Source organism: Eulemur rufifrons, chromosome 23 (assembly GCF_041146395.1).
Source record: "Eulemur rufifrons isolate Redbay chromosome 23, OSU_ERuf_1, whole genome shotgun sequence".
Lineage (NCBI taxonomy): Eukaryota > Metazoa > Chordata > Mammalia > Primates > Lemuridae > Eulemur > Eulemur rufifrons.
This window is the reverse complement of record NC_091005.1, coordinates 7,055,617-7,127,705: the sequence shown is the minus strand read 5'-3', so window position 1 is coordinate 7,127,705 and position 72,089 is coordinate 7,055,617.

Here is a 72,089-nt window from a genome sequence, read left to right as displayed (position 1 = left end):
ATTAGTGAATGTACCAAAGGCCCTTTTTTGGGGACAAAGTGTCTGCTGGCTGAGACAGTATTTGATAATTAAACTTGAACATGTCAGACAAAACTGAAAGCCTTCCTTGACGCTTGGTATAATCAGAAACCAATTCAGAAGACATAATTTATTTAGAATTTAGTAAACCATTCAAAAAAGTTCTGTAGAGAAATCTAATAGAGAAATTAAAAGCATTCTGTCTGATCAAGACAACTAGTGTCTATCTACAAAAAACTACCTGACAGACAATATAAAAGGTAATTTCCAATAGTACAACATCAAACAGGGGATAAATTTAAAGGATTGGGTTAGAAAGCCACCTGGGAAGGCAGAATTTGGAATTTCAAGTGCACTCAGAGCCAGACAAATAACCATTTTACATCACGACTTTGTAGCAAAGCACTTTTATGTACTTCACTTGTATTAGGAAGTGAAATACACTAAAATACCAAGAAGAATTTGTTCAAGGTCAAGGTTTATCATAAGAATAAAAACTTTAAAATGATGCCAAGATAAAAAACTGTATGCAAGTTTTTGTAGTAGCTTTATTCATAATTGACAAAAACTGTTAACAACAAAGATGACCTTCATAGGTACATGAATAAACAAATCGTGGCATACCCATACAATAGAACACTATTACGTGATAAAAGGAATGAACTATTACCAATAATATGGATGAATATTAAATGCATAATATTAACTGAAACACCCAGTTTGAAGCGTACCTATTGTAGGATTTAATTTATATGGCGTTCTGAGAAAGAAAAAACAGTAAAGATGGCCAAGTGATTAGTGGTTGCCAAGGCATTTTTCAGGGTGGTGGAACTATTCTGGATGATTCTGTACATCCACTGTACATCATGTACACTATATTTGTAGAAGTCCATAAAAATTTATGGCAAAAATTACACCGCAATATATGTAAATTAAAACAGAAATTATTTAGAAGTTTGGGAGATCTCAGAACGGAATGCAGAATATGACAAAGGAAACAAACTGTATTACAAATATATGGAACAACCTCATTGAAAGGTAGAGAAAAGGATGCCGGTCCAAGTGACTTTCGAAGGAAGTGGAGTCTGTAAGACTAGAGGAATACAGGTTTGTACATAAGCACTGTACTCTAGTTGATAAAAGAAAATTTTTTTTGTCTCTTCTTATATTGGTATGGGTTCACACTTCTGAAACCACTACACATGTATACTGGAATTAAACTATTAAGTAAGTGAATGGTATATGGTGGGAGCCAGGTTTCCAACTTTTGGAGTGCAAGATTCAAAACAAGTGAGGGAAACAGGCTAGATTGATCCATGCAGTGTAGGTTAGAGTCGGAAACAACTGTAGAAGCTCATGTTCAGCTCACTGTAGATATACAAATATTCATTAATACGTGTACATCTATGGGTTAGTGTATATACATGCATCCCTTTGCTCTGTCAGCTGACAGATCCGCAAAACAGCAACAGCCCCATAACAAAGAGCACATCTATTGCATAGATCTTAGTATCTACTGCCACTTTCCAAAAAGAGGACCCAGAACTCGTTGAAAAAAAAAAAAATGGCTAATTTTAGACCTGGGACAGAAAATATAAAAACTAAGCCTGGAGTATCTTGTAGTACCAGAAAGGAAGGAAGTGCTCAAAACATACACACAAGCACACACATTCACACACACGCACCCACAACGATGGAAGTGTGTTAAAGGGACATAGGCACCAACTAAAAGAGTTTCCAATGGCCAAAGCTAGAATAATTTAAACAACAAAGTAAATAAAGCAGTATTGGATTTTAACCCCAAGTATAAAATAAATATCCACAAGTTCATACTGTAATTAACCAAAGATAGAATAAAAAATAAACGGGGAAGAAAAGTCTCCTATGCGGAAGCATTCTAGATAATGTATACTGATACTTTCCTTAAAGGAAGCAGAGCAGAACACCTACTGTTTTATTGTTGATGGTGCATTGATCCTTCCTTTGGACTTTAGTTGATAATAATGTATCAATATTAGTCAATTGTGACAAATGTACCACAGTGATATAAAATATTAATAGTAAGGGGGACTGGATATGAACAATTCTTTTTATAATCATCACAATTTTTTGTAAGTTTAAAACTATTCTAAAATAAAAAGTTCACTAAAAAACTGTAAAGATTTCAACTAATTAATATTTGTATTTTATCTCTATATACAATGCCAGGCGCTAAAGTAGTAAAGTAATAAATAACCTGTAGACTCTCTTGATAGCACTTGGCAATTTGATTTTATGATTTCTCACATCCTCTCATGCTACACATAAATGATAGTGAAACGTATCTTATTTATTTTTATGTTCTCATAGTATCTATCACATTAGTTTGCAAATATAAGGGCTCAAAGGCTTTTGGTAAAACCAAAGTAACATATATTAATGAAATGGTTAAGTCATAGCCCTCGGTAATGAATGAGTTGGGAATAAAATGAACACGAGCATTTATAATTACAGTGAAATTTCAGATACATCATTCTGGAAGCAATTGTTGAACACACAACATGGACTTAGTGTGCAGGAAGTATAATTGATACTTTTGGCAGAATAAAGAATAAAGATCAAATTTCAATAGGTACTTGAAGTTGGAGTCATAGTATGAGTGGCACTTGCATAGGCTCTCAAGAAGAATCTTGCACTTGCATGAAACACTGGCAAATTCTTGATATTAGAAGTATGTACTATGTGTATCCAGAGTGCCTCAATAAAATGTTTGCTCTAATTAAAATATAGTACACTTTTATTTAACATTCGTACACTTCACAATCACCATTCCTACTTTTGGAAGTGACTGAAAAGATGTATAATACAAAGTCAGTTTCAGTCCAGCTGATGCCTTTGTACATTGACAAATGGTTTTGTGGTTGGTGAACAGAAATTATTTTGCTAATCATGGGGCCTTTCTAAGCACCTAACATCTCCTTATTAAACTAGTTTTCTTTCTGTTTTTAATAGTCACAGTGCAGACTATTCCCTCCACTTATAAATTGTTTTCTAGTTTATTTCTTTAGATTTTAAGAAGTAATGGTTAAAGTAAAATTTGCACAAAATAAACATTAAAAATAGAACATCAAGGTGACTACAGTCAATGATAACATGTTATATATTTCAAAATAACTAAAAGAGTAAATTTCAAATGTCTCATCATAAAAAATAATAGGTAAGGGAGATGATGGCTATGTTAATTTTCTTGATTTAATCGTAAGACATTGTATACGTATGTCAAAACATATTGTATCCTATAAATATGTATAATTGATTTGCCAATTAAAAAAAGAACCAAAGTGTATTCAATGAAAACTAAGACTATTTCCCAAAATAGAACCTAGTATTTCTAGATATTACTGCTATTTTTCATAATCCCATTCCACCCACAAAAATTTGATTTTTTTGTCCCCCTTTGCACATAATAGCTATGCTTTATTTTTTCCATAAATAGAATGTATTCTTTTGAATTCACATGTTCTAATTTATTTAATTATGCTCCCCGTGATGACAATTTAGCTTATTTTCATTCTTTTGCCCTTATCAATAATGTAGTAAAAACTTTACTTACACATATGTACAGAAATATAAAACATTTTTATATCTCTGTAGTATAATCCTTAAAAATGTGTATGTGCAATTTTGCATTTTTATTTTGACTACTTATTCCCAAACTGACCTCAAAAGAGATTGTACAAATATATTTTTCTGTGAAGAGTGTCTATTTTCCTACATCCTTGCCCAGTCAGTCTTGTCTACTCTAACTTAGGTTTAAATGTAGCCTATAAAGATATGCACATGAAACAAGTAATACTTATTTGAAATTACATGATACATGTGTGTACTGGTCCTGGAAGAATCAGAATCATAACCTACAGGAAAAAAAAAATTTAAGAAGGTGTTGAAATAGGCCAAAGAATGTCTGTTGCAATAGACCATGTGGCAGAGAATATGAACCTAAAGAAACCAGCTCAGCCGTAAGAGAGGAGTACACTGCATTAGGCAGAGAGTTACATATGAGAACAACGATGCCAAAGACCATGCCTAAAGTACAGGAAGGGACAGAAAGACTCCTAACCAGCTTTCTGGCTCTGCTTCCCATAAAGCCTGCTGGTACTTCTATTCCTAAGGCTATAAAATATTATGGAAGCTATATACTCACATATATAATTGAGCAACTTCATTGGGTTTCTAGTTTTGCTATTAAAATAGATTTGACTGCTAAAGTTTCCTGTGTCCCTAACTGACATTTCCCCTTATATCCCACATTTTAGCAATAATAAAATTAATACTTCACCTATAAATATGGCTAGGTTTCAGAAAGCTCTACAACATGTTTTTAGAAACCTCAGGAAAATGTATGTCATGCAGAAAGCCCCACACAAAGCAGAAGTGACTTTCAATAATGAAATACTGGATTCAGAAATTGCCTTCTATGAATTTAGGTAGAAACTATTTTCTGAAACCTAAAGACCTGATGTGTTTATTTAATTGTTTCATTGTTGTCTGCAATGTTGCATTATCAAGTCCTAAGAAACATTTTTTTTTCCTGAAGACAGACCCTTTTTAGAAGTGTAATTATAGAATCCAAAGGCCTTAATGTCTTCTAACACCGTGTGGTCATTGTAAACGCTGAAAAGCTTTGATCAATTCTCAAAAGCCAGATTAGAGAGCCATGTTTGCAAGTACTCTAAAATCATTTAAGCACAAGCACTTTTGAATCCAGCCACCGTTCCAAGTAGCTATGATCTAAGAAATATTACATTTTTAGAATATTTTGACCATTCTTCAGCTGGAAAGTAAAGAAAGGCTTCAAATTCTAGGCCCTTTTATTCTTCTCCTGGGTTTATACTAACAAATAATAGGGTGGTTTGGAGAAGTCTGAAAAACTTCTGCCATCTCATTTCAAATACAAAAAAATAAAAAAATTGAGAAATTAAAACAAATGAAAGAAAAGGGAAAAAGAAAAAGAGAGTGAGACTTGGGAAGATCCTAATGACTCTCAAACTACTTTCTAACATCTTCCTTTCCTCTTAAACATTGATTCAAGAATGATCAAACAAAGGTTGAGAGAGTGAAAGAGTATTCTCCCGGGTCACAAAACTAATTCTGATGACTATATAGATCTGAAGTCCAAAGTATCTCGCTTTATGGTATCATTAATTAAGAAACACACTGAGGTCTCAATCATGCCTGGATGTTTTGCACAGTCACCGTTTGAAATAAGTGTATACACCAGTCAGTCAGCAACCCCATCCCTAGAGGAAAGTTTGCTTCAATTAGAAGTCTGTGGCTAAAACTTATCCAACTACCTGTTCTTATCTTTTGCTTGCTTTTGGTCCACACTGTCCTTGAACTATTTTTACTTGATCTTAGATATTAAAAATAAATAGAAAGATCGCTCCTAAAATTCTGGATTTCTGGCATCTCATTAGGATGAATAAACACTGTCAACAGTTGGCCAGTATCGCTGCCTTTAAAAAGGATATCATGATCTCATTCTCCTCATCGCCCAACCTATTTCATTCATTTCTGTTACTTACTCGTGAATTTTTCCATATGACATAAACATGCACATTTCTTTCCATACAGAATTCTTTCATATATAGTGCACTACATTATAATATAGTAGCTAAGAATATGAACTCTGAAGTCATAGCACTTTCATTCAAATTCTGGCATTACCACTTTCTAATTATTTAAACTTGGGCATATTATTTACCAACTCTGTGCCTCAGTTTTCCCACCTACAAAATGGGGCTAATGACACTACTAAGCTATCTGGGTTATTGTGAGCATTAACTGAGTTTAGAAAAAAAGAATACAATTGCCTGAAAATGTTACATATTCTTTTACATGTGTTAGCTATTATTATGTTATCTGTTTAGATTTTAATATTGTTTTATAAAATACAAATGTGATTCATGAAAAACTCAATACCGGACACTCTAGAGTCATGTTGTCTTTGCTTTTAAGAACATGCACTCTTGTATTTCCTTGTAAGTATACATATATCTCATTGTGTTATAGCTAGTTGTGTGTGACTTGATTAAGCTACAAAAACAAATGAATTATGTTTTAGCACGAATTTTTGAGCACTTACTTGTTTTTACCTCCATTCTATGTACCTAATATATGTACTACACACAAATGAAGGCAGGAAAACAGTAGAAGAGATAAAATTTAAACTATAATTTTTGCAACCTTGTGGAAATTCTGAATAAAAATGAGATAGAAGAGAAAATTAAGACTTTGGATTGAAAATAATTTTCTGTATTGTCAGTAATTTTTAAATATTCAGGTTCTGACATTTCTCAGAATAAATATGGAATTAAATATAATCTAATAAATGATAAGGTAATTATCCACATATATTTTTCTTAACTATTTACATTTTTGTTTAATACTCTTAATTAAAAGCTTACCTCAATACAATGTCAATAAGAAGTGCCAATTTGAAAGCATTAGTGGAATCACCATTTGTACATTTGGCTGATGATAGCAAGTGGTCTCTAGTCTTCATTTCAGCATTATGAAGGCAAATACTTGTCATTGTCAATCACTCATTTTGCCTACTGTTCCTTTAGTTTAAAGTAGGGCAACCTATGAAGACAAAGGGAAATATAAATCAATACCTTGCAAACTCTGGTATTGTCTTGCAATGACATTTTCCATTCTTCACATTTAACATGGCACCAAAGTGTGCAAATGAGTGTTTTTTTTTTCCTTCTAGCAATTGAGAAACTCTGTTTTCTCAGTATTTTTTTTTTCTAAACAATTTTGACACACTTTGTAAATAGCATAGAGAGTCCTTAAGGTAACTTCTCAGTATTTGTAAATAAGTAATAAAATTATATTTCTCTAAATCCCAACGTGGTATGATCAAATAGGAAGGTAGTTGGAATTGGTGTTAGAAGACTATGTTCTAGTTCAGATACTTCCTAGCTGTGGGATGCTGCAGAAGGATTGGCGTTCCAGATGGATGCTAAAAGCGGAGACCTCATTACTGGAACTGTTACAGACAGAAAGGGGAGGAAACCTGTTATTCACCCTGTACTACAGGTAGTATGTGAATAGTTTAGTTGTGAGGACAGGAGGGAGGTGGATTGGAGAGCCTTGAATGTCACTTACTATATTGTTGATACACACACATACACACACCCATACATGAAGAGATTTCCATAATACATACCACACGTTGCACAGAGTTAAACCTTCTCCTTTTACAATTAGACCCCTGAACAACAGCATGCATCATAGCTTTTCCACATACTTCCTTTGCTTATATCCTCCTGGACTCTCTTTGCTTTCAAAAATGAATGCAGGAGAACATAAGATAATACTTTCAAGTCCTTAGTTCAATGGATTGATCAGAAATGTATAATGAATTATAATTGTAACAAAATGGACACAGTGATCACACAAATTGTACCAAAATGGCTAGAAGGAAAAAAATCTAGTTTATTATTCACAACGAAAGGTCCAGATACTGTGTATATGCAATGTAACAATAATGAATTGGACTTGTTCTAAATTTGTGTACATTTTTGCAATTGACATTGGATTGCTGGCTATTGTGCTTACCAGGTAGGTAGGTCATGCAACAATATATCAATTGCGTGGTGAACTCAATATAATTTCAGCGGAGTTGGTACTCAAGTCACCAAAAAATCAAGACAGCTTCTTGGCTAGATAAGGTGTTCACCACTTGAGTGAATACTGTCACAATGTAGCGAGCTCAGAAAGGCAATCTCAAATGCTTCTTTCTGGGAGTTACAACCAATACAATATGCAAGAATTGAAAAAAAAAAAACAAAAAAACGGCAACATCAAACTGTTCACTTCAGTGATGTCCTCAGGCTGACAAAATTCCTTAGCTTGCCAACTTTTGTCAGTCTGTTTCCTTCGTATGCTTTATAGTTTTGCCGTTCATCATAAGTTTATGACATTCATTAAGTAGTCTTGCTACAAATCAGAGACTACAGATGATATTTGAACATCCCCACTACCTAGCACTTAAAATGGTAATTCATTCTTTCCCAGGAGCAACTAAACATCTGGTCCCGCTTCCCAGTGAAATCACTGGTGCAGTTCACCTTCTGAATGGGAACGTGATGGGTGAGCTGGAGGGTAAACCAGCGGCACGTGACAGAAAGCAGGCACAACAGAAAAAGGAAGGGAGAAACACGATTCCTGTCAAAATGTCTGGAACATCCACTAGATTCTTATTTAATTCGCAAGTAACTCTCATCCACTGCAAATACCATTTTGAAACTTTGCCCAATAAATATTAAATAAATCAAATTATTCCTTGATTGGTGATGGGGTATCCATCAAAAATATCACAAGGTGGCAATTTGTGTATTTCTCATACCATATGGCTTGTCACCACACTGAAAGTTGGACACTTGAGTTCTAACTCACTAGACAAGCTATAAGTATTAATGATTACAACTCTGGGATTATGCATATTTGTAAACAAAAGAAAATGTTAAGAGACATTAATATAAAATGCATGAGGCATTGTAGGCAATGTTAAAAATAAGAATATGTTTGTTGTTAAAAACTCACAAATGCACTATTTTATTCAAGACAGAGCGCAGTCAAGAAGAAGCATGATTGTTCATGCAACATATATCACAAGTCGTGGGACCGAGCCTATGGAATTTTGTAAAAACCTATTATAAAAACTCATTCTATGGCTCAGAGGGAGAAGACAATCTTTCTGAACTAAGAAGTGAACTTGTCAAAGCCTATGGGGTTAATGTGGCTTTGAGGGAGAGAACGGTCCTCTTTTTGCAGGTTTTTGTCACATTCAGGACTGCAAACTTGAGCTGAGATTCTGAAATCCTTAGAAAATGGGCTCCTGCCAACAACACGGGAATCACAGCTTTAGCAAAGTCATCAGAAGTTCTTAGCATTTTTGCCTTTTCTTTTGCAAATTTATTTTTTCTTAAATGAAGAGGAGGTAAAGTAAGACTATCCCTCTTTTTCTTTTGTGGTTTAGTTTAATATATTAGAGTGTACTTTGTTTATTTTCTACCTATAACACTATAATGTTAAAATCTCTATAAAATCAGATTTTTTGTACCATTGTTATTCACTGCTATGTCACCAGCATCTCAAACACTGCCTGAAACATACTAGATCAATGGGTGACTGAAAATACCATTTACAGAATTGTTATCAGGAGGTTTTTTTTTTGTTTTTTTTTTTTACGTAAGGAAAAATACTCTTGATTTAAAATGTAGAGAACTGGTTTAAATCCAAACTATGCATAAATGGAAACAATATGGTAGTGATTAAGGAAACAGGCTCAGTAAACATCTTGCCTTTAGTACTCATCTAGTCGCCAATGAATTCTATTTCTATCTCATATTTGCTTTAGTTTCCATATCCTTAAAATGTGGATCATTAGAATACCTAACTCATAAGGTAGCTGTGACATTTCAATAACATAATCCACTTTAAGAAAGTACTGGCCATGTAGTAGGTGCTCAGTAAATATCAAATGTTTTTTTTTTTTCTTTTGTCTTGGTTTACTTTTATTTTAAGTGGACATACATCTGCATAATAAATGCTATAAATGTTAATCCAAAGGACTACTAATAATTGGTGAGGCTGACTTCCTCTTTTCTGCTTTTAAGGATTGAAGGTGAAAATCAAATATAATGAGATAATAAAATGGTAGAAATTCATTCACCAACAGTATCACTTAAATTTGGTTATCAGTTTAGCAACATTACTCACTTTTTGTGAGTTGCCAAGGTGAATGGTATCAGATTTCAATAATAAATAATGTCTGATGATAGCCCTCCTGTCCATCATGGCTAAACTGTAGACAAGGGACTCGTAAGGGGATAAATGACAACTCATAGTTGTACATACAAGTGTTCACTGAGTAATACACGGTTCAAAACTGAGATTTTAGAAGGCAGAACATTAAGCAAAGAGTTTTTTAAGGCAGGATGTGTTTGGGTGAGGTCTTAGAGAAAGTTATGATGAGAAAATGCAAGTTGAACATTTAAAATGTATATAAGTATATATAAGTATACCAGTATACAAGGAATGGTATGATTAGTATATTTCTAGCATTCTATTTCCTTCTAACAAACCAGAAAGTACATTTTTTTCTTTTCACCCCAAATGAACATATTTTGTATCCTACTTCCTCAGATCCTAAAATTTTCATGACTAGGTACAGTGGAGCTATAGGGTCTTAACACTTTAGAAGACTGAAGTTGAATCAGACCATGCCTACATTTTGCAAGTTTTATCATGAGTAGGTTGCTCAACTGAAAAACTGATACATTACATCTATCTTATAAGTGCTTTGAACATAATAATTAGATAATGCACCTAAGTTGCTTGGCCTAGTGTCACCTATGCCTGTATGTCATACATAAGCATTGTACTTTCTGTAACTTTGTTAGGTAAATAGAATCATCCCTACTGTGCTCCTAGAGAGATAAAAATTAAAAACTGACACTGTTATCTCATTTTCAGTTATTTGAATTACTGTCTCCTTAAGAGAATGGACGAGCCAGGCCGGCCAGGACTCTGCTGCAAGTAAGAGTCTGCTGCCCCACAGGAACAGGTGATTATAAAATCAAGGAGATGAGAGGAATTGAGTAAAATGGGAAGTGTGCGACCTACAGAAAGCAGCACAATGAAGATGCGGCCATAAAAAGCTTTGGGGCAGATCAAAGGAATGGAAAGATACATAAATGAGAGTAGGAAACAGTGGACAAGGTATTTGGTAAAAGCAGACTTCTAAGAAACAAGCATTGCCTTCATGACTTTTGTGGTACGAATGAACTGACTCTGTTGGAAATGCTAGGGATAAAGAGAATATTTACTAAAAAGAAATGTCATAACAGAAAATAGTGCATAGCGAAATAAAGATATGTAGTACCTAGTTGGAAAATGACAATTCTTCATGGCTGTGAAATGCTACATTGTAGCCACAACTCCCCAAACACGCTTAGGCATGTTCTATGGCTCAATAGTCTCAGCTAAAGCACCTTCTCCAGAATTTCTAGAACCTACTGGTAAATATGTAACCTATGTCACAGCCCTCTACTCATTCCTCAGAGCATTCTGTCAAAGAGAAAAGGGAAGAAGTTGTTCTATTCCCAGGAGGACATTTGGCATTAAATAATTCTCTACCTGTTGCCAACTTTTTTTGCCCTTTTTATTGCCATGAATAGTTCTTTGTAGGCCATATTGTTGTTTCCTTTCCATTTGGGGGACTGCTCTTTTTAGTCAGACTTCTGGTACACCCCTGTCTATAGGATATTCTTATATTATAGGCTTGTTATTTACAATAAATGTTCACAAAATGTTACTTCTTGTTTCCCTTGCCCAATTCTTCCTTTTTATTTTTCTTAGGTATATCTGGAATAGATGGATGAAGAAAATTTCATGGAGTCTGTTAAGAAAAAGGCTTCTCTGTGTACCCAAGAATAATAATCCATATGAAACTTTCCAAACTTTATATGCTTAATACAGTATCTTTTTCACTTCTCATCATGCTTAATATTTAGAAAAACTCTAAAATATTATGAGATTACGTATTTATTGACAGAAATATATGTAACATATTCATAGGTCAGCCAATGAGTTCTTAAGCCACATACCACAAGCTCATTAACATTCAAGAGAAATATTGGATTTTGATATCTATTAATAGAACATTGCATCCAGTATATTCAATTGATCTTATTTTCCAGTACAAGATGGTAGCTAAAAGCGAATATTTAATCATGGGGTTAAAAATACAGATTTTGGAATCACAGTTGGGTCATATTCTAAGATCTGTCACTTACTGATTTGTGACCTTAAATAGATTAATTAACCTCCTTTAAGCCTTAGATTCTTCATCTGTGGATGTCAAGAAAATAGCTTTGAGATATTATATATAGAAAAAAAAAGAAAATATTTGTCATTTCCTCCTTTCCTTTTCCACCATCTAGGCATAAGAATAGTTCTCTATTTATGGCTTGTGGGAGGAATGGAACAAGAAGGAAAGCAGCAAACTCTTGGAGTCAGCTGTTGTTGGTTTTCCAAAGTTCAGCCTATTGGGGATATTATTCCATGTGGCTATGAGACTAGAAAAAGAAGATAGCGAGTGATTTTAATTTGGAAAACAAAATGAATGAGTGAAGCTTAATAGGAATTTGAGGAACTTATCAAATTTATAGATGAAAGGCTTACCTCCTACCCTAATCACCAAGGGTGGGAAATGAGGGTGGGAATGGGTAGCTAAGGAAGGAAAAGAAGATTAGAAAGCAAGAAAAAATTAAAAGTCCTCAGAGAGGTTAAGAGATACGGATTTATCGTGTGTGCAGGGACAACTAGGAAAATCTCAGCAATGTTTGGTCAGGAATTTGGGTTAAATCAAATTCTGTAGATGGTTTAGCCTTTCCCACACAAGCAAGCAAGCTATTCTTTACAATAGCGACCTGTGACTTCAGGAGCCAGCATCTTGCTTGTGATACGTGGCACAGAGACAACAGTCCCAATTTGGGATTTGAGCCTATGGACTCAGTCATCTACAGACCGATTAAGGTACTGGTGCTTAATACATCCCAAAGTATGTCCTTAACTATTGTATACACGGAGAGGAGCAAGGGAAAATTTCATCTGTAAGTGGGTTAGTGCTGTAGGAGTAGAGCTGGTTCAACCTAGTGTGACATCTATACTGAGTTGGGGCAGTGGTTGAATATCCTATCTCCATCCCCATCACCTTCAATAAGCACATGTAAATGAGAATGAGAATACCAGCCTAATTAAGATTACTATCAGGATTACATTATATTAAGAGATAGAAAAAAATAGCTATAGAAATGAGCTAACATTTATATGTCGTGGCTAGGTAAGTGCCTGGCACAGAGAACATGTTCAACATATGGCATTTCTTTTCTTTAATAAATTATCACACTCTTCATCATCATCACCACCACCATCATCATCATCATCACCACTACCACAGATAAGAAGACTAAGGCCCCCAGAGGAGTAAAAATCACCTTTTCAAAGGCACACAAAATATGATAATAAATGACACAAGTGCCAAGTGGTAAGAATAAAGATCCCTGGACCGGGTGTCTGGATACCTAAGTTCTATTCTGCTACAGTTGACTGCTTGAGAAGTTACAAAATCTAGTTTGACATTTGTGCAGCCTCCTATATTGAAAAATAGGACACACCTCTCAAAATACAATCAGTTGTGCTTTATGTTTGTTTTTTTTCCCCTGATTATCAGAATTGATTATATTCAGTTGTCATGCCTGATGAATGCCAACATCTGCTATTATGCATTTAATTTTTCTAAAAGGAAAAGCTCATCTGTGTTCCATGGTGTCAGAAATGAGAGTACGGAATATGTGCCTCTGGAAGAGAAAACCTGACCTTTTTCTCTCTGACTAGGAGAACCTTTTTGATCGTATATTCAGCCCATGATGGGCTGTGGGTCAGCTTGGGGCTCTAGTACAGCAAACCTCTCATGAATTTAATCAACAGGATGGTACCGATTCTCACAAACAAACCGAGATAATAAATACCAAAGTGCTCCTCAGCTAACTCTGAATTATCTATGTGGAGAACTCTACAGCCAGAGTGGGCATTGATTGCTCATGGTCACTCAGAAATTTTTAAAATATATTCTGCTTATTTTGAATGCCCAGGTGTGGCTTCCAGTGAAGAAAAAAAATAGTAATATCGAAATTCCTGGCTTCCCTTGCAGCTAAAATGTAGATGTGTGATTTAGGCTCTGCAGATCAGTTAGGATGGCATGAGCTTTAAATTGAAGTTAATAAATAGGCATAGAAAGGGCTGTGACATAGGTGGCTTAGTTCTGCAGCCTGTGGTATTGGCAGAAGCTTCCAGCAGAGGAAGTTATTAGTGATGACAGAAGCTCCATGAAAGGTTCAATCTGATGTTGTTCCTGTTAACTCAGCTTATAGCAAACGCCTGAAGCCTTCCAAAAGAGTCTGTATGATATTCCAAATTGTATTAAATCTCTTCCTGCTTGCATGCTAGATTCTTCTGTCTACAAACAAGAGTGCTAAAATATGCAATAGAATAGTCTTAGAAAGATCTATCACTTAGAAAATTTGAGTTGAATTCCTTGTATTTGCATGTGGGGGAAGGACTGATGACAGCCTTCTGAAATTATGAAAAAAAAAAGAGAAGAAAAATGAGAGAGAGAGAGAATATAACGTGTCTGTAATAAAAACACTAGGGGTTAAATGACTTTCATTCTTGCAGAATCCAGAAGCTCAAACTAGGTCATGGGAATCAATATCTCTACATATTTCAGCTATTCTTATATTAATACTTTCAACATGGAAGTTATAAGGCCCCCAACTCAACAGAGCCTACCTGTATTTTCACAGCTCACCAATCTCAGTGAAAGAGGACTTAACTTTCCCAGAAGTTCAAATAATGGTGTAAAATTGTGTTCCTTTGGTCTCACCAGTTACACGTGCCCACTTCTGAACCAATTCATTGTAGTCAGTAGAGTGGAAAGATATGATTAGCCAGACGTGAAGCACAGTTTCACACAAACTATTTGGGTTGAGGGTAGAGAAGAATTTGTTCCTCAAGAAAAATCAGAGTTCTAGTTCCAGAGTAAGGGGAACTTGGAGTTGAGCAGTTCTACACTGATTCATTCTAAGTGTGTAAGAGTGCTCTGCTCCCATCTTGAGATAGCCATAATGTCACCAGGAGAGGACCCAATCTTCTTGAGCACATTCTCCAAAAATATGCCTTTTCTACAATTTTTGAAATTTTGTGTTCATCAAATGCTTTTTAATCTGTGACTTTTTTAAAAAAAAGACATTAGAAAAAACATCTTGAAAGCATGACAGTGAGGCACATAGACAATGTGGATGAAGGATGTCATTTTCTATAGCAGCAGTCCCCAACCGTTTTGGCACCAGGGACTGGTTTCATGGAAGACAATTTTTCCACAGACCAGGGTAGGGGGTGGGCGTGGTGGGTGACGGTGAGGGGAGGGGATGGTTTCAGGATGATTTCAGCACATTACATTTATTGTGCAGTCAAACCTCTCTGCTAATGATAATCTGCATTTGTAGCCACTCCCCAGCACTAGCATCACTGCCTCAGCTCTACCTCAGGTCATAAGGAGCGTGCAACCTAGACCTCTCGCATGCACAGTTTATAGTAAGGTTTACGCTCCTATGAGAATCTAATACCGCTACTGATCTGACAGGAGGCGGAGCTCAGACAGTGATACAAGTGATGGGGAGCAGCTGTAAATACAGATGAAGCTCTGCTAGTTCCCCTGCCACTCACATCCTGCTGCCTGGTCTGGTTTCTAACAGGCCACCGGTACCCATCAATGGCCCGGGGGTTGGGGACAGCAGTTCTACAGGATACCTATCCCAACACTCAGCAAGTGTGGCTCCATTCATCCCTCAGCATCACCCCCATGCTTCCCAGATGTTAGAATGAGAACCAAACCACTCCCTTTCTTCACTTCTCTTCGCAAATCACCATAAATCCCTTCCTCTTCACCGTGAAAATATTACCTGTGGAAACAATGCTGATTAGTAGGAACAGATCTATTTAAAAATAATGGTAATTAGCTCTAATTACACTTCCCTTAGGCTCACAAGGTTAGGGATCTTTATTATAATTATTAATTTTTTTAATCACAACCAGAAAAGACAGCTCAAATTTACTCAAGAGGCCTTTGTGTCTAGAATTGGAGCTTGAATTCATTAAACATGCATTTCTATACAAATACACTCACATGTACAGTTGCATACATGGACCTACTATACATGATTGATCATATGTTTCAATCAAATCTCTTAATTATTCAGAAGGAGAGGAGCTGCTCCAGGTAATCCAGCTAACTTATGACACCATAACACTTACTCTAATTTACACTTTACAAACAAGCCTAAATATATCCTCCCCTGAGCTAAAACAGTAATTCAGCTTGTGCTCACTGTGGAATTTAAGGTAACATTTTCTTTCTGAGGTTAGAAATTATGCCTAATATATGCAATGTTTCTCTTTTGTAATGCTAATTAAAACAAAGACTGAAAGAGACAACCAATTCAGGTTACTTATGCTGAACTACTTGCACTGCCCTTCATTTTCATCAAAACAAAATACCAAACTGGCTTTTGTTAGCATAGAGGGCTACATGTTTTTTCTTCCATTTTTATATGTAATATTTTAAAAGAGGAATACTTGAACATGATGTTAATTGAATGTAAATTGGCAGGTTTATTTTCTTGCTATTGAGTTGCTGGAGTTTCTTGTATATTTTGGATAGTAAACCCTTAACAGATGTATGGCTTGCAAATAAATATTTTCTTCCATTTTTTAGACTATCTCTACATTCTGTTGATGGTTTCCTTTCCTGTGCAGAGCTTTTTAGTTTGATGTAACTTCACTATTTTTACTTTTGTTGCCCGAGCTTTTGGGGCCATATTCAAAAAATCATCATTTAGAACAATGTCATGGCACTTTTCCCCTAAGTTTTTTTCTATTAGTATTCTGACTTTAGGTCTTATGCTTAAGACTTTAGTCCATTTGAAGTTGACTTTTGTATGTGGTGTGAGATAAACGTCTAATTTCATCCTTCTGCGTATGGATATCCACTTTCTCAACATCACATATTAAAGAGACTGCCCTTTCTGCATAATCTGTTTGTGGCATCTTTGTAACTGATTTAAAAAAAAAAAATGGGCAAAAGACCTGAATAGACATTTTTTTCAAACAAGACATACAAATGGCCAACAGGTATACAGAACTGCATCATGTTATATCCCAACATTATTGATTACTGGGGAAATGCAAATTAAAATGACAATGAGGTATCACTTCACAACAGTTAGAATAATTGTTCATATCCTATGTTATGCCACAAAATAAGTCTCAGCAAACTCAAAAAAATGAAAATCATATCATGTATCTTCCACAATGGAATAAAAATAGTAAAAAATCCCAAGAGGAACTTTCAAAACTGTGCAAATAGATGGAAATTAAACAAAATTAAACCACCTATTGCTGAATAATACTTGCATCAATGATAAAATTAGGACAGAAATCAAAGACTTTATAAATTCAACGACAAAGATGACACAAGCTTCCAAAATCTCTGGAATACAACAAAAACAATGCTAAGAGGGAAGTTCATAGCCTTAATGACTACATCAAAACACACACACACACACACACACACACACACACCCCAAAACAGAATGATCACAAATTAACAGCCAAATGTTACACCTCAGGGAACTAGAAAATGAACCATAAATCAAACTAAAAGCTAGCAAAAGAAAAGAAATAACAAACGTCAGAGAAGAATGAAATGAAATAGAAAGCAAAAGAGAAAAAATTCAAAGGATCAATAAAACAAGAAGTTGGTTCTTTGAAAAGATAAACAAAATTGATAGACCACTAGCAAGATTAACCAGAAATAGAACAGAAAGGACTCAAATAAGCTCAATCACAAATGAAAAAGGAGACATTATAAATGATGCCACAGAAATACACACACAAACTAAACATCCAGAAGAAATTGATAATTTTTTGGAAAAGCACAACCTCCCAAGCTTGAATCAGGAAGAAATAGAAATATTGAACACACCAATAATAAGTAGCGAGATTCAAACAGTAATAAAAAAAAATCCCCCTCAGAAATAAGCCCCAGACGTGACAAATTCACAGTATAATTCTACCAAACTTAAAAATAAGAACTGGCCCCTATCCTAATGGAATGTTCCATAACATTGAGAAGGAGGGAATCTTCCCTAACTCATTCTGTGAAGCCAGTATCACCCTGATACCAAAGCCAGGAATGGACAAAACATAGAAGACGACAGATCAATATTCCTCATGAACATGGATGCAAAAATCTTTAGTGAAATACAGCAAACTGAATATAACAGCACATCAAAAAGATAATTCACCATGATCAAGAAGGTTTCACCCAGGGATACAAGAATGGTTCAACACATGCAAATCAATAAAATGTGATTCAGCACCTAAAGAAAATTAAAAATAAAAGCCACATGATGACCTTAACAGATGCAGGAAAAACATTTGATAAGATCCACACTCTTCAAGATAAAAACCTCCACAAACTAGGCATAGAAGGAATGTATCTCAAACTAATAAAAGCCATGTATGACAAACCCACAGCCAACATCATACTGAATGGGGGACAAGCTCAAAGCATTTACTCTAAGAAGTAAAACAACACAAGGATGCCCACTGTCACCACTTCTATTGAACATATTATTACTGGAAGTCCTACCCAGCGTAGTCAGACAAGAGAAAGAAATAAAGGGCATCCAAAATGGAAAAGAGGAAGATCAAACTATTCCTGTTTGCAAATGATATGATCTTTTATCTAGGAAAGAGTGAAGATTCCACCAAAAGACTCCTAGAATTCATGAATAAATTCAGTCAAGTCCAAGAATACAAAACTAATGTACACAAATCAGTAGCATTTCTATATATTAACAACAGTCATGCAGAGAATCAAATCAATAACTTATTACCATTTACAATAGCAACAAAGAAAATAAAATACCAAGAAGTATGCTTACCAAGGAGGTGAAGGATCTCCACAATGAGAACAATAAAACACTGATGCAAGAAATCACAGATTACACAAACAAATAGAATACACCCCATGCTCATGGCTTGGAAAAATCAACATCATTAAAATGGCCACACTATCCAAAGAGATTTACAAATTCAAGACAATTCTCATGAAAATACCAATGGCATTCTTCACCTATCCAGAAAAATTAATCCTAACCTTAATATGGAACCAGAAAAAGAGCCTGAATAGCCAAAACAATCTTAATCAAAAAGAACAAACCTGGAGGCAACACATTATTTGACTTCAAATTATACCGTAAGGCTATAGTAACCAAAACAACATGGTACTGGTATAAAGATAGACACATAGATCCAGAAATAAAACTGGATAGGTATGTCCAGCTGATTTTTGACAAAGCAGATAAAAATATATGCTGGGGAAAGGACTCTCTGTTCTATAAATTGTGCTGGGAATACTGAATAGCCACACGCAGAGGAATGGAATTGGAGCTCTAACTCTCAACATATACAAAAATTAACCAAAAATAAATTAAAGACTTATATGTGATACATGAAATTTTAAAAAATCTAGAAGAAAACATAACAAAATCTCTTCTGGACATTAGCATAGGCAAAGAATTTATGAACAAGACCCCAAAAGCAAACAACAACAAAAATGAATGAATGGAACTTAATTCAACTAAAAAGTTTCTGCATAGCTGTGGAAATAATCAACAGAGTAAACAGACATCATACTGAATGGAAGAAAGCATTCACAAACTGTACATCTGACAAAAGGCTAATATCCAGAATCTACGAAGAACTCAAATCAGCAAGAATAAAACAAATAACCCCATCAAAAAGCAGGCAAATGACATGAACGGATTTTTTTTCAAAACAAGATAGATGGGTCAACAAACATTTAACAAAATGCTCAACATCACTAACTATCAAGGAAATGCAAATTAAAAGCACAATGAGATACTACCTTATCGCTACTAGAATGGCCATTGTTAAAAAGTCAAAAAAGGAATAGATGTTGGCACAGATAGAGTGAAAAGAGAATGCTTATATACTGTTGATGGGAATGTAAACTAGTACAACTGTTACAGAAAACAGTATGGAGATTCTGCAAAGAACTAAATCAGACCTATCATTTGATCCACCAATTCCACTAATGGATATCTACCCAAAGGCAGAAAAGTTGTTTTATAAAAAAGACACCCACACCCAAATGTTTATCACAGCACAATTCATAATAGCAAAGATATGGAAAAAGCCTAAGTGCCCATAAACTGAGAAATGGATAAAAAAAACGTGAGACACACACACACACATGCACGCACACACTATGGAGTACTACACAGCCATAAAAAGGAATGGAAAAACAAACACCACATGTTTTCACTTATAAGTGAGAGCTAAATGAGGGCTCTATATGGCCATAAAGTGGTGTAATGGGTATTGAAAACTTAGAAGGAGAGGGAGTGGGAGATGTATGAGAGATAAAAACCTGCCTATCAGGTACTACATCCTCTATTCTAGTGATGGGTACACTGAAAGCCCTGATTTCCAGCATGATGCAATCCATCAATGCAACAAAAAACACTTATAACTTCCTTTTTCTTGGAAATAAAAAAAAAGAATGTAAAATAGGGAACACTGCCAAGTCTTAATATAGGCAGACATCTGGACTAGGTAAATTTTAAATAACCATGAAAGATTACATTTCAGAGCTTAATCAGATAAGTTTTATTCTTTTCAGTATGCTGCTTTACAAAAATTTAGAATGTTCTGTATTTCATATTAGCAAATGCCTTCCATCTCCGCACTTTACTGAGTATGAATACCTTATGAATGTGCAATTTAAAAATTCAACTAAGATGAAGAGCAGTTGACACAATCTATCACCTTACCCAAGTATAAAATTTGCTTTTAATTACACTAATTAGAAAATAGACTCGAAAAACTGTGCATAATTTTTAACAGGCTAGGAAGAGAACTTTTTATGTTTCATAATCCATTACAGAATTGTGAAATTCCCCATTTGTACTATTGTTAATTTATAAACTTATGTTACTCTTTAAAAAACAAAAAGCAAAACAGTAAAAACAAAACACAGAGATACACTCACATGCATGAATGCCTTTCTGCATGTAATACACAGGGATTGAGGAATGACTATTCAATGTGGACTCTGCCATTTGTGTTCACTCTGTAACGTAGTAGAGTCCTGAAAGCAGTTACCCGTTGTTTGAGAATAATGTTATCTATGCTTTCAGCATGCTTTTTTGTTACATTTTATTTTACATATTTATGGGGTACAAGTGAGTGTTACATGCATAGAATGCATAATGATTAAGTCAGTGTATTTGAATATCATTTCTATGTGTTGCTATCATGTCAAATCCTCTCTTTCAGTTACTTTGAAATATACAAATTATTGTGCTAAGTATAGTCATTCTATTCTACTATCAAACACTGGAACTTATTTCTTCTATCTGGCTGTGTGTTTGTACATATTAACCAACTTCTCCTTATCCCTCCCTCCCACTCACCCACTCTTCTCAATCTCTGGTATCTATCATTCTATTCTCTATGTCCATGAGATCAAGTTTTTTTAGCTCCCAGGTAGGAGTGAGAACTTGCAGTGTTTGTCTTTCAGTATGATTATTATTGACTCAAATCCAGTTTTGATTATGCCGCTATATAAGATTTTTATTTCCGTTAGCCATGCTCTTTGTTGAAGCCATCACCATGAATGGACATGTGACCAATAAAATTATGTAAATACTTAAATTAAAACAGTAAAAATTAAACAAATATCTATTTATTTATTATGTCCTAATGAGTGATGATGTCTGTATCTCTATCTATGCAGTATAATTATTTCAGCCAATTTTGATGGGATCTTTGAGACGGGCTGAAAAGTATGTGTAAGATACACACTGGAATTCACTCTAGTGCAGTGGTTCTCACTAGAACCACTAGAGATATACTAGATATACTAGGTATACTAGAGAGTCAATTTTGCCATCTAGAAAACATTTAGCAATTTTTTAGACATTTTCTGTTCCAACTGGAGTGGAGGAATGCAACTGGCATTTAAGGATGCTGCTGAACATTACATAATGCACGGGGATAGTCCCACACAACAAAGAATTATTTTGCTTAAAATGTTAATAGTCCTGAGGTTGCAGAAACACTGTTATGGGAATCCTTTATATATCTTAAATAGGTAATTTCTGTTTTGGCTGAAGACTTAGTGAGATGAAAGACCCATATCTTGTAGTAGCTGACTGAAAACTTATGGACAGGGAACACATGATGGTTCCAGATATGAGCAACTCGGAGACACAGGGCTCTCCAAATTAAATAAATTATTTTGTGATCAAGTGGCTTAAACAATTAACTTCTGTGAACACACTTCCTCATCTTGCATAATTGAAACTTTATACCCATTGATATCCCTGTTTGCTCCTCCCCCAAAGCTGCTGCCAATAATCACCATTCCATTCTTTAAGACTAAGAGTTTGACTATTTTAGATACCTCACATAAGTGAAACCATGCAGTCTTTGTCCTACTGTGACTGCTGTATTTTACTGAGCATAACGTCCTCAAAATTCATCCACATTGTCACAGATGGCAGGATTTTCTTCTTTTTAAAGGCCGAATAATACTCCACTGCATGTATATGTCACATTTTCCTTACCTATTTATCTATCAATGGACATAAAAGCTATAGTCAGTAAAAGAGTATGGTACTTGGATAAAGATTCATCTGGTTTTTTAACTTGCATTGGACTCGTTTCCCTTCTCTTTCCAACCACGTGCTATGTGACAACTGATGATTAGTTACCTTAAGGTATCTTTCTTGTTGGATACTACCTGTCTCCAAACATATATTTTTCCTTCATTTATAGGACTCTCTGAAACTGATATGATGTATTTTTTTTCATAGTTTACATGTGGAATAGATTCTAGGTATTGTGTGTGTGTGTGTATATATATATATATATATATAAACTAAAGAATGAATAAAGTAAAAGACAAAAGGAGATCTGATGTGTCATTGAAGAATGTAATGGAGATATAATTGTTCATTTCTAAAGTGTTTCAAATATAATAAAGAGAAGTTGCCACTTGACAATTTAATGATGCAGAATAGAGTAAGTTTAGAGAATTATCATTTGAAAATGGAAAATTTGGGCTTTATAAAAAATATTGTATGATCCTGATTATTATTCAGTTCTAAGATGAATTCATAAGGTCTTTATTAGCCTGAGAATTTCAGATGCATACAATTTGTTGATCTTCAAAGAAATTCAATATGTACTGATATCTGCCAATACCTGGAACAAGATGTAAACGCTTCTTCAGTATTTGGTTCATGCATTTAGCTGTCAAGTTTCTTTCCTAAATTTTCTCAAGGGAAAAACCAACTATTCTGTATGTTTAAGAATAAACATTTCTCAGAGAGTCTGTAAAAATTCTTTTGAAAATTGGGACAGAAGGGCCATACTCTTTTTTGCAATTTTTAAAAGTGCTGATGATAGCAGAGTAAGTGAATAGCACTGAAATTCCTCCCAAACAAGGACCAGGTAAGAAGGTTTCATGTCAGACTGTGAGGAGGAAATGATCCTGATTGCTCCTTCTAAACACACTCTGATAAGATAAACATAGGGTCGTCAAGGGCCCATAGGAGCTGGATATACCTAGATTAAAAGTTTAACATCACAGGAATTGGAGTAGCTATGTAGCTGTCATGCCGTTAAGATTCAGGTAAGTGACTACTTGCCCCGTTTGCCTGGGCCTTTCTCAGTTTAGCACTGGATGTCCCATGTCCTAAGATTATCCTCAGTTCAAAACAAGACACTTTGTCATGTTATCCCCACACCAAATATAAACTAAAGCATCATGGAGATTTGTAAAAAGAAGTGAACATAAAAATAACCCCTTATAAGTATCCCACTTTACATGTTTAACAGTACTGACTGAGTATGGTGACTCACATCTTGTAATCCAGCACTCGGGAGGCCGAGGCAGGAGGATTGTTTGAGGCCAGGAGTTCAAGACCAGCCTGGGCAGCAAAGTGAGACCCCCTTCTCTATAAACTATTTAAAAAAAATTATCCAGGCATGGTGGCATGGATACAGCTGGCACCTGTAGTCCCAGCTACTTGGGAGACAGAGGTAGGAAGATCATTTGAGCCCAGGAATTCAAGGCTGCAGTGAGCTATGATACTGCCACTGCATTCCAGTATGCAGTGGAGTCCTCCAGTGCAGAGCGAGACCCTGTCTCAAATAGGTAAATAAATAACTTCTGTGAACACGCTTTACAATTTTTATAATATAGTGTCATACAGATTATCATATCTGTTGTATGCATGGGACAGTTTTGATGATTATAACTAAGGTGTCACAGTTTGTAAGGAGAGCCAGCTCTCAAATATAAGTATCTTAGACCCCATGGCAAAGAATATCCATCGTCTTCACCCTGATCAAAGGAAGCAGACTCAGTCAATAGTGTGGGACCTGATTAAATTAAAAGGCTTCTGCACAGCCAAAGACACTGTCATGAGAGCAAACAGACAACCTACAGAATGGGAAGAAATTTTCACATGCTACACATCCGATAAAGGACTGATAACTGAAATCTATTTGGAACTCAGGAAAATCACCAAGAAAAAATCAAACAACCCTATCAAAAAGTGGGCAAAGGACATCAATAGAAAATTTTCAAAAGAAGACAGAAGAATGGCCAACAAACATATGAAAAAATGCTCAACATCTCTAATCATCAGGGAAATGCAAATCAAAACCACAATGAGATATCACTTAACTCCAGTGAGAATGGCCTTTATCAAAAAATCCCAAAACAAAAAGTACATGTTGGTGTGGATGCAGAGAGACAGGAATGCTCATACACTGCTGGTGGGACTGCAAACTAGTGCAACCTCTGTGGAAAACAATATGGAGATACCTTAAACAGATTCAAGTAGACCTACCATTCGATTCAGCAATCCCATTATTGGGCATCTACCCAAAAGAACAAAAGACATTATATGAAAAGACACCTGCATCTGAATGTTTGTAGCAGCACAATTCACAATTGCCTAGATGTGGAAACCACCCAAGTGCCCATCAACACAGGAGGGGATTAATAAAATGTGGTATATGTATACCATAGAGTACTACTCAGCTAGAAGAAATAATGGGGATATAGCATCTCTTATGTTTTCCTAGATAGAATTGGAACCCATTCTACTAAGTGAAGTATCCCAAGAATGGAAAAATAGGCACCACATGTACTCACCATTAAATTGGTATCACTGATCATCACTTAAGGGCACATTTAGGAATAATATTAATCAGGTGTTGAGCAGATGTGTGGGGGGGGCGGGGAGGGAGTGGATGGGTGTATACACACATAATGAGTGCGATGCACACTGTCTGGGGAATGGACTTGCTTGAAGCTCTTACTTGCTGGGCAAGGGCAACATACGTAACCTAAACTTTTGTACTCCCATAATATGCTGAAATTAAAAAAAAAATAGTGTGGACTCTTCTGTGAAACAAAACAAAACTGGTGTTTTAGGTCTGGAACTTGAAGGGAAAATTTCGGGCAGCATGAAGTTTAAGGTTCCATCTCGTGATGTTAGCGATGAGGAAAGGGTGAGAGGTTTTAATCAGTAATACTGTAAGCCCAGATATTCTTACCTTCCAAGCCTCAAAGACTGAAGGAGAACAACGACTCTCTAATGCCATTGCTATCTGCTTGTTCTGGGAGGGGCTATTTTTGGATGCAAATGAGGAATAATGCATTGGGGAGAAGAGAGAGAGAAAAAGAGAGAGAAAGCAGAATGTTTAGAGGGAAAAAAATTATGGCATGGGGGTTAAAAGCACAAAAATAACAAACAAACAGAAATTGGTTCAAGTCCCTGCTGGGTTACTCACTAAGTAAGTGATATTGTGCGTGTTTCTTCAATTATTGACTTTCAGTATTTTTATTCTTTGTAACATTTTCAAATTTGAAATTAAACATAATAACAATACCTGAGATGGTTTCTCTGAGGATTTATTAAAATGATTTAAAAAATATTTAGCAGAGTGCCTGACCTTTGGTAGTACTCAAAAACAATAAGCAGCTGATTTTGTTAAGACAGATGGTAAAGTTTTGCTTAAAATTCAATGTACATAGATATGTGTAAATGTGTGCACACATGTACATGTAACCATTTCAAAGAATATAGAAAATTATAATTATTATCGTTTTTATGGTTGGACTTTGCATTTCTTTCTTTTTTTTTTGGCTGGGGGAGAGGGAGAAGCAAAAAAGCAAATTAATATTTCTTTTGAAAAACAGTATTTTTAAAAAACAATTGAGCCTTCTAAACAATGGCAGATAGGAGACATGTGTTTGTGACAAAGCTTATGTGCTTCAGTGGTATTTTCTTTTGAAGGTAGCATGTAAATATTTAGTGAGAGTTTAATTAATATTTACACATTTATTTTAATTGAGAGATTTATCTATTTATTCAGCTTTAGGCCAAGCCAAGCCAAAAGGTGGTGTGATTTCTGACGGTTATCTGTTCATGCAGTCTAAAGAGGCCTAATTTGCTTGGTCAGCCCTTGGATTTCAACGACCACTGCTTCTACTTCCCATTTGCCCTTGCACGAGCCAATTTCCCCTCGGAATCTCAATTTCCTGTCCTATAAAACGTGAGGATTAGAGTAAATGGGCTTCACAGACTCAGCTATGCCATTTTGTTTTGTTTTTATATTTTCGTGTAGGAACAAATTTCAAATTTACTTATTTATACCATCCAAGAGAAGAGCAGGGAAGTGGCTCTGGGGAGGGATGGAAGCAAAGAGAATAATAAAGGTCCCATAAATCATAGAAAACAGAACACACTGCTAAAAGGCATTGCAATGCTCTGGACCACAGAACTGCCCTTAGTGTGGGCAGGATCTGAACTTCTACGCTTTGCTGAGACATCAACTTCAAATCTCACGTTCATAGGAAAACATAATTCCTCCTGCCTTTTTTTGAACATTCTAAAAATGTGTTAAGCCTCAAGGAAACGGGATTGCCACTGAGGTGCAGAGGTGCCGAGGGCCCAAATGTACAGAGAAATAGAGCTGACTTAGCCAAGGCTGAAGATGGTGATTTGCAAAAAGATTTATTGAAATGTGGGCTAAAGGTCTTTTTACAATGCCATGAAAGTTCAGCCCTTTTTTTTTTTTCCTTTTCAAGTCAATGCATAACAGAGACATAAGATGAGGATGGAGGAAGAAGGAAGGAATAAGAAAATTGCAATTCCAGCATGTGGGAGATCATCACTGACTCTCAGAAGATGGGAATACTCCACAGCTGTGGTTTGCTTCTGCTAAAAGAGTATACTTACACCCACAATTCGCCACCTGTCAGATAAGAGAGAGGGAGATGTCCTGGATGTATGAACAGAAGCTTCTGATCATCACTAGGTAAAAACGGATATAGGACTACACGGTCATTTCTACATAATAAAATAAAAGATAATAAACTAAAAAGAAAGAAGACTGCTGACCCATGTTGTTGGAGAAGTGTAGATCACACATTACAGTGGAGGTTTCCTGCTCGTATATTTCTGAAACTCATTTGTTATTCCAATCATTCGACAAAAACATTGATTATGTTCTAGATATTGTGATAAGCACTAAAGATACAGAAAGACATCAAACATTGATGGGAAAACAGCCAACAACCATTGTTACACTGATACGTTGTGAAAAGCAGGGGACATAAACAACTTGGAATCTGGAAAAGAAAAGGGAGTTGAGTGAATACGAGTTGCTGTCCAAAAGTTGTTGCTTTGCAGTTTTAAGATGGAGAAAAGGTCCATGATATAAGTGGTAGAACCAATCACCAACTCAGGCAATTTGCTCCTGGATTCATTTTCCCCACCATTCTCCTCTGCTGCTCCAGAATCATCAGTATCTGTCATTTTCATGACAGTAATGATAATAAAAGCAAAAACATATTGAGCCCTTATATGCCCACTCACTCCGAATCGTCAAATTCAGTCTTCATTACAATTTCATAATGCAGGAACCATTTTTAATTTTACAAGCAAGAAAAAAAATTCAGGAAGATGAAATAACTTGCCTAAGGGTCATGAAGCTGCAAGTCACAAATCTAGGATCTCAGCCCAGTTCTGATTAACATTAGGAATTATGCTTTTAATCATCTACTTATGTTATACTCCCGGCACGCCACTTACGCTATTCTCCGGGCATAATCTACGCCTCCTTCTTTCATATTGATCATAGGTTTCGTGGATATTTCAAATGAGCCAACATTTTTATAGAAATATAACTTGGCAGTATTTTATCCTACATTTAATCAATTAATTATGCTACTTTTCACAAAAATGGTACATTCTGTTCTGATTTTTCTTTTCAATAAAGCATTCTGTGAATGGGAAATACATAAAATCATTAACATATATACATAATGGCTGTGAATCAGGGCCACCAGAGGGCTGACATAGGCCATCATGAAAGGGCGAGGATTGGTAGGTTTTTATTTTTAATCCATAATTGCAATATATAAATAAGACATCTTCATATGCCCTGCTCCACCTGTCACTGTCCCTGACATGCACCCCAGACCTTCCAAAGAAAACTCTCCTTGCACTCACAGTTCATTATTCAGTTTCTATCTGACTCACATAACTGAAAATGCTCTCAGGGCAAGGGCTATATCTGATTTGTTTGTAGCTGTATTTCCAGCATTTAGCATAGAATATGATCCTTCTCAAAGAGGTTTCACATTTAACCACATCTCACCCCCTTCCCATCACCATCATCTCTCCTCAGATCTTTGTTTCTACCCCGACTTTTCAACAATCTCTATTCCACGGAGTATACAGAGTGAATTTTTAAAAACATAAAGCAGATTGTGCCACCCCCTTAAAAGCCTCTAGTGACTTCTATTTGCACTTGTCATCAATGCAAGCCTCACAACCTGGCTTAGCATAGAAGATCACCACCTGTCCTCTTCAACTTCATATCCTACACTGTTGCCTTGGTTTCACAATACTCCAGCCATGTTGATTCCTCAAACAGATCAAGTCCATCCTCATCTCAGAATATTTGACCCTGTTGTTCATCTTGAAATGGTTTTTTTTGTTTTTTTGTTTTTTTCCCCAGAATAGTCCACTTTATTGGGTGCCTTTTACCCAGAACTTATCTCGCCTCTCCAGAGAATTCTTCACTGACAACATTCATAAAGTCATCACACTCTATGTTTTGCTCATTTGATCTTATTCATATCACACATGTTTCATAAACTAAGGATATAAGGTGATAGTGATATTTCATTTCACTGGAACATACTCTGTGAGAGCAGAAAGTTTGGCTATCTTCTTCTAAGTATTAGGAGTTCAAGGGCTAATAATGACTAGCATACAGTAACTACTTAAATATTAGTGGAATTACTGAAGTATGAATGTACATATATTCTAGAAGGTATGCCTAGATGAAGTGTCATCAGTAAAGAGGACCAGGTGAGTAAGTTGTACTGGACAAAGTGTAGTGTTTGGCTTCATGTGCCTGATATACCTTATTGCATAGATTGGCAGTACCATCTCTTTCCCTAGTCCCTGTGACTATACGTTAACTGTAATAACAATTAATCTATGTACATATTTTTCCTAGGAATATAGATTTGGGTGGAGACACACAGTTACAGAAAGCAGTTAGAAATAATCCTTTGGTGGCACTGAGAAGCAAAGACACTCCTGGACTAAGATGCCTTCAGCTAGCCAGTGCATTCTTTCAGATGCCCTACCTTTCCATTGCATGTCTTCTGCTCGTAGAAGTTGGTCAGAGTTGGTTTCTATGACTAACAACTAATACACTGTTGGGATACGACATCAAGAGCTCAAGGTAAAGAAGAGGCATTGAAGTAACAGGGAAGTTGAGTTGGAGGAGCAGGTGGACCATAGGAATGTAATCAGTGGTGTTCCAGTGACACTAGCAGATATTTAGAGAGTTTGAGTGTGATCTGTGTTTTGGGGGCAAATAAGTTGTATTTAAGAGGCAGTGAAGTGCTAGGCAGTGGGAGGCGTGGCAGTGGCCTCCAATAAGAGAGCTAGATGTACTATCATTTTTTAAAAAAAGCAGTAAGAATAAAATAAGTAAAGAAAGAAGGAAATGTCTTTATCGAGTTTCTTATGACCTCGTATTATTTTGTATCACTCTGACATTTCAAATATTGCTTCTGAGCAAATTTCTCCCAAGGTGTTATATTTATATTTTAAAGAGTCAAAGTATGCAAATATCTCTATTTTGTATCTCTAATGATTTATGTTACACAATAAAATGAGGTTTCTTGGGACCCTTCTTAAACTTCTTCTCTTCTCCCTGATATGTATATGCTTCCCAAAAGTCTTCCTATGATTTGGGTCAATTGATTATTGACAATGAATCTCTCACTTCCTCAGATGGGGATTTGATATAAGCAGAGGTCAGTTAGAACAAAGGCAATTGCATTACACTGGATAATTACACTTTTAGACATAATTGTCCCCATTGGGATCTCATGAAAGCCTAAAGTAACAGAAATATTAAAAGGCAATGGATAGCCCTTTATTGATTTTTCACAAAGAAAAAAAAAATGTCTATCATAAATGAAAATGTTTTCTTTCATTATATGTCTATAAAACAGTGATTTTCTTTTTCCCTTTCTTTTACCCCCTTATATTCTTATTCGGTGTTCAATTACTGCCCAGTGGCCTAAGCCCATTAAACCTATTAATAGTGCTAGGCAATGGTCATTCATTTAACAGACATATACATGTATCTATATACACACACATACACATATACCTCTCTCTGTAACCGTCACATGAAAGATTGGCCTGCAACATCAATAATATTAATAACTAACATTTGTATAGTGCCTTCTGGTTCATAATGTACATTCAATTCTATTTACTCACCTGATTTTCTCCAATAACCTACATTGAGTATCAACATGTTAATTTCACAGATAAGGAAAATGAGGCTCAAGAGTTAAGGGACCTGCACATGGTCATAGGGTCAGCAAAATAAATAAATAAATAAAACAAAACAAAACAAAAAACACATATATTTGAAGCTAAATTTGCAGGATTCTCAAGTCCACATTATTTTCCTAAAAGCATAGGAAAGCTATGGTCATGAGAGGCTAAACACTAGTTGTGGAGGGAGAAAAGCAGTCAATGAGCCAATTCTTCCTCCACTCTAGAAAAAAAAAAAAAATAAATTGCTATTTTGCATTAAAGTATCTCATCCCCTGTTTTTGCAGAACACTGATTCTGATGCCCTCTTCACAAATACTCACCTTCAAATGGACTCAGAGTCTTTAACTTTTATCTCGTCGTGTTATTAACATTATTATCAGTATCAGTGGATACAATATTCAAAGGCAGATGTTTTCTCACAGTAATCAAGCACAATGATGAGTGTGTTACACTTACTTGACTGACAGGCAGATGAAAGCTGGGAAACAAGTTAGCACACTCTACTTAATCATGCTGTTTCAAATCTCCAAGCTGACTTTCAGCACACAGCAGCTTCTAGTGGTTCTCAGGAACAGAACAGTAATCCTGAATGTTATAAATAGGTTGTTTGGGCAAAATATTGACAACCTAATTGAAAAATATATATCCTGCTGTTTCGCTGTTTGCTCGCCAGTGAAATGAGACAGAAACCCTGAGGAATCACAGAAGGCTTCATATGACCTGCCACTTTGACTTATGTAACTGCATTACCCCTGGGAATGAAAGACCTTGTTTATTTTTAGTTTCTTATTTTTCCCCATCAACTTGGTCTATGAGGCAACTGTAAACAACCAATGTGGAGAGGACAAAAAAAGTTGTTAAAACTTTCTGAGCTTAAGTCTTCATCTGGGTTCATTCTTAAAGAGACAGAGAACAGAGAACAGTCGCTCTTTACCCTGCACCAGATCCTCAGGATTGAGCAGTGAACATTTCTATGGGTGGAAATAAAGTATTTCACTTCCTGGTTAATAAAGGTGAGGTTGTTCAAGAGATGGAGTTTTGAGTCTCTGCTATCCTGATTGATTTATGATAAATCATCCATATCCACATGTATTGCAAAAGTGGAATCTGTTGACTTAACTACTTTGTGATCATAAAACATATATTGAGCACTATCTGGAATCAGGTACTTGGGAGGGATTCAAACTTTAAAGAAAATGATAGACATTAATACTCAGTGAGTGCCTGCAAGATCTGGACAAGCAGCATAGACCCATTACTTAATTTCCCTATGCTGTATTTTTTTCTTGTTAACTAAAGATAAACTACATTGACTTTCTAGTCTTGTGATGAGACAAACACAGCACAATATTCCTAGAATGTCACATAGTTCAGCCCTTCTCAATCTTTAACTCACACCTAACTAACCCCAAACCTCACCCTTTTTCACCACACCACTCTACTTCTTAAGTTGATAAAGTACCTTGGGCATGGCTTTCCATTCTCTCCCCAACCTGCTTGCACATATGATCTAATGATAGAGACTACTAAAATATTTATTTTTCTGTTTTGTTAATTCATGATTCCTGAGTTTTTAGAGGAAAGTAATGTGCTTAATTAAAACAAAACAGAATAAAATAAAAAGAAATAAAAAAACACTACATTTTAAGGAGATTTGCTGGGAGTCCCATGTGGCAGCTCCTGCTTACATTATATTGTCCAGAACTTAGTTGCACGCTCCTGCCTAAGTGAACAGGGGAAGGGAGATACCAGGCAGCAGACAGACTATTTGGTGAGTGCCACCATCTTTGTCACATTAACTGAAACACGTGTTTTCAACTTTTACTTCAATAAATAAAAAAGAGTCGTGTATATTTTAACACAATAAAGAGAGACCAAAATTAAAGTAAAAAATGCACAAAGTATTGAAACTTGATACCTACTGAAGAGAAATTGTATCTCCTGTGAGAAATAGATATTTAAAAAAAGAGAAACCTTTCTGAAAAGAACATCATCATTCACCTTTTCCCTCTCATGCTCTATAGAATGTGAATGTGATACTAGAAACACATCATCCTGCCTTTTTACCATGAGCCAACTAGAAAGAGGAAAATTCCAAATATGTTGCAGAGGTGTTGATCCTAACATCATTGGTTGCAGAACCAACAAGAGCAGCTGCTCCTGCATAATGCATGTTGTAAGGGCTATAAACCTCTACTTAAGCTACCAGTTCCATGAGGTTGAAACCATTCCTGATGGATACACTTAATCATTAGGGCTGCATTGCATCCTAAAGCAACTTCCAGTTCCAGAAACAAGTTCCAGTCTCTATGATGCACATGTTACATTGTTTATTTAACCTTCTCTTTTCCTTGAAGCCTTGCAGTGAAGATGCCTACCTCTCTCCCCTGTTGATTATTTCAAAAAGCCCCAAGAGGTAAGAAAACTGGAAACTACTAGACTAGGTGTCTCTCTAACTCTGAGCCTATAGTTCTACCCTTTCTGTTCCAAACCCCATAGTGTGCATTATAGTCATAATAGTAGAGAAAAGATAAAGTTCTGGTTAGTTATATTGTTTTGTTTTATGTTTTTTTTAACTGCTAATATGTATTTCATGTTACTATTACCTGTATAACTCCTGTCTCATCTGGTGTCGTCTGGTCCCTTTCAAATTGATATATGTATCTGCTAAATCTCTTTTTTTAATTCCTATGTGAAGCCAAATCCCTCCAGTAGGTATATTTCAGCAAACAAATGTTGGGGAGACCGTGGGGAAGGGCAGAGAGCTGCTTTCCCTTTGTCACTTTGCTCCTGTACCAGTGTCTGTGTGTGCTGTCTCTGCTCTGGAAAGTATCGCGTGAACCCCTTTTCACAAGTCCCTTAAAATGCCCTTTTTGCAGAAAGCGTTGTGTAGTGTAACAGAATTAATAGAGTATGGAAGAATGGACCTCTGCTGGAATTTTGGGAGTTGGGATACAATAGGAAATTGGTTTACATCATAAAAAAAAAAAACACACACACACACACCCCTACAAAATGCATGGTAAGTATATGGCCTTTAAAACAAAGTTTTTTTTTTTTGTTATTTTCACAACATGAAAAAATTTAAACTCTTTTCCAGTCACAATCACCTACTTTCATAGCCCCTCAAGACATTCACTCTCTGTTTACATTTCTCTTCTTTTCTCACTTCTGTGTGGATTGCCAGGCAGTTACTAGAGTCCTCTTAACAAAGAAGAGTGATTCACTTCTGCACTCTTTGCTATAACTGGCTCTGGGCCCACTTTCATACTTCCAAACCCAGCAGCACAAGGACATTTTTCATGTAACAGAATCCACTTTCCTAGAAATCATACTGGTTGAAAATAATTATGTTGTCTTTATTCTATGAATTTTTTTAATCCTTAAGTTATATGTTCCCGTAATCACATGAATCATATGAGTATTATTTCATATGGGTCATGTTTCCAGCATATAGAAGTTTGTGCTACTTGTCATTGAAGCGTTTTGTTATGAGTAGTTTTTCAAAGGTATTTTGCCCTTCGGTGCCCCAGTGTTTCTTTTAATAACCGTCTTCCCTGGTCCCAAATGATTCAGTATTTTAAGTGGGCATGCAAACACTGTGTCAAATTCATTTGTAAAACCTTTATTAAGTTTAACAGCAAAATCTCATAAGTTTGGCTTGGTTCATCTATCAATTTAAGGCTCATTAAGATAAGGAATGACAAAGCTGGAAATGAATGCCTCTCTTTTCTTTGAAAAAAAAACTTATAAAATCAAGCACTCAGCTGTTTCCTCATTGTGTGCTGCTTTGGAAATGTCAGGCTAGTTTGAACTGTCAAAACCATCAAAAATACTGCTGAAACTGCAAAGGAAACAATGACGATCTAGGGAAAGCACAGTAAACCGTAGGACCCAGGAGGCTGCTTTTCCAGGGGGAAGAGAAATACATTTTGAAAGGCAAAGTTGGAAAACCAAGTTCTTCTAGTGAGGTCTACAGAAGTTGTCTCAGCTGGGGGGCTGTAGGCTGAGGGACAACATGCTGCTAGAATACAACTGTCTCCTAATGACCTCCCATGCCTCTTCCCTGTTTCTTCTCCAGTCTGCCACCCTCTGACAGTTGCTTTGTCCCCCGAAAGACCTCAAAAAGTTTCTCCTTGTCTTTACCCAAAACCTTCAATCGTCTATGGGTGGAGAGTTTCCCTGGTACAGTTCAAAGAAGATGGGCATCTCTGTGAAATAACAGTTACGTTATGACGATTGGACCTGATTTTATGTAAGGAATCTGGGAAAATTATCCAGCTGTTTTGAGTATCTTATAGTCTGCCTGAAAGCAAAGCCTGAGAAAAACACTTAATTCCCACTGTAGACAACAGGGGCCTAATTATGCTGGTGGCTTCCGAAGTACTGTGTAGAATACATCATTTTGAAGGATGTGAGATAGAGGCATTTGTCCATAATTCTCATTCTCCATTGCTATAGGCTGGCCACTAGGCATGTGAATTCTCTGGTACATTTGAACTATGCAAAACATGAGTGAACAAGCTCCTAAGCATTTGGCAAAAAGACCTGAAGTAGAAAACCAGAGTGATCTGGCAGACACTTCAGGTGCAGTACAGTTGTAATGCATGGAAACCGTTCGCCATGACTGCAGCTGAAATCAGAGATTGCCCTGCGAGGATGTGGTATAGAAAGATCATCAAGCGGCTGCTATAGACTACCTTGATATTTATCCAAGGTAATGATAGTGAGAAAATCTATATTTCACTGTAAGAATTAGGGCTTTTTGCCAAATGTTACACACAATAAAAAGTATATGGAGGTTGCTCAGTGAAAACTTGTTAATGTGATAAGTTTGGAATTTTGAGCATGACGTTGAAATTCTTCTGCTAGCTAACATCAATTGCTTTTCCTCCCTTACCTCTTGTTAGTCTCTTTAGTAAGGTCTTCTTTGTTCTGCCAGATTAATCTGTTAAAAGCCCAGTGTCTTTCTCCTGGACAATATTCACAGGTCAAGTTTTATTCTAATCAAAAAGCTCTGGAAATCATGGGATTGATCCATTGGAGGGGAAAGGAGAGAGGACAGTTACAAGTGGCTTTATTATATAAAGTAATGTTCATAATTTCTGTCTATTCTGTGTCCTTATTTTTGTTTCAAACAGTTATAAATCTTTTTTTGTTAACATCAAACTACTGACATAGCACCCACCCAAGTTACGAAAATGGTAATGATTGAGAAATGGAATGTTTGTTTTCTGTCTCTGCCGATGTGAGTAGTTGGCTGAATTTGATGCAGTTGGTTTCACATTTTTCTTCAACTGCTCCAGTCTCACTCCATTTTACATGAGGCTTTTTATTTCTATCTTACCGCTCTCTTTGTTTTCTTTTAGGCCTCTCTCCTTTGTCTGTTCCTTAACACTAATGGTGACTGGGTTTCCATCCTTGGCCCTCCACTTTTCTCTGGAATTCCTTTTCTAGACATGAAGGGGAAGAAAGAGACCATCTCATCGGCAGAATATCTGCAGATTTCACTGTAAAGTGCCACATGCTGACAGCAATGTATCAAGTGCTTAAACTGGTAACCTACAAGCTGAATTCATCAGGAAATATGTTTTATTTTAGCCATGCATATTTCTAAAGACAAGGAAATATATAATATTAAGGAATCCAGATTTTCCGTTTCTCATAAAAAATTAGAAAACCCGGAAAAACCAGTCCACCACCTCTGCATGTAACAATTGGTCACCACCGAGTGACAGCCTTATCGTGAGACCAGTGAGCTCCTGAAATACCTGCACACATTCCCTTTCCTGCACACCTGGGCTTCCCTCCTGTGCTTAACACCCTCTCCAAACTTTAAATGGAATGGCAAAGAGTAGAAAGCAAGACAACCTTCTATCAAATATATCTTCACTCCATTATTCTATCATTTCCTTCACTGTCAAAATCGATATTTGTAATTAGAACTTCTTAAAGTTACTAGTATCCTTAGATTCCTTGACTTGATCTTTTCTTCCTAGGTTTTCACATAGCACTGAAAAGGCTTTTTCTTAATCTTCTTCCCTTGTTTCTTTCCTAATGCTACATCCTTAAATGTTGACATTCTCAAGTTTCTTTTTATAAGAGTCTCTCTCTCTCTCTCTCTCTCTCTCTCTCTCGGCTAAGATTTGGGGAGACAGCGCTTTGAAAATATCTGTGGATTTGGGATAATAAGTTATGTGCCAGTAAATACAACCTTTGGAAATCACTTTAGTCCTCTGGGCCTTTGCAAATGTGGAACCTGAACATTGAACTAGATTGTCGTAAAAGTCAAAATTCACTAAGTAGTACTAATTATTCTGCCTTTCTAACCTAAGGAAGCCAAATTCTGAAAGCATGAAGGTCTCCCAAGCAAATTCTGACCCAATTTATTGTGCTTTTGACAACCTTGTATAACTTTACATTTGAATTACTAATAGCTTCCTTTTAGAGTATATTGACAGTTCATTTATTTTGAAAAATACTTACACTCTAGTAAATATGACTGGCCTGATATGCTTTTTCAAAAACTCCGTTTCCCCCTTGTATGCCTGGGAGAAATTATCTTAGAAGTGAAATAGAGGTCTCCAAGGAATCAGTACTAAATCTTAAATGCCGAAGTGTAGCAAGCATTTTTTAACAGAATAAGCTAACAATTGCCTGTTTCTTCTTGGTTTCCCCAAGGGGTCAATCTCAGTATCTGAGCTCGGATCCAATGGTACTGACCTCTCTGCCTTTCAACTGCCTTTTTGATGCTTGTGGGAAGAAGGCAGTAGAAATGGCTCTCCAGGGGTTAAAATAACACATACAACATACCTGACACAACACTGGGCACAAACTAAAAACCAAGTCCATGCAACTTTGATTGTTTATTCCTCACCACCCTCCATGCTACCCATGAGGTTTATGTCATTAGTCCTATTTTAGCCAATGACTATTGAGGTCTATTGGCAAGTTACGTAGCATATTTTCAGAGTTTAATAATATTCATCCCTAGGTGTTTGTGAAGGTTCAGTCCAAGGATTAGCACAGCTTGAACAATATATATCACCTTTGGAACCTGGGTAGCTTAGCTATGTTATTTGGGGCTTAGTTTCTTCTTGAGGAAAAATCAGACATTTGGAAAAGAAGATTGTTCATTCTACTCTAGTCTTTCTTTAGCATTCTATGATTTTAGCATATTATTTCAGGAGGTTCTCTCCTGCCAGGTAAGGAAGATTCATGCCTCCATTTCCTATTAATCCTGAAGTTCTATGATTTATTCTCTCAAATTTTATGAAGTAATTACTTGCAAGAGCTCTTTCTTGTATGAATTGTAATAAAAATGACTTAAGAAAAACGGTTAGTCCTTGCATAAAATTTAGCAGAAATTAAATTAAAAGGCAGGACATCTGTTCATTTCACATCAAGCCTTTGAGTATGCTCCCAGTGAGCTGCAGAGATTATAATGATAAGAAAATTGGGACGCATTTTGAATTCTATAATCCACCTCTCCTGTCTCCATGGCATGGATCCCTCTATTGCTTATTTTCTGCCTGATGTGGGCCAAAATCTCCAAGTGTGACATAGGAAGTTCCATCAGCTGATGAATCAACTGGCTCAAGAGGCATCTTCCTCCATCCCAACAGAATTATCCAGGAGAATAGAGGGAAATGTGTGTTTACATAATGTAAAGATAACAAAATACAATATTAACTATTATTTACTGAGAACTTCATTTATGTCAGGAACTGTACTTACATTTATAGTCATTATTTTGGTAAATCCTGAAAACAAATCGGAACATAATGCAACAAGGACAGGGGGTTGTTTTGAATGGTGGAGTCATTCCTTTTTTAGAGAAACATACCAAAAGACTGTGTAAGAAATATCAGGTAACAGAATCGAAAGCTTCCTGGGCACCTACTAGACAGACATCAAGTGGTATACCAGATGCCTTGGACCTAAGGGGTCTTTCTAAATCTTAGACAATCCTATATGGAGTGGAGTACTAATCTCTATTTTATCAATTAAAAGGTAATATTCCAAGAAGTTAAATAATTAGGACAAGATATGGAGTTCTAATAGGGTTAAGGGGTGATAATGAATGTTATCTTTTGCTACTTTAAGTTCAGAAATAAGAGAATAAACACAAATATCATAGTGTTTTCCATGGGAGGAGGGTGAATGTTACCTCATGAAGACATAGGGTGAGTTATCTCTAATAAGCTATACACCGAAACACTCGCTCTTAGGATCACATTGTGTAATTTCTAAGACAGACAAACAGATGAACAGGAATCAGAGTATACATTTGAAACTGGTGTAATTTGGAAGGAAGTGAAAACAAATGTGAAATTGCCATTGTCTTTTAAGATAAGTAAATGAGTATCACTTAATTATAAATCAATTTTTCTTCTTCTTTTCTTTTTTTAGAGACAGAGTCTTGTTCTATCACCGAGGCTGGAGTGCAGTGGTGCAATCACAGTTCCCTGCAGCCTCGAACTCCTGGGCTCAAGTGATCCTCCTGCCTCAGCCTCCCAAGTAGCTGGGACTACAGGCATGCACCACCATGCTTGACTTTAGTCTTTTTTTTTTTTTTTCCCCCAATAGGTTTCTTTATTTTGCTCCAGAGTCTGAGGCAAAACTAGGCCTATTTTCCTACAGGTCAGGAAACCAACCACAGAACCACAGATAATGCAGTGTTTTTTAAGAGAATGAGAGAACATCGACCAATTTTACAAATTAACAATGATTTTAGAATTCCATTCCTTTTTACTAATGTACTCTGGAGAAGAAAGATGGGTATACCAAGGGACTAAAATGGCAGAAAGAGAGAGAGAATAAATGACTTCAGGAGAGAAAGAAGATTTCCTCCTAAGAACCCTGAGAATGTAGGTAATAATCTGGTAACGGCCACTGTGGAAGGAGTAATAGAAAAAGCATCTGGTGGGGACAGGTGGCAGCCCAGCAGAAAGGGAAACAAAGACTTTTGGTGTAAGGAAAAAGGAACAGAAGTAAAAACACTCATTATTCCACTCTTCTGTTCTTAAGAAGAATGACTTGGTGCACAGGAATGATGACGTTTTCATTTGCAGTGAGAATTGGGATTGTGCAAGGCTTCAGCCTCCATGTGTTACCCTTGCATAAAATTTTGCTAAAGAAAGTGGTGTAATAAAAAATGTAGATGTATAACATAATATTATACATAGCAGGCATTTCCAGAAGTTTTGGGACAACAAAAATCATATTAAATAGAGAATTTCAGAAGCTGTGACCAGGAAAACCTGAACAAAATGGACTGGAGGAAGTTTCACATCATTAGTAAACTATGAAAGAGAAGGTGTTTTCCTTTAAAGAAACACACTGTCCACTGACACTCCAATGTCAAGTATATTCCTGCCGTCACTAGAATGGAGGGGAGCTCTTTTATTCTCCTCATCATTTCTTAGGCTTCACCACTGCCAAAGGTAAGTGCCCCTTAGTATTTTCCTAGTCCCTTTTCCTGATAATACCCTCCTCAGGTAAATTTTTAATTACAAATTTAGCTCTTCTATCACCTTAATTTTTTTGTTGCATGCAGTGTAAAAGAGAAATAAATGGATAGAGAGACAATGAAATCAACTGAACTATCAAGATGAGGGTTCTCTATGGAGGGACACTAATAGTGTAAATTGTAAATTTTTACATTGGCACCTAGTTTACTATGGCAGTACTGGGATAAAGTGACAGCTACCTTGAGCGAGTGTCTTGGAGCTTTTGTAGATTTTGTGTTGTGAATGCCTGTCCCCACCTTTTAATGCTTGTCCAGTATAAATGTATCCAGCCTCCCAAGCATTCCTGGGAGATCACTGGAGCTCTCTCAAATGTGCTTGCTGTGGATTTTTCACTTTTCTTAACATTTTGCATCATTCTCTTGTATGTGGATAAACAGAAAAAGATTTGAATATATAGAAAGTCACAGAAAAAAAATACAACATTCTGCTTTCTAGAAATAACCAATGCTAATTGTTGATTTATATTATTTGTGCCTGAGCTAATGCTCTTTGTTTTGATTCTATCCCTGGCAAGCTATTTGCTAGTAACTCTTTACCACCTTACTCCACTCCAAACACACATGCACACCAGGTAGAAAGGATTATAATGACCAGGAATATAAAAATTGGCATTTTAATTAAAACTATTAAGTGTCAAAGAGGTTAAAATACATGTTAAGTTTAATATATACTTGGATACACATATACTCATATAGACTATAAAGGAATTTTTTAAAGTATTGTACCCGTTGTATATAGATATATACACCAAGAGAAAGACAGAAACAGAATGAGAGCAAGAGAGAATAAGATAGAAATACAAAGAAATTTGAATATATAGAAAATCACAGAAAAAAAATACAACATTCTGCTCCATAGAAATAACCAGTAATATAAAGAAAGTCACAGAAAAAAAAAAAATACAACATTCTGCTCTCCAGAAATAACCAATGCTAATTTTTGATTTACATTATTTGTGTCTACATTATTTTACGACTTTCCTTTTTTTGTTTTTATTTCCAATTCGTAACATATTGTAAACCTTTCGTGTCATTAAAGATTATTTCAAACATGGACTATTAAGGAACTATTGAAAATATGGCCGTAGCATAAAATATTAAATTCATTTCATATTAATAAACTTTCACTAGAAAATAAATCCATTCATTTTACTTTAATTCTTGTGAATCTTGCTTGTTAGCTATTGAACTATTTCTAGTCCTGCTATGTTGTGGATTAGCTCTTGGATGGTGACCAACATGGCATAGGGGTATACCCCATACAGAAGACCTTATGAGCAGCCAATCCATAGCCCTCTGCATTCCTTCTTTTACACTTGAAATCACTGCATTGGTTAATTGATTTAAAACATAATCTTGTCTGCCAGTCACACGCTAAGTGGTCTTCTAGGTATAGAGGATACAACAATGAAGAACATAGACTATGAAGTCACTACCTCCTTGGAACTTGAACATTGGTGGGAGAATTGGCTTATATAAAAAGCAAGGCAAATTCAAATTAACAGGAGAGAATTCAGGCCTATATAGAGGTTATGCACAGTGATGGATAAACATGATAGTTTGGCCATATAGAAGTCATATTTGTGTTTTCTTTTGTTCACATGACTTTATTCTTCCAATTCTCTTCCTTTGTTTAAGCTCTCTCAAGCCACCCTGAGTGGGATGCACAACAGGCTCTACATATCCTATTCCTGTTGCAGCTTTGGGAAATGCATGTTCTTCACCAGCTTGCAAACCGTGCACAAATTTGCTCAGGAAAAGGTGATGGGCCTTACTGCAGTCAACTACAAAACTTTTAACATGAAGTGTTTTTTTCCTCCAGCCAAAAGTGCCTAACCCTCTTTAAATGTTCTTCACAGAAGCAATCAGATCTAGAATTCATATCTTTAGAAACGCAAGATCCTCTTTCATTCTTTCCTCTTTCTCAAGGCAAGCCAGGCACACAAGAAACGTTCTTGCAATAGCCAACCCGCTAAGCCCTATAAAACTGGAACATTATCACTTGTGTCTTTGTAGGCATTTTAACCTTTAAATGGTGATACTATCATTTTAATTAAAAATGAAGTTTCTTCAGCATTCAGCTTTAAAAAAGACTGTGAGTCCCCATTCTACAATAGAAACTAAATCCTCAGTCCATAAGGAAAAAAAAAAAAAAAAAAAAAACTGTATGTCTGAAGGTAGGCAGAGTTGGAAAGGCTTCAAAATTGGATGATGGGAGATTGCTAAGCTCCCTTTACATAGGCAAAACAAAGAGATGACCTCTAGAACTATGAAAGTTATACTAGTAAAACTCCTTTTATGAAGCAAAAAATACGATCTAGGAAAAGATAAAATTTCAGGTCTGTATGAAGAATCACATAGACCAGGCAGAGAATCATAATCCATCCTTTTTATTTTTTTTTAAATCTGAGTCATATGAATAACTTAATTTATACGACCTTTTTTACATACTGGACATGGAGATATCAAGAACCTCAATCCATACACTCACAAAATACTGGGAAATAATATCATATATGTTATTTAGCATAAATATTATATATGATAGTTTCACCACATCAGTGCTATTAACATTTTGAACTGAATAATTATTTTTTTGTAGAAGAATACCCTGTGCATGAAAGAATGTTTAGGAACATCCTTGGTCTCTACACACTGGATGTCAGCAGCACCCTCTTCCAAATTGTAAGAAACAAAAATGTCATCAGACATTGACAAATGCCCTGGGGGAGTGAGGTGGAACATGAACATTATCCCTGGTTTAGAGCAACTGATATAAAGTACCCCTCATGGTGTCAGCTGCCTATTTCTTGCCCTACACCAAGAATATTTTATAGAAATAATAAAAGCAACACCCTTTCCCTATTTTTCAATACAATGTGTGTGTGATTATACATAAAACCATACTAGCTAAATTCTCCCTTTTTTACCTTCATTTCTTTTACTTACCATGTCGTCTATCTTCTATGGACATATTCATTGAGTTCATTTGACCCTATTGAGGAAGGAACTTACACACCTCAGTCCTCTTACAAAAAGGTTCCTAAGATTTTTAGGATAGAAATGGATCTATCATACATAAAGGTCAGGCCTTGATCATTGACCCTAGTCTCTAAAACTGCACAAAAAAGCTCCCATAGTGTCTGAATGCTATTGAATTTGATTAAGAATAACTTGGGGTTACTCATAGATTGCCTATAGGGGAAGAATGTGTTGGAAGCTCTTCGGAACATCCCAGTGTGCTTGGTAATTCCATGGACATAGAGAAGTTTTAAAATTGGTATTTTATACCATGTATCAATGCTCTAATATATTATTCAGTGTAACTGTCACCCTTAAAGGTTCATCATTCTTGGATACAGTATTGCCTTAGACCAGGGGTGGAGAACCTGTGGCCTTAAGGCCACATGTGACCTTCTAGGTCCTTAAGTGTGGCCTTTTGACTGAATCCAAATTTTACAGAAGAAATCCTTTCATTTTTATTAATACCTTTTGTTCATCTTTTATATTTTTATTTTTAAAATGAATGCATTTAAAATACCAAAGAATAAAGTAAGTTTTAATGAAACAATCACCCCAGATTGACCAGCATATTTAGAACATTAGTAAGCCGTAAAAACTAAACTAATGGCTGCTAAGCTCATGATTCAGTTTTAACTTCTCCACTACCACATGAGGCTGGTTAGTGTACACTGGTTTAACAGACTAGTACATCAGTCAGTCATCAGCTTTTGACAACAGTGCACTGTGTTTCTGTTTGAAATGCAATTTGTGAATAGTTGTACAGCCTGACAATATTTTTAATTGTCTGCTTAGCAGTCATCACGTCAAAGATGACCAAGAGAACACTGAAGAAAGAAAACATATTTTTTAATGAGGATTGGAAATTGCAATATTATTTTGTTTCTGCTAAAGAATCAGCAATGTGAATTAGTGAAAGAAGATTTTTATAGGAATGAAGCATTTCTGTGTGATATCATGTTAAATCAGAACTACTTAAATATTTCTTTGCAAGGTAAAACTAAAATACAAGCATTTTGAGAAAAAGCTATCTCTTTTCAAAACACTTCTTTTTCAAAACGAAATTTCAGATGAACATTTTCCCCAGTTAGCAAAGGTCACCGATGAGCAGGCTTTTATATGCAAATCATTTGAAGAATACACAGCTGTTATAGATCTATTAATTGAAGAATACAATGAATGTTTCACTGACTTTGAGAATCATGACATCACACTCAAACTAGCACTTCAGCCTCACCTAGCTGATATCACCAAGGCACCCAAAAGCTACAGATGGAATTGACTGAGCTCTCAGTAGGTGACATTATAAAGTCATTGTTTGATGCTAAGATCCAATTGAAACATGGAAAAATGCAGAATACCCACACCTTCAGCAACATGCTCAAAAAAATGCTTTCTTGCTTTTCAACCACTTATTGCTGCAAATCTACATTTTCCTACCTAACCCAAATTGAGATGCCCTTAAGGTCACAAAAGACTGATATCCACCCAGAGGATCAACTGAAACCTCAGACCTCCATGCTGCAACCCAATATTCAAATGCTTTCCAACAAAAAGCAGATACAACAAAATCATTAAAAGGTTAACTTTAAAATTAACAAATAGTTTTTTCATTTTTTGAAATTATTAAGTGCATAATAGTAAGATTTTTAGAAAATAATATAGATTTTTAAGTATATCTAATTATAGTTTGTTGAATGCACCCTTATTTGATTACAGCTATTAATAAATTAATGTAACCTTCCAACATGAAAATGTTCCTCACCCCTGCCTTTACACCCAGCCAGCAGGCCCTATATGTGGAGACTTTGTGTCTCTGGGGACTTCATGCTTTAGATTATCTTCTTAAAAAAAATTTTAAACCTCCTTTGTTGCTTGGGAGACTCCATGGTTGTCAGTGAACTATCACATTGATTAATTAATTCAAGCTATAATGTATGGGTTCCCTTAAGCCTGATCTAGAACCCACCTTGAGTGTAGTGCTCAGGGTCTCCTATACTTCAGAGATAGCCCTGTCCGAGTATATGGCATAGGTGAATATAGACTCCTTCAACTAAGTACCTGCCTCCACTTCTCTTAAGAATTTTCTTTGAGGTTTTGGTGGTTACAAATATTGCCTACAGATGCTAGACCAATTACTAACCTAAAAAATTTATTAACAGGTAGAAATAACTGTGAACATCCATTAGCTGATAAATAAACCAGGGGTTCTTTATCTAAAGAACACTATTAGCTTCGAGATGTCTCTGAGGCATCTTTTAATTTCTCCAATACAAGCTTTTGCACATATATGTATATGTGTTATTCTTGGAAAAGTGTCTAGATTTCCTCAGATTCTGCATTAATCACAAACACAATTTCCATATTACTCTTAAAATAGAATGTGGGTTTGGAAAATGTGGGTTCACTCTGAGCATCTATACACTTACATGCTGGCCTTACAAAGGTGTTTACCTTCCAGAAATTTCTGACTTCTAAATTTTTCTGCAAAAGTTTTTTGAGTTTTGTGGATATTTATAAATTACATTAAGACTCTGCATGTTTTAAGGTAAGTCAGATAGCTCAGGGTTGAAAAGATATATATATATATATTTAATCTTGTTTAGGCCAGGAAAAAAAGCATTATTCTAACCACTATTTCAGAAACATTCCTCATTTCCTTGTCCCTTTCTGAAAATATCCCACTTTGCTGTAGTTGGCCTTATAGCATATCTTCTTGTGAGCTTTTGGTGTTTTGTATAGCATATGTGCTATACATGTTAAAGATCTTAACTGGGTCAGACAGTATTTGCTTTTTAAAATTTCAAACGTTAAGACTTTATTAAGAGAGGTTAAAGTTTTTATCCTACACATTTTGTGAAAGTTAGGTATGTGTACTTCTTAATCCATGATATTCTCTTTCAGCATATTTATTTGATGAAAGATATGTCTTTAGTTTTCTAGCCTTTCCATGATACATTTAAAATGTCATTAGTGTTCCATAACTAAATCTACTGAAGTTTTTAACTCATTTTTAATAAAGCATCATTCTGAGTTTAACCCTATGGAATGCCTGTGGTCTTGCATGATTTGCAATGCGCTACAGTGAAGATAGAAATGAGATATCAAAAAATAAAAACTTGGCGTTGGAAGGAAAACTAACATTTAGAAAACATCAACAATGGGCCACACAAAAATGCTGTTCATAGTTTATAGTAATTCTTTGCTATAGGTACCAGCAATCCCATTTTAAAGGTGAAAAAAAAACTAAAGTTCAGAGTAACACTCAAATGAATAGTTCTAAATATAGCAGCAAAATTCCAATCTGTATGTCACCAAAATGCATATTTTTTTCCCTAGGATACTGTGAGATATTTCAGAAGAGAGAGGAAATAATAAAACAGTTTTACTGGCAAAATAAAGGTCAGGAACCACAGGACCATCTGGTTTGGCCTTGCAAACCTACGGAATTTATTAAATAATAACTGACTTCCAATTTATTATTAATCAAAGGCATGTAAAATCCATAAATTGCAACCCTTTTTGTTTATATGAGGAATCCAAAGTTACCAGGCCAATCTCAAACAGGACCACACATATTAACAAAAATAGGAGGAAGCTTTGCGTTGGCCAGGAGTTTATCCCATTACATTTATGGTTCTTAACAGATTTTGTGTATCTATTATTTTAAAAAATAGGCTAAAGGCTCTCATTGTTATCTTTGCAGACTTTTTAAAAACTTGAGAACTTAATTTCCAAACAATGAGTGGCTGACCTTCTATTTATCTGAGTAAATGAGCCTTCTTTTCTTTTTTTTTTTTTTTTTTCCTGAGACAGAGTCCCACTCTGTTGCCAGGGCTAGAGTGAGTGCCGTGGCATCAGCCTAGCTCACAGCAACCTCAAACTCCTGGGCTGAAGTGATCCTCCTGCCTCAGCCTCCTGAGTAGCTGGGACTACAGGCATGTGCCACCATTTTTTCTATATATATTTTTATCTGTCCATATAATTTCTTTCTATTTTTACTAGAGACGGGGTCTCGCTCTTGCTCAGGCTGGTCTCTAACTCCTGAGCTGAAACAATCCACCCTCCTCGGCCTCCCAGAGTGCTAGGATTACCCGGCCCTTATTTTCAATAACTACCACAAGACAGATTAAAGGCAGAGGCAGGATTAAAACCTATGTCTCCTGTCCTTCAGATCAATATTCTCAAGAACACTTGTCCCTTTCCCTCTTCTCTCATAACCGAAGTATTGTCTAACACCGAGTCCATTTTATTCCCTCAACTTCACTTTCAAATATCCCTATTTCCCTCACAGTAGGTTTTAGTGTAAAATCTAAGGGAGTTGGTTAGAGCGGTAAAGCAAAAAACTAACAAAATGACTCCTAGATATTTATTTTTGATTCATTTTGCTTAAGACAGTTTAGGTCAGATGGCCTTCTCTAAGAAATCACAGCATAACGATTACTTTAAGCAAGTTATACAGGAATAAAACAGAAAGGAAGAGAGAGTGACTTACCGATTTCAGCTTCTGTAACTCAGCAGTGAAGAGAGGCTTTACTTCAGAAGTAGCAGGATCCAGGTTCTCGTAAAATGTTCTCAGGGCTCTGCAGTTCCGGGTGCTGCTTTCTTCTGGGCGGACTTCATTCCCCAGCTGGCCTTACTCATGCAATTTGAAAGACGACCGAAAGTAGTACCAGGTGTAAGTGGGTCTTGACAATTGCTATCCAATAGATACCAGATCGAGTACTCTGAAATGGCTTTGATGGGGACTGCTGTAGTCACGTCTACCACGCTTGGATCCACAGCTGTGGACAGAGAAGGTACCGTGTTTAATCAAGCCAAATTACTCATTTATACAAACCAGGTAAACGGACGGTACTGTGATTGGTAGTCTGGAAAAAGCTGTGTGAGAGTTGGGACGAGGCAATTTCTTAAAGTAGGAGAACCTGGGCAAACATCTTTTCATTACAACCTTCCATAGAGAGAGTCACTGAGCTTTTATAAAGGGATATTTATTTGACAAAAATCAGAACCACAATAGTATCTCTCTATAGTAACCCACATTTTCCATAAAATATGAAGGCTATGTATTTTATATCCTCACACAGTTAGAAATTATAATTCATCTCCTTTCTTTTTTTTTGTTTTTTCTTTTTTGAAACACAGTCTCACTCTGTTGCCCGAGCTAGAGTGCCGTGGCATCAGCCCAGCTCACAGCAACCTCAAACTCCTGGGCTCAAGCAATCCTCCTGCCTCATCGTCCTGGGTAGCTGGGACTACAGGTGTGCGCCACCATGCCCGGCTAATTTTTTCTATATATATTTTTAGCTGTCCATATAATTTCTTTCTATTTTTAGTAGAGACGGGGGTCTCGCTCTTGCTCAGGGCTGGTCTCAAACCCCTGAGCTCAAATGATCCGCCCACCTCGGCTTCCTAGAGTGCTAGGATTACAAGCGTGAGCCACCGTGCCCGGCCCATCTCCTTTCTTAATGAAGTAAATTGTTTGGGCCTGTTCCTTCATATAGTAATGATCACGTCAACGATGTACATAATAAATATCATTATCAATGTATCTTGAGCAAGAGCAATATCAGTGAGTCTTGCATCTACTCTCCAGATCTTTTATTTCTTATAATGTGTAGCGTAGAGCATGGAAAGGCCACTTCGCTAGGTCAAAATCACTCTCCACAGATGGTTTCTGCTGCATTTCTTTCAGATTCTCTTGTATTGATAGATAACAAGGAGAATATAACTCCCTGCCCCTAATTCCCTGAAGGAGAAGGAGAAAATAATTTGCATTTTAACAAGTACCCCTTTTTACTAAGCGTCTGGAATGAGAAATAGGGAAACCTAGATGATTAATTACAGATTACCTGTCTTCTTCAACTTTTAGTCTTGTCCTTATGTTCATTCATCTCCATTTATTCATCTCTGTGTCCCTAAGCATCTAGACAGCTTCAGGCATTTATAGCAGTTGGGTAAGATGCAGTCATTTCCCTTAAGGAAAGGGAGATAAACAAGAAAAATCAGTGATTATAAGGCAGAATATTAAGTGCTTTGATGGAAGTAGAACAGAGAAGAAACCACTCAAGCCTCAAAAGAAATCACGCAGTATTTACAGAAGATACTGGGAGGCCGTCTACCACCAATTTCCTAAACTACACGTCCTTCTGAATGTGTTGAAATTGTAAGGCCTTGATCGTTCCTTCACCCAGGCCACTTTTCAGGATTGTTTAATCAATAAAAAATTATGAAAATGATAAAAACACATTGCAGGAATGTGCTATGGAAAACTACACTGGACCTGGTTTTACTCTGTACAAATAACATGCTTGCTTTCATATTCTAAATGAGGGGGAAATTTATCCTAAAAATAACATCCAACAATACAAAACCAAATATGCACAAAGTAATTCACTGCAGCATTATTTATAATTCTTTGCAATATCTTATGTGACCTCACATAAGGAATGGTTGGCAAAAGTGTGGCACATCCACAAAATGAGTGCTATCTATCTGCAAATTAAAAGAATGAGAAATATTCTATGAACAAATATGGCAAGATAATCTAGGACTCAGATACATCATTAAGTGAAAAAGCAATGAATAAAACAGTACCTTTAGAATTCTATCTTCGTATAACAAGAATAAATAGGATAATATACAAGTATCTGATCATTTTTATATAAAAATGAAGGAAAAAAATAGACTAGCAAGACTGTAATTTGCCTGCAAGGGGTGAGTGGGAACAGGTGAAAAAGATGCAAGTGTAAGGAACAGAGTGAATGATACTTCTCAGAATACACCTTTTGGAACCATGTTAATGTTTTGGACACCTAATAATAATATTTTTAAAAATTGATTAGGCTTGATGAAAACTCTAAAACTATATAAAAACAAATGAATCTAATCATATTTCAAATGAATAACATGAACTCACTGAAGGGAGGGAAACAAAGTAATTTTTGAACATAATATTTATAGATTTATAGATACATAAAACACATTGAACTCTACTTCATAGGTTTGCTTTTCATAGTGGTACAGATTACTGCTGTGGTTTGAATGTTGGTGCCCTTGCAAAATTCATGTTGAAACTTAATTCCCAGCGTGGTGATATTAAGAAGCGAGGCTTTGGGGGAATTAGGTCATAAGGACTCCACCCTCACGAGTGCGATCTATGCTCTTATAAAAGAGGCTTCAAAGAGCTGCGGGGCCCTTCCTCTCGCTCCTCCTGACAATGTGACAACACAGTGCTCACCCCTTTTGCCCTCCCACCCTGCTGCCATGTGCAGATGCAGCAAGAGAAACCATCTCTGAATCAGAGACCAAGCTTTCACCAGACACCAAATCTGGTGGCACCTTGACCTGGACTTCCCAACCTCCAGAACTGTGACAAATAACTTCCTATTAGGTATTTTGTTATAGCAGCTGGAAGGGAATAAGTTACCAATTCTGACATCACTTTCTGTAATTCTAGGATGAAACAAATTAGTAAATGTATCATAGATGCCAACAATTTACTCTCAAATGATGCAGAATAAAAACTATAATTGTGTGTGTATGCATGTGTGTATTGCAATGACAAAGACAAATTTAAAACAAAAGACTTAATTTTCCTGACTGAAAATAAGGATACTTCCTTCCCCCCTTTTCTTAGAGCATGGACTTTAGAAAAATGTGTAAGTTCTTTCTCTGACTCTTTGAAATGTGCAGAAATATTTTTAAAAGTTAAACATACCTCTTTCTAGCTTTATGATCCAGAATGTCTTTCTCAAGGATCTGGGAACTATCTCCTTGAAATGTAATCATCAAGAACGATAGTGTCCTTATCGTCTAGGTTTTGAGGTAGGGGATGGAGCCTAACTTTGGTGGTCCCCTCCCTCCAAGTGGTAAAACTATCTCTAATCATAAAGACACGATGAGTTTACTTTTCCTTTAGATAAAGCCAATTTGCTAATACTAATAGTCTCCCCAATTATCGAGCGATTTTAGGATGAACTATATGTTACAAACAGTGCTGTCAAGTTCTCTTATTCGAAGACTAAGGAATGTTTATCTTGAGAACAACTATGTAATGGATTATATCTGCTTGGCTATATACAAGGGTGAGATTTCTTTCCGTCTAGGCAATCTCTTAATAAATTGCCTGTTATGTGCATCATATGCTTGTTTAACACTTATTTAACAATAAAGTTGTTTTCTTTCTTTTCAGAAAAAAAAAAAATACAGATCTATGCTATAGATTCCTCTCTGTGGTACATTCCACTGCCTGGGCAGGCTCCACCTAATTATGTGCTATCATTAATATTATGATAATTGGTTACACAAATATGATTTTAGTGTTGACCCATAGGTCAAATTGAGATATAAAGTTATAATACTTCCTTAGGGAAAATGTCATAACGTATGGATTTATATACAAAAATAACTCTTTCAGAATTAAGACATGTAATTATTTTACTAGAATAAACCACAAGAGTAAGAAAAGTACCGTGAAGCTTTATAGTATAGCAGTTGAAGTAGGGAAGATCAGTATTTGGTATTTCCGCACGCAGATTCTTATAGCTGCTGTGACTTAGTATCTCCTCCTCCCAGATTTCTTGCGTATAAATTGGGAGTAGCAACAGCTGCACCTAAATTTTATTGTTGTAAAGATTAAATTAATTGATTAGCTGACATAATAAGCTAAAATGTATTGAGAAGTTTCCTAGTCATAAGCACTGTGTTATCATTAGTGTTATTGGTATCGGTTGTCAGTTTTAAAAAAAATTTACAGTGTCTAGTGCCCTTCATAAAATTTTTACTTTTGTTGGCATTTTAATCTATAATTCTAATTTATTGCTTTAAATATATGAAACATGTTTGAACTACTTTTGTTTCATGCTGAAAGGGATAGAAATCCCACACATTCAACAAAAAAAAAGGCCAGTGATTCTTAATCTCAAAGGAAAAGACATAGTATGTGCATTGTAGTTAGTATCCTTGGCACCAAACACAGTACTTGGAACATGGAATGCATGTAGTATTTCAAACCTTTAGAAATATGGTCCATATAGTCATCGATTAATTTATCAAACTTCCCTTTGCAGCAATTGATGTTTACTGCATAATGTTCTCATTGTAAATTTTGTTTTGAATATTGTAAACATAATCTCACAATTCAGTAACATTTAATTTTAACATGTTCGTGCTTTTATAGGTAAAAAAGAAAATTCTCCATCTACTCATTCCACTTGCCAGGATTAATTCTTCTAATTTACATAAAACGTACCCAGTATGATTATTATGAGGGTTACATTAACAGAGGAAGAATCTGATGCTCAAACACATTGGATGCCTCATTTGTGATCACATACTTAGTAAATGGAATCAGACATTTAACCCCCAAAATTTAATTCAATGGACTGCTCTCGTAGACATCACCCTATAAGTTTCTCCTCTATGAGCTTTTTATATATATACACACACACCCATATGTATGTATGCAGTCATCTTTGTCAGTGAATATAGATGTACTTCATCTTTATAAGCTATATAGCACACTGTTTAATGTACCACATTTTGTTTAAATGGTATAAAACTTGAAAATAATCTAAATGTTCATTAACAGATCACAATTACAAGCAATGCCACAATAAATATCTTCATACATTAAATATTAGAGATGAACAAATTGCTAACATAAAGGTTGCCTGCACTTAAAGTTTGGCAAATATATCCCAATTGCCCTCTGAAAAGGTTGAGTGAAGATATATTATCAGCAGTGATATATTCGCATTTATATTTCAGCTTATCTACAGCAACACTAGGTATTAAATGACTCTTTTCTAAGTAACACATTAGTTGGTCTTATTTATGTTGATTGATTTCTTTTAAAAATAACATGGAAACACTGATTTAATAATTCAATCAATAAGTAACTCTTCACAACAGAAAAAAAAAAAAGCCTTGCAATTTTTTTTTTTCTATCAGATTTTGAGATTATTTCTTAGTAGGAAAATCTTTGAGATCTTCCACCGACCTGTTCATATATGGTCTGGAATTTTTCTCACTAGTAAAGCAAGAAGCAAGTAAATATCACTTAAACAGCCCTTTTCAAATAAAATAGCATAAAGTGGAAATAAATGAGGTTTCCTTTCAGACAGATGCAAGCTGTCCGCCCAGAATGCGACCTTTTCTCTGAACTTTCTTCCCATGCCATTCCAGAGGGTGATGCATGAAAGAGCAAGGATTCTGCAGGAGAGTGGGGACGATCGGGGATCAGGGGTCGGATTCACATCTAAGCCAGAAAGACACCAGACAGCCTCTTTACAACTGGAAAATATCAGCTTCTGGGCATACATTTAAATTGCAATGATGAAAAAAAAAACAATGCCTGGAAGCCACACTGATATGTAACTGTGTCACAGAGCTCTCTTATGCCTTGTGCCAAAGATGTATCTTATGATGCATGGGGGCGTTTAACAATTGGAGAGACCGGTTACCACAAATTAGTTTTGCTTAGGAGTTGCTTTGATTATATTGATTCCTTGAGTTACTAAGACGACTTGCTGAATTAGATTATTTACATCGTTTTGAAAAAGAGAAAATATACACCATATAAAGTAGACTATTACTATGTGCTACAATTAATGATGTTTCCTTTCTAATTTATTTTAAGCTTCTCTAAATAGGTGAAGAAAAATATAGAAAAATGGGCTCTAGTTTTTTTTTTTGTTTGTTTGTTTTTTGGGGGATTTTCTTGGTAGAAAAATAAACAGTTTCTCATTGAGTGTAATGCTATGGAGCATTCATCAAACCCAGTTACATATAAAAATGAAGGCAGACGTCTGACGTTTGTCCACTGGCTCTGGAGCAGGACATAGAAAAATCAAAACTGAACACCTGTTGTGGGCTAATGCTATAGGAGCAGAAGCCAAAATGCCCTTTTATCTTGGACTGACTTTGACAGGTCTTGAATCTCCCTTTGCCCTTCAGCTCTTTTAGTTGACAGGTCTTGAATCTCCCTTTGCCCTTCAGCTCTTTTAGTATCAGAATGGAACGATTTCAAGAAGTGAAGTGTGGCGAGTAGCTGGGTCAAAGTCAAGCACAAGGGCCAAAATCAAGCACAGAGGGAAAGTCCTACATTTCTCCACTTTCTGAAACCAAACCACCAATGATCATAAGCCAGGTTTAAAGCAACAGAACCGCCTCCCAGATCTGACGTCTAACATGGCTTCTTCAGCTTTAACATCTCTGATCAAACTGAAATTTCAAATGTTGTCAGATCTCAGCCACTTGGTATAAACGCCCTGTCTGCTGTGCCTCTGGCTCCTCTGTGTCCTTCTTTACTGCGCTCGCTGGCTGCCTTCTCACACGGTCTGACACCGCTGTCATAAAGGGCGTGTGTCCAAAGAGGAAAAGAAACATGTTGAAGAAATAAAAATATTGATGCTTTTTTATTTTTGAAGTTGCCGTGAGTTTATTCTGCCAGGCTCTACACTAAGCAGCTAAGACAATATGTCAACTCCCAGATAATGACCCTTTTTTTAAAGTCAGCCCCACAACTTATTAGACTGTGTATCCATGGACCAAGTTTAGCTTTCTATCAAGCGATGGTAAGTCTATCCCGCTGGAAATCATCGTGTGGACTTTAAGAGGTAATAATAGTGATGTAAAGAGTTGGTATTTATCAAGAGCTTCCAGTGTTGCAGGCAATGAGCTGAACTCTAAAAAGGGCTTCATAATTGTAATAATTATGCTGTGAGATACGTGTTATATCATCGCCATTTTTTAAGTGAAGAAATGGAAGCTCAAGGAGTTTCAAGTGACTAAGCCTGAATCACAGTGACAATAAATGATTAAGATGGCACAAAATCCCAGCCCAAATATTAATCTCAAAACTACAACCCTGACCTTGGACTAGATGTTTTATCAGCTCAACTTTCAGGAAATTTCCTTGATTTTTCCAACAATCATTATATGCATCCTTGGGATGACAGTTTCATGCTAATGTCTTTTTATTGTCTCTAGACTGAAAGAGAAGCAAAAACTACCATTCTTGTTCTCAAAGATATACTTTCTAAAATTTTCCTTTTTAAAGTTTAAAAAATATTGAATGTTTTCCATGTTACCAGTAATTGTATTAATAGATATATGGAAAAAGAATATTAATAGATATGTGGAAACAATGTAATGACTTCATGTAGTATTAATGTACTAATGGATGTACCAAGCTATTATTGTCATTCAAATTGATAGAGTATTTTGTCTTTAATGGCTTTGAGTGTTCATCTTCTTGAGATGTTTTAGAATTCATGCTGGTGTTTTAACATAAGCCCTTCCTGTTGACTAGATATTTCACAATTAAACGGAAAATGCTCTGTGACTAATGTGTTTAAAAGGTAGTGATCACTATATCTCATTGAATATAATAAGTTACAAGTTTGGAGCATGTGTGTTTTCTGACTTGCAGTTGTCAAAGTGTAATAGTATTTAATTAGAGAGTGTGTCTTCATCTGTGACATGGACATACCTTAACCATACTAGGGGAATGCAGAAACTACAATAATTGTTGAAATTAATAGTCTAGTTTTACTTTTTATGTGAAACAAATATTGCAGAAGTATTGGAAGATGTAGAAACAGAGACAGGCAAAAACAAAGAAACACAGAGAAAGAGAGAGAGAGAGAAATTGGTTAATAAATTGGTTAATATGGTCTCATTTTCTAGTAGCTATCAGCTAATCCTACAAGTATGAGAATGTTTTCATATTAAAGCTACTCTATCAAAATGTGCCAGTAAATTTTTCTTCTTTTGACCCTATCAGCCATATTGCATATTGATGACATATTGGCTAAATGTAATGTAAATCATCTATAATAATTAGACTAATATATACTCTATCTTTCACCCCACCTCTTTCTTTCTCTGTGTGTCTCTCTTTCTTTTTCTCTCTTTCTCAATTGAACTTTGTCTTTAAGAGAAGAATCATCTCTATTTCAGAAGGTAAAAATTTGCATCTGAGCTTGTTTTATAAAACCAAAATTACTTTTAAAAATCCATTCAAGTGCCAATTATGTTATTATTTTAGAATATTGATATCAAATATTTATACACAGCTTGAAGTAATGTTTGGGTAAACTACATCCAAGTTGGATACATGTATACATATGAACTATATAAAGTTTCCAAAAATGAGAATTGAAACCTATTGGAAATAATTCTCTCTAAATCATCTATAACTTACATGTAAAGGAATTTTCTATTTTACTTGACTTTCAATAATTTTCTCATGAAATTAGCGAGTTTTGAAAATATTGTGGTCTGAATAACAAACACCCATTAGCATTCTCTTTCACATACAACAAGTTTATTTTTTTAGAGCACTGGATACAAAAGCATTTTCCCCAACATGTGGCAAAAGTTGAAATTAATATTATTATAATCAAAGATACTTAAAAACACTCTTCATGCACGTTAGAAGCACCTCCATCTTCTTGCATTGTTAATTCAGGTCTCTCTCCACTGTTGACCATGGTTGTATTCTTCCCAAGAATTTAAGCTTAGTTCAGTTATCAATGTCTGACTGGTGAATGGCACCCTCCCCCTTCTCAAGGTTAGGCACTGGGGACACAGAGCTAAATACCTAAAGCTGTGTTCTTAGAGACCTTAACATTTGTTTGAGGAAACCAACAAGAAAACTAACAATTTGTAAACATTGTGGTCACGAAGCCAACAGTAAATTTACAGCAAACACTCTACAAGTATCCTCTAGAGCAGCAGTCTCCAACCTTTTTGGAACCAGGGACTGTTTTCCTGGAAGACAATTTTTCCATGGACTGGGGGTAGGGGATGGTTCGGGGATGATTCAAACACATTACATTTATTGTGCATTTTATTTCTATTATTATTACGCTGTAATATATAATGGAATAATTATACAACTTGCCATAGGTTGGAGACCCCTGCTAGAATTTAGAAGAAGTAAGTTCTGACTTTTCCACATGCTTACCTGTCTTGACCTTGAGCAATGACCCAGTCAGGAAAGAGAAGTGACGCTAGATCAACAGGGGAAAGTTAATATTCAAGACTGTTTAAAAGGATGTTGGAAAAGATGATAGGACAAAAGAGATCAAGGGGCCGATTAAGAGAATGGTATCAACAGGAATCCACCATCATCCTTAAAGCATGGAGGACAAAAATGACAGGTAGAGTTACCAGGGCTCAGTTGAAGCCATTTGGCATCAGTAGGACAAGGGAGGAAGCAGCTGTTCCATGGGCAGTGGACCCACTGAAGGATTGGAGCCACTCCTGCAGATACTGTACCTAGTGTAGATAAAGAGTGGAGATATGCTGGTTTTTTTTCCCCCATTCCCAACACTCCGAGTCTCCCACTGTGCAGAACTAATTGGAAATCAATTGGCAAAGGCCTACAGAAAACACAGTTTTCAAGGCACCCTTCCCCATCGCCAGGACAAGTAAAGTGCAAGAAAATATCAGAGAGCAAGTAGAGACATGACTATGACTTGTGTGAGTAAATTATTAAGATCTCTGAATTCTGCTAAAAGTCATCCAATGGCTCTCTATGGCATTTTCACTAAAATATGAACCTCTTAACTTGAGAAAAGGTTTTCTATGTATCCAGTGTTGCAAATTTCCACAGCATCTTCTCAGTACTGCCCTCTGCACTTACTGAACTTCAGACTTCATTCTTTCGTCAACTCCTTTTTGCTCAAAGCCCATGTATCTGCTCTTCCCTCCTCCTGGAATGGAATTCTCCCTAATCCTGCTTGGTTGATTCTTTATTGTCGTTAACATCTCTGTTTAAATTGTATTTCCTAATAGAATTCTTTTTGGACCATCTGGTTTAAAGCAGTCAGTCCCCTATCCGCTAAGTCACTCTCAATCACTTCCACGTATTTCAATTTTTGCATAGCTCTTTTGCTATTTGACATCAAACACTGAATTATGAAGCAATATTAAAGCAGGTAAAAACAAGAAAGTCTGTCTATTTCTAATTAAATATAAATATCATGCAAGCAGGGACCTTACTTTTTTTACTCTGTATCAAGAGAATACTTCTTTAATAGTTGCTCCTCAAACTCTATTTTTTTAATAACTAGATGAACCAGTGCTGCTATGAGAAATATCAACTTTGCTTTGCAGATGAAGAAATTGACATTCAGAAAATTTAAATTTAATAAGATATGTGGACTTGTATAGTAGGTGCTTTTTAAATGCAGATACTAAAATAAAGAATTATGTAGTCAGAAGAAATTTTATTCCCTCTTCATGCCAAGGCAAAAAGAGAAAACCAGACGCATATGTATAAATCTGTCTTGCTTTCCAGAGAGAGAGTGGAGAATCACATCTTTAGGAGTCTGAAAAATCCCTCAATAAAAATATATTTTATAATAGTACTTCAGAGGAGGATTCCATTATTTAATATAGGTTTATTAATCATAGAAATTTATTTGATTCATTATATCATTAATATTTACTAGAATCATGTTGATCATTATAATTTATTTATGTAGAGTGTTGATATTGTAAGTGGATGCATGGCACGATGTGTAGATTCTCTTGAATATTTATCAACTGCCATACTGAAAAAGTTCTTCTGGTTCTCCTGACATGAAATCCCATTATTCTTTTACATTCTCCCTTTTTATCTTTGGCTTTCTTTCTAGTCTCCTCAGTTTTTATCCATAGAATGGGTCTATACTGGTTTATTTTTTGGACAAATGTGCCTGTTCTTTACATTTTAAAGTAATAAATTGAACTTCCCTGTTAGAAATGGTAGGTAATATGACAGAACACTGCTGTTAAGAATTCAGGCTCTGGAGTCAGAAGAACTGAGTTAGATTTCCAGCTCTTAACCTTTTTTAGGATTGTAACTTTGAAAACTGTACATCTTCTTAAGATTAATTTTCTCATCTCTACTTTTCTGTTAGTGCTGATATGAGGATTAAGTGAGAAAAAGTCATATTAAACTCTTCAAAGAGAACTTGCCATATGATAATAATATCATGCTTTTTTTTTAAATTGGGGTATAAAACACGTAACATGAGATCTACTCTCTTAACAAAATTTTAAGTGTGCATTACAGTATTGTTAACTATAAAATTATAAAAGCCGTATGTAACAAATCTACAAGCAATATCATACTGAATGGAGAGAAAACATTCCCCCTAACAACTGGAACAAGGTGAGAGTGCCTACTATCACCACAACTTCTAGTCAACATAGTGCTGGAATTCCTATGGAGCAATCAGGTAAGAGAAAAAAATAAAGATATCCATATCAGGAAAGAGAAAGTTAAACTATTGCTTTTTGCTGATGATATGATCTTATATCTAAAAATCCCCATAGACTTCACCAAGAGACTCCTGGAATTGATAAATAAATTCAACAAACTCTTGGGTTACAAAATCAATGTACATAAATGAGTAGCATTCTTATGCACCAATAACAGTCAAGCCAAGAGTGAAATCGAAGACTCGATACCATTCACAATAAGTATAAAAAAATACCTAGGGATATATTTAACCAAGGAGGTGAAAATGTCTACAAAGAGAACTACAAAAGACTGAGGAAAGAAATTCAAATGATACAAACAAATGGAAAAACACATCATGACCATGTATTGGTAGAATCAACATTGTTAAAATGTTCATAGTACCCAAAGTGATTTATAGATTCAATGCAAGCCCTATCAAAATACCAATGTCATATTTCACAGATCTAGAAAAAAATAATTCTACATTTTTTTTTTTTTTTTTTTTTTTTTTTTGTTGTTGTTGAGACAGAGTCTCACTTTGTTGCCCAGGCTAGAGTGAGTGCCGTGGCGTCAGCTTAGCTCACAGCAACCTCAAACTCCTGGGCTCAAGCGATCCTACTGCCTCAGCCTCCCGAGTAGCTGGGACTACAGGCATGCGCCACTATGCCCGGCTAATTTTTTCTATATAGATTTTTAGGTGTCCATATAATGTCTTTCTATTTTTAGTAGAGACGGGGTCTCGCTCAGGCTGGTCTCGAACTCCTGACCTTGAGCAATCCACCCGCCTCGGCCTCCCAGAGTGCTAGGATTACAGGCGTGAGCCACCGCGCCCGGCCTACATTTTGTTTGGAACCAGAAAGTAGTCCAAATAGACAAAGCAATCATAAGCAAAAAGAACAAATCTGGAGGCAGCACATTACTATACTTCAAACTATACTGCAAGGCTATAGTAACCAAAACACCATGGTACTGGCACAAAAATAAAGACACAGACCAAGAGAAAAGAGCAGAGAACCCAGATATAAAACCAGCCCATAGGCCGGGCGCGGTGGCTCACGCCTGTAATCCTAGCACTCTGGGAGGCCAAGGCGGGTGGATCATTCACGGTCAGGAGTTCGAGACCAGCCTGAGCAGGAGCGAGACCCCGTCTCTACTAAAAATAGAAAGAAATTATCTGGCCAACTAAAAATATATATAGAAAAAATTAGCCGGGCATGGTGGCACATGCCTGTAGTCCCAGCTACTCGGGAGGCTGAGGCAGTAGGATTGCTTAAGTCTAGGAGTTTGAGCTTGCTGTGAGCTAGGCAGACACCACGGCACTCACTCTAGCCCGGGCAATAGAGCAAGACTCTGTCTCAAAAAAAAAAAAAAAAAAAAAAACCCAGCCCTATAGAGCCAATTAATCTTTGACAAAGCAGACAACAATATTCACTGGGGAAAAGAAACCCTATTTAATAAATATTGCTGTGAAAATTTGATACCCACATGCAGAAGTAGGAAACAGTATCCAAATCTCTCACCAAACATAAAAAATAATTCAAGATGTATAAACTACTTAAATGTGATGCATGAAACCATAAGAATTCTTGAAGAAAATGTAGGAAAAACTCTTTTAGATATTGGCCTAGGCAAAGAATTTATGACTAAGACCCCAATGGCAATCAAAGCAAAAACAAAAATAAATAAGTAGGGCTTGATTAAATTAAAAGCTTCTGCACAGCTAAGGAAATAATCAACAGGGCAAATAGACAACCTAAATAATGGTAGAAAATATCTGCAAACTATCCACCTAATAAAGGGCTAATATCCATAATCTACAAGAAACTCAAGAAAACATCAAGAAAAAACAAACAACCTCATTAAAAATAGGTAAAAGTCATGAAGAGAAGCTTCTTAAAAGAAGATAGACAATTGGCCAATAAACACATGAAAAAATGCTCTAAAATCACCAATCATTAGGGAAATGAAAATTAAAATAACAATGAGATATCACCTTGCTCCTATTAAAATGGCTTTTATTAAAAAGTCCAAAAACAGTAGAGGCTAGCATGGATGCAGAAAGAAAGGGATGCTTATACACTGGTGATGGGACTGCAAATTAGTACATCATCTATGGAAAATAGTATGGAGATTCCTCAAAGAACTAAAAGTAGACCTTTTAGGTCGGTCCAGCAATCCTACTACTGGGTATCCACCCAAAGGAAAAGAAGTCATTTTATCAAAAAGACATCTGCATGCAAATGTTTGTTGCAGCACAATTCACAATTGCAAAGATGTGGAATCAACCCAATTCATGAGTGGATTAACAAAATGTTATATATTTATATATATATATATATATATGTAAATATACATACATATACACCCATATATATTATACAATTTATATATATATATATATATATATATATGATGGAGTACTGCAGCCATAAAAAGGATGAATTAATGTCTTTTGCATCAATTTGGATGGAACTGGACACCATTATCCTAAGTCAAATATCTAAAGAATGGAAAAACAAACACCACATGCACTCGCTATTAAATTAGAACTGATGAGCACACGTGTTCAAAGAGGGAAGTAATAGTGGAAATCAAGCAAGTAGGAGTGGGGAGCAGGGGATGGGAAAAATCAACGTAATGCGTATAACAAACACTATTTGGACACACTTAGGGATGTTACTAAGCATTACAAAGGTGATCCATATAACCAAAAACATTTGTACCCTGTTAGTATTTTGAAATAAAAAAGAAGCTCAAACAAATCAACAAAAAAGCCCCCAAAACTCATGAAAAGTGGGCAGACGGCTTGAACATTTTTCAAAAGAAAATATGAAAATGACCATCCAACATATGAATAAATGCTCAATGTCACTATTTATCTGGAAGATGCAAATCAAAATCACAATGAGATAACCACGTTACCCCAGTCAGAAAGGGGTTATTAAAAAGTCAAAAAACAGATAAAGAAACTCTTGGGAGGAAAAATGGTGGAGTAAAGTGACCTCCTGGCTCCCTGCTCGCAGAAGTGAAGAACTTGGTCTGCTACGCACCAGTGGATCGCTCCCCTGCAAGAACAGCATTGTGAAACTGCAGAGAAACAGCGAGGGACCCACAGCACAGGAAAAAAAAAAAAAAGTGAATTGGAGATAGGATCAGGAAGTCTGGAGAGTGAGAGATTAGCAATAGAGAATAGAGTGTGGGACGGCTGCGCCTGCCCGGCCAGCAAGTGGGATCTGACTCACAGGAGAACGTCCTGCTTCCTCACTGACCTCCACACCCACGCAGACAGGGACCTGCCTGAAGTCCGCACAAAATCGCAGCAGGAGTCAATGGGCTCTGTGGAGAGGAGATAATAGCAGGAAGCATCTAAAGATTAATTGTTGATTTTTTTTTAAATACAAGTGTCAAAAAAGTGTATAGTGCAATATTATAACCTTTGTGAAAAAAGTTGTATTATAGATCTTATTATCTTGTGCATATATAAAAATAACTCTGATGGAATTTACAAAACACTAGTATTTTGATTATCTCTCAGGAAAAGAGTAGGTATCGGGCAGAGGGGATGTTAGTAAGATGAAACATTTGGCTTCATTAATTTAAAAAATGTAATAAAACATCACTTTAACGTAAACAAATTCACAGATCATCATGAATAAAATACAATTCTCTAGCATCTGTCCAATGATTAAATTTTTTTCACAAAATTTATCGCCAATTACTAGACAGAGAAGAAACAACAAAAAAGTTGTCACCCTTCCCTTAGTATGTGGGCTTCAGGATCTTTGCTTAATTTCTTACCTGCTGTATTCTCATGACCCTAGTAATGACCAGAATACATTAAAAGGTGTATTTAAAAAAAAACTGAATGAACGAATGGAATATACAATGGCTGTTGATATCTACTTCACTGAGTCATTCTGAGTATTAAATAAGCTAACATATATGAAATTGCTTGACAAAAAAATACTTGTTCAATAAATTTTAAAAGTCATTCTTCCCCTTGTAAAGTATAAATACTTGAGCTATATTGTGGTCACAAGCATAGTCATAAGTCCAAATAATGGCAAAAACAGATCAGGTAGAATCTGGTCAATCCATTTTCAAGGTAAAGCACGCCAGAAATTTTCAAATCAAGCCTCATCTTCCAGGTGTGATCTTTGGATATACCTAACAAGTCATCTTACTTTAATCACAAAAAGTTTTAGTCTGGGTTACATGACTTTGTGTTTCTTTGCCAAAAGTATTTCTATTTCTCAGAATGTAAGTTCTAAACTCTACCCTTTGCCTAGAATTGGAATTTAGGCAAGAATACAAATAGAAGATCGTCTCCAAAGAGGATCACCCACAAACCTCCTATCCATACATGGGTATTATGCTTTTCCTCCCTTCAAGGGGTGAGTCTATTGCTGGACCTAGAACTTGTTTGCCCAGTGAAATGGGGCTGCAGTAACATCGTGCCAGTTCTGGGCTCAGCTCGTAAGAATTGGGTAGCTTTTGATTTTGCTTTCTTCGAACTCAGCCACCATGTAAAGAAACACAGGCTCATCTAAGAAATGATGAGAGGCCATGTGGAGAGAGAGGTTACATAGACAGAAAGTCCTGGCTCCCCAGCTGGCTGCAGCAACAGTGCCCCAGACATCTGAGTGACGCCATCTTGAATGTCATAAGCTCTCAGTTGAGCGAAGCCACATGAGTGATCCCAAGCGGAGAATCAGTTAGTGAAGCAGAACTGCCCAGATAAATCCAGACAATCTACAGAATTGTGAGATATAATAAAACATCAATATTTCAGATCACTACATATGGCTTGTTATATAGCAATAGATAACCAAGGCAGTGGGGATGTTCACATTCGCAGGTGCAGCTGGGTCAGATGCAGGGTGGAGGTGAGATTAGGGGTACATATTTCACATATAAAATCAGAAACCCTGAATGCCTATTTTTTTTATTAGAACTGCTTCTCTTTGGGGGTAAAAATCCTGAGACTTTGTATAATGTAGAAAATATTTACCAAAATTTACTGTGGCAGTTCAACTAATATAATTCATGGTATCGTATTTTCTGCTTTCAAAAGACATACTTCATTAAGTAGGCTTTATCTGACATCTGCATTATGAAAATTAAATGATAAAATCTGAATGACCTTTATTATTTTGCATGGAGCTGCTCTCATCAGCTTATCTCAGTTTTTCAAAAGGTCATCAGCAGTTGTACTACGGGTTCAGTTAATAATGTATTAATGTTTGCTTTGTAGGCCAAGGAATTATCCACAAATCAAAACACACAAACATTATGAAAATGAAGTTTACAACTATTTGAAGCAACTCAAGTGGGATGGGTGTGCTATTTTTATACAGGTTTATCGCTTAGGAGTGACTACAGGAGGTTGATGACATGATATAAAATGCTACCTCCTTTACTACACAAGCCATGTTGCATAACGTGGTACGGTGTATGGTGGGAGTGGTGGTTGGACACCGGACTAAAGTTTAGGCAGCCTGGACTTGAGTGCAATTTCTAAACTTAACTGTATGACTGGAAACACTCCTGAGCCTTTGGGAATTTAAGGTCCTTATCTATTATACAAATGAGAATAAAGCTCTTTCTTAGCTTGACAACTGTGTTGCTGTGAAAATCAATTGCAATAATGATCAGAATGTTTGTGGCCTACATAGTTCTTTATTTCAAAACGTTCTCAAATCGAATGAATATTCTTTGTTCAGTTGAGGTTACCACAAGCCCTTTTAATCTTTTTAATAGACACATTGTGTGTGTATGTGTGTGGTGATTAGGCCAGGCAGAGCTGGTATTGAATTTGTCACCACCAATTACTAGCTGTGGAACTCAGGTTGTCCCTCTTTCACTCTGAGTCATGATTTTCTAAACCACAATACAAGATAATCTTATAGGTGTGGTAGCACCTAAATGGGGTAAAGCATCATGCAGGTTCTTCTCCATTTCCCCTAAATACACACAGTCCCATCTCTGTCCTTCCCCTAACTGCTCCATGCCCCCGAAGGCTGACCTCTGCAAACTGCATAGGATGGGCTCCCATGCCCTGTAGCTTCTTGTTAAGTCCAATAATGGGAAGCATCTACAGGAGATGGTAGAGCAGGAGGAAAGAGAGATCAGTTTTTATTCTCTAGCAATGTTTGAGTTCCTCTGAGGCTAAGACTCCTGATGGGCAGCTTCTTTTCATCAACTCCAGCTCTCCCTGGCCGCCAACACCTGCAGCCTTCGTTCTTCAATCTCAGGGGTGCTAAGGGCTTCTCACCACGTCAGTCCCTTAGTGCCGCATCATCCCTTGTTCGTTCCTTCAAACGTTTCAATTCCTTTAACTTTTGTAAACAGTTCATTTATTTTTAGATAAGCCCTATTTGAGTATTCCATCTGTTTCCTTGACAGGACCTTTAAAGCATCCAATCTTAGACTGGTGCCTGTCACATACTAATCTCTAAAAGCTGTTAGCATATATGAGGATAATTATAATAATTTTGATTAAAAAATATATGACACTTATGAACACATGCTTGGATTTCTGTTCCTTCTAACTTTTCTGTTGTTTGTTTTGGGGGGAGCATCAGATATCTGAAATAATTTTAAGAAAGGAAAATACAGGCACAAATTCGTGAAACACAACTGTTTAAGGAAAAAAAAACGGAGGGGGGCATTTGTCTTCAAGGAAAAAGACAAAGATGTTGATCCTATGACATCTCAAGTGATTGATGTGAATGATCTGTAATATGTATGACTGTAATAAAAGTGTACTAAATCGTTTGATCAAAACCCAAGTTTCTGTTTTCTCCATATCAACTTTAGATTGGGGATCATAGCAGAGATGTATGGTAGACCAAATTCTGTCTGCTCATACTCAGATCCAATGTGCAGTGTTTATGAAGATTAACGACCTATGTTGCCCTTTGGTTCTATAGCTATATTAAAATGGCTACATTTCCTTGAACTTTTTGTTCTAAATTCATTATTCCAATGCTTTATTAAAACGAGTAATTCTCTTTCATAATGCCCTGCATTCATCAGGTAGAAATATTAAATTTAGACAATGGTTACATAGATACACAGGAAATACTTAGAATGGTATTTGGCTAGCTAGTTTACTGGATGGATTTACAGATAAATGTATGGATGAATAGACAGATGTAGAAAGACGATAAATAGATATCTAATATATAATTAAGATTCTAGTAAGGTGGTATATCTTCTTTCTGAATATTGAAAAATGTATTTCAATTCAAATGGCTTTGCATCACAACCCTATTAAGAAAGAAAGAAACCTACTATCTCTGTTAATGTTTTTTTTTCCAGGCCACCATACTGCCGTTGCCATGGATTATTCAGTCAATGTTTTCTTTCGAATATATAATTTTCAGCATCTCCACTCCCACACCCCAACCTTCCTCCAAATAAATGCCCATTAAATATCATGCAAAATGCTTTCTTTTGACCCGCCCATATATTGGCTCTTTTCTTTTTGTTTGCATCTGAAATGGAGCAGACATCTTGTTTACTAGAGACTGTTGGAAAGTGAATTCACTTATTGATTGACATTATCAAGCAGGCAGACAGACACTGTATCAGGTAAAATTGCTTTTTTTGTGTTGTTGTCTGCCAAACTTTAGCAGAGAAAGTGATGTGCTTTCACCAGGCAGGGCTACTCCACTATCAGGTAATGGGTCTTAAAAATCCTGCAAACGTTAATGGTGTTAGATCAATAATATTACTAACACAGGTAAAATGCTATTACATATATTATTAAGACATTGCTCAAAATGGAGCAGCTCAAAAGACTTGGAGAATGTATGAGTAATCGCTGTATCATTGGTACAATAAAATGCTAATGGAAGTTTTGTCATACAACATGCTGGGTGTATTTTTTCTGCAATACTTCAGAATAGTTTTGCATTAATGCATGATACAGACCCCCAATTGCTCATCACTGTCTCATTGCCCTCCTAAATATGAGCTACTCAGAAGGCAGAAGATGCTATTATTTCTCTACTCGTGCATTTAATTTTTTCAAAATAGCTTATGAACTGAAACCCAAACAGTATCATGAGCAATCCTTATCATTCTCTATTTTTCTAAATATTTAACATATGAATTAAAAAAATAGTGGTCTGAATACCTTCTTCTGAGATGGATATAATATCAAATGCTAGCTCCCGAGAGCATTGTAGATTACCACAAAAACCCTTTATTTACTAATTGATTCCAAAAATAAGTGAATATGTTCTTTCAAGGAGGCTAGAAAAACATGAGTTAGACGACTTCAGGGTATTAAAAAATGTTACTTAAAGCCCATTGTTTCAATTAACTTAGTCCCTACATGTTTTTTTTGGAGAACATAGATATATTAATAAATATGAAATTAAATAGATGCTTAGAGATAGGAATAGATAGGAGAGAAGGTCATGGATACAAATCATGTAGCTCTCTTTCTGTAATTCTTTTTATATGGCCCTGCTCATTTTCATTACTTTAAATAGTCATCATTTGATTCATTTTTATTTTTGTTAATCGAAACTTTGTCATGTTGAAGAAAAAGGTAAACATGATGAAACAAAAGAAGAAGAAAAGAAAGGAAAGAAAGAATGGAGGGCAAGAGAAAGAAAACAACAGGAAGGACAGAAGGAAGAAAGGAGAAAGAAAGAAGGAAAGAAAGAGAAAAAGAAAAAGAAAAAAAAGAATGCGAAGACAGAAAGTTTAAGTAAGGGGAAAAACTCACTTCCATGAATATAGAAACACAGGCCAGATATGGGTGACACAGTCTTATGGGCATTCAGGAAGAATGTTTTCACCCTAACTTATATTCAATTCTATTTTTAGCTCAAGCAACTTGAGCACAGTATTTCTGGTATCAATTTTAGCTTATGCAAAATACAGCTGTCTAATTGCTAAGAAGGGAAAATATATTTTTTCCTCAAATTTCAGATGATTTCTATTGGTTTCTAATCCTGTCACATCTTTATTTAAAAAGTACATCCCTTTTGTCTTTGCTAATAATTGGATGAATTTGTTATTGGAATAGATTCCTATTATTTGAGTATTCTAAATTACGGAGCTTATAATACAAAAGAATACACTGCTGGTTGGTAGAAATGGAAAATGATTTTTCAACTTTTTGAAGGTCTCATTTCATAAAATATCAATGTAGATATGTGTCTACTCTGTCTAAAAGACAAAAGCATGAAAAGACATATTACTCTGTGCGGTAGGCATAGCCGACTTCTTACCTTGATGAGGGGTCCCTGAGGACTCAACTTCAGAACTGATGGATTGGCCCCATGCACACTCCAATTTCATGTAGGGTAAACCCAAGTTTACTACCAAAATGCCCAACCCAGGAAGTGGAAACACACAGTGTCAGATGCCCACAGATAAGCCAGATCACAAAGTTACCAAATTTGAGAAAGGGACAGTGAGAAAAGATGTATAAACCCAGACAGGAAGCCATGGTCAATCAAACTGTAAGTTAAAGTAGGCTGGGAAGTGAGCTTACCAGCTGGGGTGACAAAGGCTACCAGCAGGTCGGGTATATTCCTACGGTCTTTGTGGCTGCTGGAGGAGACGGATCATCCTTGGAGTCATTTGAAGACACAGATGAGGATCAGGGACTCTATTCTCATGTCTGTTTGCTTTTATATTTCTTCCCATATTTATACACATTAACTTAGCCCATATCAGATTCTTTCTGGAAATAAATACTAGGAAAAAAACCAAAATGAGAATAAAACTACATAACTTAGTCATTAACAAATTTGGGAGGAAGAGGATTCATACAATAAGAAGGAAAATGAACAAAGGTGGTTTGGATTTAGCAGACATTACCTTGAAGGCACTGGCTGGCCACAGGGAAACATGATGGGACACAGAGCTTTTTTCATAAAACAAAGCAAATAAATCAGGTTACTAAGAAATTTTTTTTTATAGTTCGAATTATGTTAAGATATGGATTCAAAGATAAAAAATACCTTAACATGTACCTATATATTATTAACCCTTTTCAAATACTTTTCTTTAGTATTGGGATGTGCTCAGTAACTTAATAATTAATGATCATGACTTTTATGTTGTATGCACTTTGTGCTCAATTTAACTTTTAAATCAAGTCAATGACATAGGTTTGAAGGAATCCCCATTTTTAAAGGTGAAGTAACTCCTTTTACCTAAAGTCACCTTCTGTCTGAATATACAGAGCTGAAATTTAAACCTAAGCTTGGCTAACACCAACGCAGAAGGACTTCATATGTTCAGTAGAAAAAGTATTCATCCTTACTGGTATAGAAGAAGGTGATTTGAAATTATGGGGATTATTTAGCCAGTCCAATGTGTAGATTCAGTTTATGGATCTGTCCAAAGACCAAGAAATTATCTACATTTGTTTTAAAAACACAACAGCGTTTATATGTTTTTAAAAATAACTTTACTTGCACGATTTAGCTTTAATATAGTTAATAAATTATTACACATAGCTTATTTATGGAAAATAATTCAGAATATTATCTGGAAAATGAATGTCCTTTCTTCTCTGTACTCTATATGGGGCCATTTTAGAACCAATAATGCATTTAAGTGTTTGTAATTATTAAGTCTATCCAGGGACAATTGCCATTTCACACAATTGCTCTCTTTATACTATCTTCTAAATGTTGCTTGTCTCATTACTTTAATTATTTTTGTAATTGATTCTTAAATTTTACTATTAGGTAATTTAATTAATGATTCCATTGATAACTTCATGGTTGTTAAAATACTTTTAAAGCAACCTTTCAGTTTTGGTTAATGAACTCTGGATTTGAAATTTTGTTGTTAATAAGTATGAAATTTGTACCCAGAATCCAAGAATGACCCTTGGGGGGTTTCCTGTTATTGTAAAGTAAATAGCATTGAAAGAACTCTGAGCATTGATCAAGTGGAACAGTTCTCCTGTGATTAAAGCATCAATGAAGATAATTCTAAACTCCTCCTCAGATGGGTAAAAAAGGGAACAAAAATAATTAAGTCAAAAGAGTGATCCTAACCATTAATTAGTTCCCACTTGTAAGTAGGTTCATATCGGAGGGAGAAGGCTACCAGCCATTGTTTTCTTGCAAAGCATGAATGTGATCATGTCAATCTCTTGCTTAAAACTTTTGAATGAGTTGCCATTGCACCAAAGATGAAGTTGAAAATGCTTCATTACCTTGTAAGACTCTGTCTACTCTGCCTGCCAACCTACCCTGGTGCTTTCTCTACTTTCTAGTTACAGATTCCTCCAGCCCTTCATTCATAACCATACTTCTTCCTGTCACAGAACATTTGTATTAATATTGCCTCTGTCTGGAAAGCCCTGTCCTCTTCTTCTCACTAAGTCAGTTTATTCATCCTCTTAAAGGAAAATCAAACATGACCACTCATATAATGTCATAATTTCTTACTAGTCCCAGAGCACTATGCATAACTCATTTGTAGCAATTAGAGTTATAACTTATATTTGTGTATGTGACTATATGATTAAAGTATGTCTCCTCCATTAGACTATGAGCTTAAATGGGAACAAAGGCCATTTCTATGTGTATGCACAAATGTATTTTAGCAATTATAATGGAACATGGCACATTGTGACTATTCAACAGATTAATGTGGATCAATGAATAAATGAATGAATGAACAGACAGTGAGCTTTTAGACATTTCAAAAATATAATATAATAAATATAATCTATTTTAACTGAAGGTTAATAAAACGTGTGCTTTAGAGATACACAATAATATTCAAGCTAGGCCTCTTCAACAACACTGAAATAGTTTATATAGTGGGCATAAGAACATATGGGACAATTGTGAAGATTACATGAGTTCATTTTGTTATAGTGCCTCAACCAAATTTAGCTAATTAATGAAGTTTCATGAACCTAGTCATTTACTGATTCCTTAATGCAACAAATATTTATTGAGCACATATTATAGCATAATACATTTTCTACTGTGAATTTTAAAGCTAAACCTTTATGGACTATTCCCCGCCTTTATAAAGCTTTTTTGATGCTATACTAACTATAATATCACCATAGCTACCAACAGACTTAATTAATAAATTAAACCAAAATGAGACACATTGATATTAGAATGCAAAATGGTAGCACTTTAGATCCATAAGCATGAAGGAATATTGCATATTGTGCCTTATTTTCTTATTTTAACTTTTGGTACCCTGGAGTTTCTTAAATTAGTTGAGATCCAAATATTGAATGTGTTACTATGGTCCCACAATTTGATATTTGAATAACTCTTATTAGAAATTTACTTAGCTAGAACAGTATGTTTTATTCAGTTTCTCTTGATTGAGGGGCTATACATCAGTACCACTCACAATAGGGAGTGGAAGATTGATAAGTAATGTAAATTATTTCCAACAACCTAGTGAAAAATGGAATGACCAAGATTTAAAGCACAAGAATGGCAAACTACACACAGACTGGCAACTACTAACCTTAGAATCGAAGGTAGTTGATTTGCTTATAGTAGAAGAAAGTCATTATGGTGAGAAGGTCACAGAATTTGCAGCCGGTTTTACAGACTGAACTTTGTCACTTTAGATAAGGATT